Consider the following 60,482-nt stretch of genomic DNA (forward strand, 5'->3'; position numbering starts at 1 on the left):
AAGCTTTCAACTGAAGCGTAATCATGGCTGGATGTAGGCGCGTAAGCCTGTACTACCTTCATCTTGTATCTTTTATTCAGTTTAATTACAATACCTACCACCCTTTCATTAATGCTATAATATTCCTCTATGTTGCCAGCTATGTTTCTGTGAATTAGGAACCCCACTCCCAGTTCTCTTCTGTCTGCTAAGCCCCGATAGCAAAGGATGTGCCCATTCTGTAGCACCGTATAGGCCTCATCTGTCCTCCTAACCTTACTGAGCCCTATTATATCCCATTTAACACCCTCTATCTCTTCGAATAGTACAGCTAGACTTCCCTCACTAGATAAGGTTCTAGCGTTAAAGGTTGCCAAGCTCAGGTTCCAATGGCGGCCTGTAGTCCAGAGATTCTTAGCACCCTCTGCTGCGTTGCAGATCTGACCGCCGCCATGGTCAGTTGCTTCGCAGCTGCTGGGAACTGAGGGCCGTGAGTTATTTGACGTATGCATGTGGGAGGTAGTGGCCAGATACTGCACCAGAGTGGCCAATCCTTCTTTGGTGAGGGAGTGCGTTCCCGGCGGTGGTTACCGGTGAGGCCACACCTCAGCCCTCTTATTGTAGTTCCATCAACACGCGATTTTTTTTTCCTGGTAGGGAACTGCGCGGCACCGGGCACGTGGTCCGACTGTTGTTGTTTTCACAGATTCACACTGTTTTCCGTTCCTAAAATTGAAAATTTTCGTTTGTAATAGCAGTATTTGTAGCGGTCGAACTCCTTGTATCTTCACGAACAAATAGACACCACTCTGACCCTCCTAGGACCAAAATTGCTAAAGTTATAGGTAGACATGTTATAGGTAGATATGTGCAGAGCTAACTTACCCATGCTGCTGGCGCGGCCGCTCCCGCTCCCGCAGTTCGAATAATCTGTGCTTATTGGCTAAGAGGTGGAGGAGCAGTTCCGGTGGGCTTAATTCGCTGTGGAAGCTGTTTCGCCAAATTCAGCTCAAGCAGTGACAGCAGTCCGGCAACACTGAGTGTGTCTTCTGAATAAGTCTCTTTTGATGCTCTCAGTTGAATTGGGCGCTCGCGGTTTTTTCTACGGCTATCTCCGGATTTTAACGACTCAATTGAGAAAAGCATAAACCATCTAAAAAAAAGCATAAGCCATAAAAGCATAAGCCCTGAAAAGCATAAGGCGCCCAAAAAAAAAAAACTTTACCAACGCTGGATGACTCCTGGCGAATTGTTTTTGCGGTTTAGTGTTTTCTCGGTGTGCCCTGTTATGTTTATAGCACTCGTAACAAGCATGACGAGTTCAGCAACCAACTGCTCGGCTGAACCCTTCTTTTAAAGTATACTCAGTAGCGCTATGCGCGGAAATAATTGTACGACAATAATTGAGATGTAATAAGGGCAGTCCAACAAGGTAACTTGTAGACCAGTCTTACTAACATAAAAGACAAGTGGTCGATAAAGTCGGGGAATATGCATGAAACTTGCAAATGAGGCAAAGGCTCGACGTTTCCTCTCCCGGTAAATGTAAGGTATGAGTGTATGACGCTGAACTGGCTTAAGTTTAGAAATAATTTGGTTTGGGCGTTGGGAGTAGGTACACAAAACTTTGTCGCTGACAATTTTTGCTGAACCAGTTGTTGCTGCCCATAACATCGTACGACAAAGCCATGATACATATGCATTTAATTTCCACAAGTCTAAGTTGAAAAATCCCAGCGCGGTGGTCTAGTGGTCACGATCCTCGACAGCTGAGCCGAAGGTCACGGGGTCAAATGCCGGTTGCGGCGACCACATCTTGGTAGAAGCGTAATGCTGGAGAAGCATGTGCATGGATATAAAACTACCTCAATGAACTGCTGGTTGTCAAAACTTCCAGAGCCCTCCTATTCAATGTCTCTGATATTCACATCGTGGTTTTAGGACGTGAAACGCCAATCATTAACAAAGTAAGCTCAAAAACATCGAAAAGCAACTCATACGAAATAGCACAACAGGTGAAATAACTGTGGACTGGAAGCCGAATGCGAGGTGCTAAACTGAGGTGGCTGCCAGATTACGACACAAATAACTGGGGCAGCAGAATGCCAGATTCTGGGGCAGCAGATTTCCATGTCCCCTTTTCAGAACTTTTAGCTTTAGCGACAGCCCGTGTTTGATGATATTCGATCTCTTCATGTTTTAGCTTCCCCAGAACATTTGCCTTCTCTGGTTCTTGAAATTTCAGCAAATTATGTTATCGTCAGAAAAATAGCTGTTGAAAGTGAAACGTATATCATCTGGCATGCGTTGCTCGCGACGTATTTCGGACGTGAAATCATAACTATTTTTGTTCGCAAGTTCTAAAGTGATAGTCAAAGTGCGCGCGTTTTGTGTTTGGTTCATATGTCATAATAGAGAGCATTCAGTCTTTTTCAGTAATCTTCACGAATGACAATATAATAGTTTAACATGATTCAAGTGAATGTGACCTTGATATCTCGCATTTGAATGTTCACTCTTAGAAAGAAAATTTGTAAACAGCTAGTGAACTCACGCACTTACTTGTTTCGGGCGTATTTTACTAGCTTCGCGGCATCCTTTACTAGCCAGCAGTTAGTAAAGCTTGCAACTTTTGGCATCACCGACCCGGGAAGCTATGTTGCTGTTTAGGATATGTGGGGTTTAACGTCCCAAAACAACCATATGGTTATGAGAGACGCCATAGTGGAGGGCTCCAGAAATTTCGCCCGTCTGGGGTTCTTTATCGTGCACCCAAAGTTGAGCACACGGGCCTACAACATTTTCACCTCCATCGGAAATGCAGCGCCCCGCTGCGGTGGTTTAGTGGCTAAGGTAATCGCTTCTTTCCCTCTTTCTTACGCTAGCATCTTCCAAAACCGCTTGGTCTCTCCTCGCTGAGCCAGCTGAGTGCCCCTCCTCATCTCGCGTAGCATACACCACCACTGACTGACGTGCTGTTCGAGGCAGCGTCTACTTCTGCAGTTGCGGCAATCCGCCACTCCGACGACCCAGCTCGCCCTCAACTGTGTTGTGTGTGTGTCATCTGGGTGCACTGACCGTTGACTAACCACTGTTGCTGTCGTGCCGGCCCGTGCCTCTACGCTAGCGACTTGGCGGTTGCGTTACGGGCCGCAGATGTCGATCCGCAAGCGGCAACACGACCAAGAACAGCAAGGTGCGCGCGTACAGCTGTTTGCAAAGTTCCCGGAAGTGGTCGGTTGTCGTTCGACCAATCGCAAGCATCGAAGTTGATGACGTCGTCGAGTTTCACTACTGATGTCACACATGTCAGTGGCGGGAATGGTGGAGGCTGGAAAGCAGAAGCTATTGTTGTTTTTTTTTGAAATTGTGGGGCGCCCGCTACCTGTAGCGCTGTGGCGAGTGGCATAGTTGATCGCGACGGCATTGTGCACGCGATGCGCTTGTTTACCTGATATGTATTGTAAAATATCGGAGAAGGTGTAGGGGCCGTTTAAAGACGAGAGTGTTGCTTGGGATACTTCAACGCGAAATTTTCTGTCTGTCTGTCTGTTTGTCTGTTGGTCGAATGAAACTGCTCAAGTACGACCACATTGACAGCGCCCATAAATATTGCTGAGGTTTCGGAGTTCATACTTGTACGATAGTTGAATAAAAATCAAATATTGCGTGCATCTGAGGCACGGTATCAATGCGTCAGTATTCTGTGGTTTGTTTATTTATTTGCATCGAGGGTATACCAAGGCGCCACTTACGTGTTGACGTCACTGATAGGATGCCGGGTTGTGTTGTGTGCTAGAAAACCGCATTTTCTGCGCTTTTGCTGTGGGTGCGTGCTTCCCTCTTTTTTGAACCTCAGTACTCAAAGAAGTGGTAAGACCTGATAATACGGGCAAGCAAACTATAAATCGGTGCCCCAGGTGACACTCTCGTGTCTCACTTGCATCGTAAAATCGCGACTAAGAACCGATGCACCCATGGGGGGGCGATGCAAGTGGTGTCGCGAAAGCAAAGATGCCGCATTCCACAACTGCTACCCTATCTGTGACGTCAAATCGATCGCAGCGCTGGCCTCTCTAGTGCAGGACCTCGCGGCCAGTACTTGAAAAGGCATACATAACTAATTCTAAGAACTGAAGCGTTTATTACGCTGCGCGACCAGTGCGACCAGTGTGTGTTTGTGCGAGCCGTGCACAAACACACACACACACACACACACACACACAAAAACGAAATTTCCTACGCTTTGCTAAACGATATGGCGCTGCTAACCGCCTTGAACTCTACAAATTATAGCCTCAAAGAATTGCTTTGTTTGGTGAGATCACCGCCAGATGGCGCCCATGTCTCACGCAGTGCCTTAGGAATCCCATTCACCGATTTTTTTTTCGCACAAAACATCAAATGAATGTTTTTTTCAGCTCACTTTCACCAGATAAAAGACTATAGTCTTGGGACAACATTTGCAGTTGAACACGCCAATACGGGCCGACTTTCTTATTCTCCGTGTCTTTAATGCTTAAATACAACCATATCTGCAGCGCCGTCGAATAATGCGTGCATGCATGTGCGTAGTATCAATAAAAATGCAAATGTTGCGCACATCTGAGGCAGGACATTGACACGCCAATATGCTATGGAGTGTTTATATATACTATAAAAATCGTACTTGAGTCTATAAAAATCGTACATAAGGAATGTAGCGTTTATTACGCTACGCTGACAATGAAACGCGATGCACGAAAAGGCAGGTGTTTCCTGCACTTTGCTAAAAAGAGAGGTTGTGCCACCTACCCTCTGAGTGCTTAGAGACACTTTAACACTGCGTCTCCAGAATCCCATTAACCAATTTTCTCGCACAGAACACCAAATAATGTTTTATTCACGCTCTCCAGACGGAAGGCAGACAAATGACTTTACTGTGGTCCTGAGGAACTGCGTTGTGACGCCCCTTTTAGGGGGAATTCGTAGCAGTCGCGGGCCGCTCGGGAGCGGAAGATGAAGTCAATCATCGTTCGACGACATTTGCAGTGAAACATGCAGATAAAGGGCCAATTTTTTAAAGTGCGAATGCACTTTATAAGCGACCCTGAATCCGCCTTTCGCTGTGCCCCTCCTCCTCTCCCCTAGCATCGGCGTGAGGAGTGGTGAGGAACGTTTGTAGCAATGGCGCAGCGACGTCACACACCACGTGATTGCGCGCGCTCCACCCTCCGCTCCGTGGCTGATCGGCAAGTCGTGGCTGCGCGGCGCAGCCACGACTTGCTTGGTCGTCATAGGTATGAATCTATCACAGGCATCAACCTCGACTGCGATACCTCCAACAACGAGTACAACGCAATCGAAAGCGAGCACTGCTCGTGGTTGAGCATTGCACGCCGGTTGAAGACAAGGCAGCGCGGCGAAGGTCCCGTGATGCCGAGCACAAGCGGGCGAAGTGGGCCGCGGACATAAATATCATTATAGTGCGAATTTACTCCCACATATACGCGTAAACACGCCAAGATTTCCCGAGAGGGTCTAATGGTTCCTGGGAATCGCAATGTGATCACACGGGGGAGTTTACGTTAACTCACTGGCGAATGTCAACGGATTTTAACTCTACTCCCCCTCATAGCATCACCCCGTGCATTCGCACTTAACCATGTTCACCCTCGGGGAAATGCTTGTGAGTTTTTTTTAACTAGGTGACTGTTAAGCCAACTAGGTTGCCAGAGCTATCATAGATGTCGCAATATATGTTGCCGTAATGATGACAGTCTTTAGGTAAAGATAAAAAAAAATTACGTTTACTGATTACTTTGGAATAATACTTTCGTGCTACGCGATGAAACATGTTCAAGCAAATACAAGCGCACACGATTGTGTGTGAAACAATAATTATTATATTATGTTCAATGGATGCTAACCAGCACACACTGCGTGGTCCCAAAATAAAAAAAAATGAATTGTCTTCAAGTCGTCGTTGGAGTAGTCATCTATTGTTTTTGAGCTCTTCAGTAGATTGCGTGTGCGTACTTTGTGATGCAATAAGTTGCTTTATACGTAGTTACCGTCGTAATTGTAGAAAGCAATCAGTAGCCAATAATTATTGTACGATAACAGTGTCCGTCAGTTTTTTTTCTCATATGTACTTTCGTGATAAAAATACCTTGAGGGCAACGCTGATGTGTAAATAAAATAGGCGCTTGCTTTGAATGGCCAATCGCAGAGCACTGGGGTGAATATGGCATTACCACCTTTAATGAGAAGAGGTTCGTGCTTTTTGTGTTAGGTAAATGGTCAGTGATCAGTTAGTGAATATGGTGACCTTCTTTTCTAAGCGTGTTCGTGCGGTCGGCCACGATTCCCTATGTTGTCCTTGTCCTGAACGCACCGAAGAAACGTAAGCGGAGTTTGCATGACAGCGGACTCTCCATTAAGAACCCGTCTCGTTTCTGCTATGGTATATATACCTGCGTGCGGGCGCGTCCGGGCGTGTCGAAGCACTCCGCCAGTGCGTTGGCGTTGATCCAGCGTTGGAATCATTAATGCACGGAAGTCCTCGCAACGTTGTTTACGAGATTACAGGAAACTTCTTTTCAAGCGAGGTCTAGAAATGATAGGTAGAGGCCGGTATTTGAAACATTAGAAAAAAAAAGTACTCTGTAGGCGTCCAAGATGGGCACTAAAAACAACGTTTTAGGCCTCTGACGTCATAAATAAAGACACGTGCAATTTTTACATAAATGACAATATTTTGAAACGAAAACGTGCTCGCACTGTATCTATCACAGGAGAACAATACAAAATGATATTGTTTATGATGGTACAAAGGCGACAACAGTTGAACGTAGCCGTACGATTGACCCAAAAGACTGCTAAACTAATGACGGCCGAACGAGTTTCGACACTGACATTGCTCATGTCCCTGTTTAATGTCGACTGCCACTTGCGGTAGCGTCACATATAGTGAAACAGGTATACAAAATATTAGTTGAAAATGCAATTACTAACTTAAAAATCGCTACCTTATGCCTGACGGGTGCAATAAATTGTCAAAATACAGAAACATACAATAAATGCAAACAAGACAAGCACTCATTAAAAATTAATGTGCTTTTATAAATAGACTGTTGTGTCGAAGTCTGGTATTTTCCCCTTTTACGGTTACATTATGCGCATTGTAGAGGCAAGGCGTCTCAGCTCTGCAAAATAAACTCAGCAGATGTGATGAGCACGCGTTCAAAGGAATGCGTTTGTTCACCACACCGAACGTAGTTTAGCGATCACTGTGACAATTGTGTAAACAATAGCAAACACCTGTCGTCGCCTTGTAGCTCGCATTGTATTTCCTGTCACTGAGCATTAGCTCATACGCGAGAAAGAATGATCGACGTCCACGGATGTTATTGAACAGTTGCTGTACTCGGGAACATTTACTTCCGAAGAAGCACTCGTGAAACTTGTGAAAGCACTCGTGCACTCGTGAAACTTTAGTTTAAGAAGCACTTGTGAAACTTGTGTGTGTTAAAAAAAATCACAACATATCGACGGAGTGAATGATGATCCATCCATCCATCCATCCATCCATCCATCCATCCATCCATCCATCCATCCATCCATCCATCCATCCATCCATCCATCCATCCATCCATCCATCCGTCCATCCATCCATCCATCCATTCATCCATCAATCCACCATCCATCCATCCGTCCGTCCGTCCGTCCGTCCGTCCGTCCGTCCGTCCGTCCGTCCGTCCGTCTGTATGGCATGCTCTCGCTGCATTTCCTGCAAAACGGGGGCTCGAGGGTTTTCAAGTCAATTGTTCCACTTTTTTTCGAGCGCTCGCGTTCCATAACACACTAACTTGTGGACCAAATAAAGTTTGATTTGATTCTACGGATAGCTTAAAGTGATGAATGTCACGGGCACAATCCTTCCTTTTATTACGGCGTGGTTGAGGAGTTCACCGAGAAGCTACGCAAGGCAATCAATTGAAGAGGCGATGCAAATGGGACCAAAGTATTCGCAATGCGCACGGGCTAAAGGTGGCGCGCCGTGTAACCCAAGATCACGGCGGGAGGAGAGTAGACCCGAAACCTCGCACAGGAAAAAAAAGGCAGATCCTACGCACCGTCGGAATCGATGATTTGCGAAGCACGAATGACTGAGGAAGTTTGGTATGTCACTTTAAAATTAGCACAACGTTATGAGACGGAAGTAAATTGTGCCGTAGACGTCTTTCGTGTCGTGATTATCATGTTTGGACGCGTCATTTGCCTTAGTCATCAGTTCACGTCACCTGATACCAAATTCGGTATATGTGGAGCTGGCGAAACGGCCGCGCGCGTGCTACACGCGTAGCATGTAGTGAAGTTTTACATGACACGCATTCTGTGATTCGTCATCCATTGGCGTCGCGTAATACCAAATTTGGTATATGTGGAACTCGTGAAACGGCCGCGAGTACGCTATGAGCGTAGCATGTAGTCATGCCTTAGATGGCACGCATCTCATGATTATCATGGCACCAATCACATACCTTCGTCATGCATTCACGTGACGTAAAAGCAAATTTGGCATATGTGAAAGTAGCGAAATGGCCGTGAGCGCATCATGAGTGTGGCATGTGGTGATGTTCTTACATGACACGCAGGTGATGATTATCATGTTTGGACGACTCATTTATATGACGTCCGTTCACGTTACGTAATACCGAATTTGGAACGTGTGAAGCTAGCGAAAGGGCCGCGAGCGTATTATGCGAGTAGCATGTAGCCATGTTTTTACGTGATACACATCTCATGATTATCATGTTTTCACCAGTCACATACCTTTGTCATCCATTCATGTCCCGTAATACCGAATTTGGTATACGCGAAGCTAGCGAAACGGCCGCGAGCGCATTATGAGCGTGGCATGTTGTCATGTTGTTACATGACAGGCTTGTCATGATTTTCATGTTAGGGTCTGTCGCTTGTGTTCGTCATGCAGTCGTGTCATACCATATTCGTTTTGCAACATGTTATGTGAACGAAACCACCGCAAGAGCAGCAAGACCACCAAATGTAGATCATGACATTCATGACATACATGTCATGATTTTTATGTTATGACAAGTCACTTATGCTCGTCATACAGTCATTTTATGCCCTACCAATTTTGTTATCGATGCCATTATCAAAACGGCCAGGAGAGCTAAAAATCCTAGGCGGCTAGACAGACAGACAGACAGATAGATAGATAGATAGATAGATAGATAGATAGATAGATAGATAGATAGATAGATAGATAGATAGATAGGTAGATAGATAGATGCGCTCAAAGTCGCCAAAGATCGCTAGGAAATGCTTCGCATTTGATAGCATGCACGGACATACTCCCCCTGTCGCATCCACCGGATGAGCTCTTGATCAGAAAATAAATGTATATCTGACCCGAGTACTTTCCCGAACGAGAGGAGCTGCTACATGTTCGTTACCTCAATTTTCGCCGCAGTGTGAAGGGTGGTGGTGGCAGCTGATCGACCGCGCATCAACTATGGCTGGCGTAATCCTGTACGTGCTACAGTAAATTGCACAAACTAGGATGGACGTATAAACTGAACGATACTTCGGGGTAGTATCTATCGAGCCTGCCTGACAAATTTGCTGCAGTAGTAGGCCGCAAGCGAATAGGGCACCGTTGCGACAACACGGGAGCGAATGTTTGGCGTGGCGGTGGTTTGCAAACATATTACGCTGTCATAATTATTTGCGCTGTCAGCATCAAGGAGTTGCTTTTTCAACGGAACACAAGTATTTACTTTCCATTAAGTAGCGCTTGTCTCACAGCCATGCTCAGATTGCCGCCACGTCCAATCCACTACACTCTGATATCGGGAGGTTCCATCAGCGCGATCAGAACAAGAATATGAAAAATGCACGCATGTGCAGTTTGCAATATGAAATTGCGAAAATTTGTCGAACAACACCATTCGGAAGGTACCGGTGAAGTGCGGAAGAATTTAGCAGACAGGCGTGGATTGTAGTCTGTCACAGGTCCCGTTAATTAGGGAGGCGATCGCTGGGCTAATTCCAAGGGCCCAAATATCGGCCCCCCGAACTGCACCACGAAAGCACGGACAATTTAGAAGTGATCCTAGTAGGCACGTCAGCGGACGCCGGCTGTGATCCAGAGAACGAGTCAGAGCCGAGAGTTGATAAACAAAACAAAATTATATTATCAAATATGGCAGATCAAACGATACACAGATATGCACACTCGACAATAGTTGAATAAAATATGTCACCAATGAAACAACGTACTACGCAGTACAAACAGCTACAGTCGAAACAACGGACACAAACAACAATACGCGCTACAATGCAATCACATGCATCGAACAACCAAGACACTTAAAGACTAAAGAGTTCGAAAACTTATTGAGTCCAAAGTCCTTGGAACAATCTCTGAATGATACTCTGCCAAGAATCACTCACTCAAAGTCCAGCGCTGTTGTTGATCCGCTTCCCCCGAAGTTTCTCTTCCAAGAAACCTCGCGTCTTCAATTGGCCACTCTCCAAGCACCAAAACTCGCGGGTTACACGTCGGCTTCCCACGTGTTGCGATTGCAAGACGCGTCTTCGCTCTCTGGCAGTAGTCACACTCTTCTGCTTATAGCTTGAATCTTCACTTCTCCGGTGGAAATCCTCTTCATCTCATCCTTTGTCACTGAAGACAAGAGGGTTCGCCGACACGATGGAAAGACCCTACGCACACTGGCACGAAATTCCTTCTTCTCCTGATCTCCCTTCTCCGCTGCTCGCTTAAATACCTTCCGCGCTAGATTCCAGAAACTTCTCATCGTTTCGTCGGCGCGACGCACAGCCAAGGCTGGAAAAAGAGCGAGACGTTTCGAAGGCCGTCCGCGACACGTGACGCAACTCTGCATCACCACGCCCCTTTGCTTCGAGAACCTTCCAGGGCTTGCTAAGCTGCCGATTTGAGGGGGTTGGTCGGTGAAACTACGCTTCCGAGGGAGAAGAGAGGGCACACGCGTGGATTCTTTGGATGCTTGTTTTCTTCTTTATCGTTGACCTTGAGGCGCCTCTCTGGTGCTTGGTAGCCAGAATTCGGCGGCGGGCCCTTTTTTGAGCGCTCGTTTATGACATAGTCGTGACTGCACGTTTTATCGATCTAATCGTTTGGCTTCGCTGGTCGAGCACGAGTGCGTTGGCAGCATGCGGCGCTCCGTAATATCCACTGCAATTGGGCTACGTGGAATGTACAAGAAAAAATATGCTAATATTTTGACCTCGCCGAAGGATATTATACGTTAAATACAAACAAAATGACTTATGAGCTTGAATAAACAATAATGCATGAGGGGACGTGAAGTGAAACTCGCTGCTCGTAGATTACCAGTTGATCATTCATCATCGGTGCGTTGAAAAGCTTCTACGTCCAGTAAAAAGCCTCGTTGTCATGATGTTTTTATCCAACGTCACTGTGAAAGCAATCTGACGAATTCCCTCCACCGAATGATTTCGGCAAAACCGAAACCGCGTCACTCACCCCATTTACTTGAGAGCGGATAACAATACGCTCCGAAACCTGCCCACAAGTGAATCGCTTGCAGCGTACTGCTATATATCAACAAACGTACAAAAAAAGCGAGGCAGCGTTGGCCAAATTTTGTAGGGCAAATCGTGAGCCCGCGCGACTTTGCGCATACTTTGAATGTTATAAGATTCAGGCATTACAAAAGCACTGAAAATTGCTATACTCACATATAACAAAGTGAGTTTCAACTGCGAAGGCTAGGCGATAACATTTCGCTAACTACGTGGCTACAGCAAATCTGACGAAGCTGATATGTGTACTCTGCGGGCTATATTCAAAAGCAGCGGTCACCACATTTTTCACGATAACTTCTCATCTGGTGAGAACGATTCAGATTTATCGTGTCACGGATGGTCCGATTTATTCACTGATGCACGAAACATGCAAAGTGGCTTGTGTTCGTTTCTTGCTAACGTGTTAACGCTGACGCTATAGCGCCACGATTTCCTCAACACAGCCCACCAAGGGAGCGTCTGCTTATACCATCCTTGAGAGGGCGCTCCTGCATACCGCTTAGCGGCGCTACAGTCTGAAGTCATGTCGAATGCTATCGCGTTCCACTGCTGAAGGCCAAGCTCAAGCATCCTCCAATTTCGCATACGCGGTCAATCTTGCCAAAATATGAATTAATACAAGAGAGAGTTGCGATTTGTTGTGCGCCACCCTTCGGGCCGGTTTCGCAAAACGTGTTATGCATGAGCGTATATATTTAAGCTTCCTAGATGTCATACAATTTGTCGAAACTACTTTTTTGACTCGTTGATGTGCGCAAACGTCAAGTTACTTGAATGTTTTCGGCAGGAGGTGACTTCACGGAAGTGCGGGTGAACCCGTGCCCGCAGTTGCCCTGCAACTTCGAGAGAGGAAAGGCTGTCGGCATCGAAGTGGACTTTGCTCCTGGTGAGGAAGACTGCAATTCTGAAAGAATATGTAAAAATGAGTGGTCACAATACGTTCCTGCAGAATACTTGCAATAATATGATTCAGTAAGATTGTATGACGCCGTGCTATGAGTGCAAAACTTAGAGAACTTATGCGTTCTACATGGGCCTGCTTGTGTAAACGGAAAATGCGGATACGTTCGCGCACTTGTGAATATGCACGATGGTCACCGTGCCATTTGAGAAGTGTTTAAATGAGGTGGAGGTGGCCACCTGATCGGACATTGTAAAGGAGAGGCGTAGCCAAAAGCTTCTTTTTTTTTTGCGCGGTACGGGACATGGGAGGAATTAGCCCCCTCCCCTTCTGGCTACGCAATGAGCTAAGGCTTAGCGGTAAGTGATGTCTTTCGTAAAATAAAACTATGTTTTATTACGAAGAATTTCACAACTGCCCTGCATTGAGAATATGAAAGTTGCGGCACCTACGCAGTTCTGGTGCAAAGGCTGAAAGGCGCGCAGCGGATTTCTGGAACATGCGCAAAAACAGACAATGCGCAAAGAGCATACGGGGACGAAGTGAAGGAAGGAACTGAGAGACATCGGCTCCATTTCTTGCGTGGTTTGACGACGCAAGCAAAGAGCTCACTGTATAAGAAATACAAGTCAACAGGTATTGCTGTGGAGCTGGTTTCTTCACACTTGAAGGAAAAAAAAAAACAGACATGGCGAGGATTGTATCGGCGGTGAAGTGAAGAGACGAACTGACAGACAATGACGCTGTTCGTTTTTTTTTTTCGTCCACGCACTCTCTGCATCGTGTCTTTTTTTTCATGAACCAACTAGCTTAACAACAAGCCCCGTTCAAAGCTTGGAGAGATGTAAGGTGCAGTACTAATGGCTGCTGCGTGGAAGGTCAGGATAGCTGAAACCTTTAACTCATAGAACTGTCGTCAGTGTGAAAGCATCCTCTACTTTGCGAACGCTACCACATTGAAGGGATGCTGAGAGCAGACACGACAGGAAGTTGAAATATTCTCATATCGACGCACTATCGGAAACATGCGGTGCGCCGCCGTCGATCGCATGACATAGAAAACAATTCACGTGATGGTGTATGCAATTATAGGCAGCCGCTATGTAATACTTACAGATTCTTTCTGGTCACAACGAGTCATCTCTGTTCTTATATAGTAGGTATCTTTCCAATTGATATTTCACTGAGCCACACAGCAAATACAAGCTTAAATTTGTCTTAGAATAAAGGGAAAAATCATCTAGCAAAACAGACACGATCCTGGCCACCCCAGTGTTGCATGTAGTCAAAATGATGTAAAATGGTCTTTTAGGAGCACGTATGGTGCAGTGTGTCTTCATAATGAGTTGCAACCACAATCTACCCTTTGACGCAATGTGGTACTCTTCGCGCTTGTGGCAAGATCAACGCCTTTCAAGCCACTCAATTAGCCCCTTTCCAGCTTTTTCCAGTAGTGTAGACAAATAGACACGTTCTATTGTACTGTCTGCTGTGCTAAGATACACACGTTTAGGCTGTTTTCTGTTGATTGGACGTTTTATTGAGGTGATAGATTTTGATGTACGGTGTTTAGTTATAATAATATAGCATGTTTAGCGCTTAGATAAATTTATTTATAGTAGTTTGGCCAGAAATGTTCTTTATGCATATGGCATGCCAATTCGAGCTTTTTGCTGTTCTCAAAAAAAGTGTTATACAAGTAAAATCAATATATTGAATTGTGATGCAAATACATTCTTCTCAGTATTAATTGTCTCCATGACTTGAATCAGTTTGTAACCGATAAACAATGAAAAGAACTTGCCGAAGGGAACAAACAACTTTTTCCCACACTTTGTAGAACTTCTTTTTCTGAATAAAATAATGTCATTGTTTCATTAAAATAAAGTTTGTTTTTATAATTGCGTAAAACGCCCCGCATGTGTGGTATCAGAGGTGGAAATGCAGCGAGAAGAGAGACGTGGCAGTAAGAGGAAGAATAAATGCCAGCGAAAAAAAAAAAAAACATCGACGAGCAGAACCGTCTTGCACCGAAAAAGATAAGTACAGCGGATATAGTCACCATTAGTTTTAAGTGAAATCAATTATTGCTGATGACGAATACGGTCTACATCGGTCCTACTGTTAGAAAATACCATCACTATGCTCTCTTCTATGGTCGCGAAACTGTTGGAAATCCTAGAGAGATAAACCATTACCACCATCTCGCATTCTCGTGAACGTGTTTTTAGGACGCAGGCAGAGATTATTCCAAGTCGTCAGGATCATAATCAGCCTAAAAAAAAAAAGCCCGTGTAACATCCAAATTTGAAGGTCACTTTTTTGTAAAAATGCGTGAATTTTGAATGTCAGTTAGCCTTGGTTTTTTGAAAGTTATGACTTATTGTCGCAGGCCTACTGACATATATTCCCCATAGCTAGGAGGTATTGTATTTTGGGCATCAAATTGCAGAGGCCAACTTCGACAGGCTTCAGGCTACGTTCAAAGGGGAGCTGACACCGGGCACCTGGCTCCCTCTACCAGGATTCAAGAAAAACGCCTGTACGAAAAGTGGTCTTGAGTGCCCTCTGGAAGCTGGAAAGCAGTACACTTTCTCCAAGCAGATTTCAGTGCTTCCTTCGTTCCCAACGGTATGTGCAATATTACGAGGAAATACATTTCGTAACTAATACGCGGTAGACTAGTTTAAATGGGAATGCTGGGCGTATAGAAACTGTGATGTCAACATTGAGTGGAAGCCGCTCATTTGCTTGTTTACTCGCAAAAAAAAAGCAATATTCTAAACCTGCATTACACAGCGCTAAGGTAAAGTTAGCTTTGTGGTTTGTACTTCAGGTAAATAGACGTTATTTATATCGATGTTAAGCCTCGCTCAAGTAGATAAGTAGAACTCACAATATTTTTCGGCTAATATATTACATAGAGGTCGGGGCTTGGATTAAAAAAAAGTGTAGTTTTTATACAAAGCATCCGCTGTGACAGAATGGCGCATTAGGCGCCCATAGTATATGTCTCACGCAGAAATTAGTGACTTCATGAACTTCGTTGTGGACGTGACGTCTTGCGATATTTGCTTTTTTAACTACAAGGGATGGGATTGTTCTCCCTTGAGACGTCGTATGTTGATCGTCAGATGATGGATGTCACCATGCCTAGTAAGTTGGAACTGAACAGCAGTTAGCGTAGATATTTGTATACCTTGCCGCCGCGTGATGCCGCCCGTTAAGGCAAATAATATATCACGTATAACTTTATATATATATATATACACACACACATATATATATATATATATATATATATATATATATATATATATATATATATATATATATATATATATATATATATATATCCAGCGAGTGTCTTCTGTGAATCCAGTGATGAATAGAAATTGGCTTGAGCGGACAAACGTGTGAAAACTTTTATTGCTCCTACGTCTTGGCCGCCGGAGTCCGGCCTTTGTCAGGGAAGAAAAGAACCAGATCTGCCATATCGTAATATATATATATATATATATGTATATATATATATATATATATATATATATATATATATATATATATATATATATATATATATATATATATATATATATATATATATATACATGTGTGTGTGTGTGTGTGTGTGTGTGTGTGTGTGTGTGTGTGTGTGCGTACAATACGATATGGCAGTCTGGTTCTTTTTTTGGATGCTGATAGTGTCATTTAACACTTGGTTCTGTTACCATGCGTTCACGTTTTCTACCCTTTGCTGCGTTCGAAGCACGGCCGCTGGATCAAAGTGCACAGGTGCGGCCTGCTGCGTGCGCCGAAAACCGCGGGAGATGCCTAATTCACTTGACTGCCACCGCAGCGCCACTGCTCATGCGGTGCGTGTCGAGTAGCGTCGAGCGCTCGCAGGCTCACTGTGTTCGCGTCAAAGTGCTGCGAGCGGACACGCCAAATTTCGTGCCCGCTCAGTGAACTTCTTGAAGGATACAACAGGACCTTTCCTACGATACAGACGGTATTCGTTTTTTCTGCGAGCGACGGACCGGTCATGACTAAACGTGCTCGTCGCGGCAGCAGCCAGCTTTGACGTAGCTCACGCTTGAAAACTAGAAAGCGTTAATAGGGAGTTTTCAAATAAGGGCCGCAAAAGTTTGGGGCCCCAAAGCCCTTTGCGTATGGACGCTTTGGTTCAAGTAGGAGCGAAGAGTTTTCGAATATAGGGTCCCCGGCGCTTAGGATACTCACCCAATTCTTGGTCATGCCACGTCAGTGAGTGCCGTTACGTTTGTCTTACCCAAAACATTTAGGGCAGGCTTCAGGGCTCCCGCTCAATTCGAGAAATAGTGTTACCAACCTAATACCCAATGCTGTTTGGGTATTGCGCAGGTGCAGTGACCTTGACGAAATTTCATTGGGGCCCTAAACTTTTGGGGCCTCTATTCAAAAACTCTCTAATGACGAAGTTTGTCCTGTGTTCGCGGCACAGGACTGATATGTTTTAAGTTCTTTTAAAAATAGTTCTGAAAGCACTATTGCGGTACTTTGGGCTACTGGAGTGTTGCTAATTGTTCTCACCAACTTCAATTCCAAGACTTTTTTGTCCTAATCGAATACTGCAACGCGCATGCAGAAAGTGTGAAAATGCAATGTATTGTGCGTTAAATAAATCATAACTTTATTAAATAAATGTCTAAACAAATCCAACTGCATAGGGCTCTTTCCTGGCTTTAGCAACGGTACTACCTTTTATATCTTCCAACTTTCTGGAACCTTTTCTTCTCGCAAACTTTTATAGGTAATGTCAAACAGGTGTAATTTTCCTTTCTCGCACAAATTAGCAAAGGCAGCGTATGTAACTCCAACTGGTGCTGGTGAACTTGTTCGTTTTACTGAAGACAGTACACATTGGAGCTCCTCTGGTGTGAAGCTGTCATCCAGATCTGATGAACTGACCGCAGTGAAATTCGTTACAACCACCGAAGCTGGTTCTGCTGACGATTCATATTCGCTAGTTTAAACGGCCTCTTCAATTCACAGTATTTAATCGCAAAATTATTCGGCAATAACACGTTCACTAACTCCTCCAGACGGTGCTAGAGCCTGTAGTGGTCTCGAGTGGACTACTGGCTGTGGGAGGGCACGTACCATGTTCCGCAGTTGAGGCGCCGAGGCAAATGGAGAAAGTGAGGCACATAAACCTTGCCACCTTTTGGTTGAAAGCGTCCGCAGTCGGTTCTGTATTTCAGAATGTACTTTCTGTGCAAACTTAAAATCTTCTAAATTCCCCGACCTGCAATATCTTATTTGAGATCGGCGTTGTATTGCCCGAAACCGCTCATACTCAGCGTTGTCTCCCGCATACCCATCTGGAATGGATACTTTACAAGAAGAATTGGATTATGTAGACCGTTTTCTAAGAAAAAGATGTATGGCACTGAGTCTGGCTAAAATAGCCATACTTCCATTTACATTAAAAGGACCAGAAATTTCCGGATTATTCTGCAAAATCAGCCTGTTCAAATGGTTAAAACTCATAAACTCCTTGGAGTAATTTTAGACCGGAGACTAACATGGTCGCCTGATGTCCAGTCCCGTGAACAAAAAGTGAATCAAGCCATTCCAATCCTCCGGCATCTCTGCGGGGCCAAATAGGGTGGTACTACAGAGTCGTTATTAGCCCTACTTGTTGCCTGGATACGCCCCATCGTAACGTACTCACTGCCTCTGCTGCACGAACTTCCAGCCTCCACCGAAAGGAGACTTCACTTGTTATTGGCAAGGAGCTTGAGGATATACCGGGGTTTGCCACGGTCAACTTCCAGTGCTTTAGTGTATGCAGAGGCTCGACAACCACCTTTGGCAATGCTCCGAGCTAAAAAAACATATCAAAATTTATTTAGAATTTTCACGCAACGTGAAAGTCATCCTTTATCTGGGGAACTAACACAAAGGACAGCAACGCGACTACAGGATAGTGTATCATCATTCCAAGCAGCCGTACCAGGATTTAAGCGATGAAAACCTTCAAAACCACCTTGGACGCTGCTGCTTCTCAAGTTGTCTGTGAGATAGATGGCATACGGAAGAAAACAGACATGGCGCCTCTAGTTGCGGCACAGATGGTACTACATCATTTTCATATAATGCACAATGAAAATACGAAAATATATACAGATGGATCATGCACCGAAGAAGCGTCCGCCTGTGCGGGCTTTATACTCGAAATTCAGAAAAAGAGGATGTACTAACTATCGCACAAATATTCATCGACGACAGCAGATTTGGTGGCTATCTTTGAAGCAGTTAAGCTTATCTGCGAGAATTTAAGCTTATCTGCGAGAAGTTGATCTTATCGGCGAGAACGGATAGCAAGCGTGCACCCTTCAGCTAGTCGAAAATGCAAGATCACTTTACGAAAATGGTGAAATAGCTCAATGTATTGCAAAAACTGTGGAATATGCCTCAGCGCAGTGTCACAATATCGTGTTGCTATGGATACCCAGTCACATTGGAATAAAGAGAAATGAACAGGCTGACAGCCTAGCCCACAAAGCATTGAACGAAGGACGGGTTTGCGCAATCTTTTCGCCATTTTATAACGACATCATATTCGACATTTTATAACGCGAGAAGCTAACCATTGTTTGTTGGAGAAGTAGTTTGATAGCCCTAAATTAAAGGAATTAGTACTTTATGAAGTTGATCCACACAGAACATTTTTCATAGTGACAGATTTTCCATGATACTTAGAGACATTATTACATGAATCCACATGTCTTCTACTAAATGTAGCATACGCAAACAGCTTCCTGCACAAGTTACATCGATCCAACACCTCGGAATGCCATTGTGGTTATGCAGAACAAAATGTTCGCGATATTCTTTTGGAGAGCGTCAACTACGCGAATGAAAGAGAAGAATTGAGAAACAAGTTAACAAATTTGGACAGACGGCCTCTCACATTAAATATTTTACTCCGACCCCGGCCTGAGATACCTTCAGAAAAAGGCGAACATTTTCCTGACAGACTTCTTAATGGAGACCGGACTGGATAAGCGCCTGTGATAGAAAGCCAGGGATTGACATATATGAAATATGTTGGTGCATATACTGACAGTAGAAAAGGAAGGTGCGCGTGTGAACAGTTTATGACAGTGTGAACTGCTGCAAGCAAACTGTAAATTAGCATATTATTTCAACTGGTTTCAGTGTGCCATTATGCTTTTTTGTTGTTCATTTTTGGGTACTGTTCAGCATTATTCTTTCTCTTTTTCGCTGCAGAACTTAATGATATGAAGTAGCCGAGACAATATGAACTTCAACTTCTCCACAGCAAAACAGAACAAAACACAACAGAAAAAAATGACTCGCTGGTCTGAGTATGCACACATTTTCTTTCATGACTGAATGTTTTCACATTGCAATGTAAATAAAAAGAATAGAGTTAATAATGTGCTGTCTGGCTTCAAAGGCGCAGCACTTTCCTCGAAAGGGGCTCGTGTGCCAGCCTTACGAGACGCTGCGCGGTTGCGTTGACGTTGCCTGTCCAGTTTGCTAGCTGTGGTCGATTTGATTGATTTGTGGGGTTTAACGTCCCAAAACCACCGTATGATTATGAGAGACGCCGTAGTGGAGGGCTCCGGAAATTTTGACCACCTGGGAGCTGAGGTGGAAGCAGCAGCTTCAGAAAAACATCGCAGATGTCACTTGTGTGTTGAGGGCTGCTCGAAGCAGACCATAGTGCAGGGCACGTTATAATCATCATTTCATCAATGATTAAAAAACAGAAGACTTCTTGTTCAACTTGTAGCGCCAGAAGCTTTGCGCGGAGGCATTTTGCTATCAGCGATGTGACACCTATTTCGCCTACTGAGAGCCCGCCATACTTTTGTATAGTGGCATGACAGGGCAACTTAAACTGGCTTCTTGTCCTGACATACCCGTATCCTTTGTTGGAACATGCTTTCCACAGAACGCACTCCCTCAGAATCGCTTCGCTGTAAGCTGAATTTTTAGTAAAAAAATTGACTTAATTTTTTGATAAATTTCAGCTTTGTGGCTTTCGTTTGCTCCTTTTAGTAAACTTATAAAAGAGGTAATTTTTTTGTTGCTTTAGAGAGCTTGTAGCACTTCACGGATTGTATCGTGCTCGATTTGCAACGTCTGCAGTGAGTTCTTCAGGTGGTAGATTTTCCGCTGCAGGATATTGTTTTTTTTCGCCTTTTTCATCATCCGCTTCAGATCAAGGTCTCTCGGGGTCATTTTAACTGTACATGAGCTTGCTTGTTGCTTGCTTTCAGTAGGCAGCGCACAGTCAGATGTTACCTCCAAAACTCCCGCAGCGGCAGTATGTTTGTCTTCGCTGAAGAAATCACGCTCGACATTTCCACGCATGCTTTCACCTAGGCCACTTAGGGCACTATTTTTCGTGCAAACTGATGTGCTGCACCCTGCTACTTCTCTTCGAGGCAGTTTCCTTATCCTAGGTGGGCTTATCTATTTCATATATTACGGGTAATTCAGAAACAATGTTGGGACAGCAGTTGGTAATAGCAATCCCAGTTTAGTGCCTTTCTTAAAATGAATATCCTAGGTGGGCTTATCTATTTCATATATTACGGGTAATTCGGAAACAATGTTGGGACAGCAGTTGGTAATAGCAATCCCAGTTTAGTGCCTTTCTTAAAATGAAATGAACTTTTTTGGACCAGGCTCTTTGTACTTTAGCCCTAAGGTGGGTGGCCTCCTCACTACATGTAGCCATGGCTCGGTGCCGCCACCCGAACCTTGTTTAACAATCCTAGCTGGTTGTCGAGGTATTGCGTCACCAGCAAAGCCTCCCACTGGTCTTCAAATCTTGCAGTCAGTTTCATTGAAGTGCCAGAAACAAACCAAATATTGGTCGCTGTGTACCCACCTCGTTTCATTTCCTCCAGTACCCTGCCTGGAGATGATTCTGAGCCAAGCTTGTCGGCGTTGAGCATTTGACAGAAATTCATGGTAGGCCAAATCTGATTTTTTAAATTTTTTTTGGCGTTTGACGTGCACAGGGGAACGAAACAGTTCGTTGGCATGCTGGTGCTCAAATTACCCAGCTGACCTACGCTTCGCTTTGTAAGAGCCACAGCACATCGCAATTAACACAACTATCGGCAATCGTTGCCCGGAAACTCATAACGGTGTGCAAGGAAAGTTCGCTCTCAAAAGTGCGCCTCGCTGGAGTCTCCCCTACTACTAGCGCCCCTCTCGAAAGTTGCGGCCGAAACTGTCAACAACACTCTCACTTTTGATCCAGCGGCTGTGGTTCGAAGTGCCAGCAAGCTCTCGCAAAGTTGTGTGCATGTATGATAGCAAGCAGTTAAAAAACGTCCTCATGGTTGCTTTTGATGAATAAACAAAAAGTATGAAATCTCTTAACGCATGTCTACATTCTTAAGTGATTTGCATCAATACACCTTGTTTTCAGGTTCCACAAATGTCTGCATAATACAAAAAATGATAATCTTTTCAGATTGTATTGTAAAGTGCAAAAGACAGTCTCAACCTAAGTTGTTATGATTAGCTGCCTTTGTGACAACCAATGCCCTATTAAAAATATCCCTCACAAAAATGAGAATCATTCTGATTTACCAACATTGTCACTATTGCACTGGGCGATAGTCACAACAACAACAACAACAACAACAACAACAACAACAACAACAACAACAACAACAACAACAACAACAACAACAACAACAACAACAACAACAACAACAACAACAACAACAACAACAACAACAACAGCAGAAGCAGCAGCAACAACAACAACAACAACAACAACAACAACAGATCACCTGGTACTCTTTTTTTCGTGAGTTTTGATATACCAACTATATGACTCTTTCAAGACAACTGTCCAGTAGAGTTGCACCTTGAAAAGAATGTTAGAATTCCTTAAAGAAGTAATGACGTATTGTACGCTCGGCAATGTTATAGTGTACTAGAATATGGGGTAGTGTGTTCAGGCACCCTCTCTCGTCATGCATCGCGTGAAGCGTCGCACGTGGACAAAAAACCGGTTCTCAAGGCGGCGCTGCCGTAGCATGGGCTGGCAGGATTGTCAGCTCCGTGCCGTTCTGCCTTCTCGGGTGCTGTTCAGTGACTTGTTGCTTGTGTTCGCGCCCGCTTAACGAAAGTTTTTCTGGAAATGTTTTTGCTGGCCACACGATAGTGAGGCAATGTCGAGTCATCGGCGGCAACGACACTGCTTTGAACCTAGGTGTGAAACAGGGTAGACCATTGGAAAAAAGTGAGCAGCCGTCGCTTTTTGCTGCACCCAAAGAAGAAGCACGGAAGAAGGTTTGGGAACAGAATTTACATCGAAAGGATGGGACCTTGAACGAAAGCTGCTCTGTATGTGAGCTACACTTCGAGCCCTCATGTGTTCTCGGAGACTACGAGCACGTTATAAACGCTCCAAGCTACTTATCCAAGAAAGCGCCGCATCCAAGACCTTTGAGAAAGCGGAAGAACTCGGTGGTCGAATCTACCATCTCCAAGAAAACTGCAGCATCCTGTCTTGACGGTGAGGCCACTGACTCAGGTTCATCGATGGACCTTTCTGCTGACTACGAACCCAAGGTGGCGAACACTACAAGGACTGCAGGATTGCTGGAACGCTTACTCAAGCTTTGTTTACCTTGAATTTATATGAGCTCGATCACACCGCATCTCGTGTCAAAGAGAGTGGTAATTTACGTGCTGTCACGACTTCATTTTTTCGTGAAGGGTATCAACCAGTCTCAAGAGGCAAAACGAAAAAGAAAAGCTGTACGCGAAAGTCAGTCGCTGTTCGTGATGAAGTGATTGTCAACCGTGATGAAGTGATTGTCAACTGATAATTCCACGGAACGGCGTCGAATTTGATCGGTGTTACTGCTCACTGCAGTATGCGCGCTGGTAAATAAAGGGTTTCTTCTTACAGTTTGACAGTGGTGCCAAGTGATGTTTTATTTTGACTGTACAGTGCAATATCCTTGCCACAGCATCAGTATTTCAGCAGGCGCTTAATCGTTTAAAGACCAAAGATTGCCAAAATTATTCCCAAGTCTTCAGCTACGGCGTGCCTTTCAATCAAATGGCAGTTTTGTCACCTTAGCAACGTAACTAAAATTGCATGATGCAACTATCGACAAGAATGGTGCCGCTTCGCGTAACGAAGGAAGTCGGAGCTGTCGCAGTGTGCAGACTACGACTCGATATAGTAGTAATATAACAAGAAACTTTCGGGTTTAGAGGTGCTCCTTCGATGTCTCAATCTTCCTAACTTTTTATTCGTTCGCCAACCAAGCTTTAAAAACTGCAGGCAGTTTACACAGGGATGACTGCTTCGCCGTCGTTTGTTAATACCTGCATTTAAACCATGTGCTGCGGCTTTGACATTTCGTTTTGTTTCGAATGCAGTACAAACAAACACATTAGAAAGATTTTCGTGGGTGTGTCAGCAATTACGTATGCAAGCGCATATCACGGGATCGAATCCCGGGTGCGGCGGCTTCATTTTCGGTGGAGGCGCAAATACTGAGGTGCGTGTACCTAGATTTAGATGCACGTTAAAGCACCCCCGGTGGTCGAATTTGCGGAGCACTCCTCTACGGCGTCTCTCATAATCTAATGACGGTTTTGGGACGTTAAACCCCTGCTATTACTAATATCAAAGCACAGAAGTGCATAAAAAGCAAAGCGTGAAGTGACAGCCCATGCTAAGGTGGCGCCATCTCTTGGTTGTCGTTACCAAATGCGTCAGCCATGGCTCCTTCCTAAACACACTACCCCATATTCTAGTACACTATAGCAATGTCATGAAATCAGAAGCCTCGTGTGATACGTTTTCGTCCGAAATCACTGCAACCTGACAGTTGTATACTCAAGTTCATCATGCTGTATGAATATATTCTACATACATAGAAACGAAATGACACTGTAAGTATGCCATAAGGACAGCACTGTTTTCATTCGCAGAGATAAACACAGATAGCATGACATCGCCTACAACCATAAGCATAGTATATAAAGACGAGAAGGTTGCTCTATTAACCTCATAAAGCGTCTTCCGTATCAATCAAAATTATGCATTGGTGCCTTTTCCGGTAAACTGGTATCTAGTAGTAGTGTCATCTATTTTACTGTTATTTGTTATTCGTTTTCTTCTTTTTCATTATTTTGTGTGATCTCTCTTCTATCATCTTTTATTCCCTCTCCACCCTTACCTAGCACAGGGTAGCCAGCCGGTCTGGCAACTTACTAACATTCCTGTCCTTCCTTTCCTCCCCCTTCTCCTTGTTTTGACTTAGTAGTCAGGCTGACGATTAAGATGATGACAATGATGAAGTATTTTGCTTCAATGCAGCTTGAAATCAAGGCAGAAGTCCGACTGAAAGCGGACAATGGCACGACGATCTTCTGTTTTTACGTGCCCGTGAAGATTGTCTGAAAGTCTTCGCATCCACAGGGGACAACGAAGAATTCATTCTGTCGCTGCTCTACCAAGCTGTGAAGTCCTCAAGATGAAGATGACACGTGGCATACTTGAAACACCCAAGTGCGATTTGCGATAGCATCTTGAGAACAGTTGTTTTGTTACATTACGCAGATAAATACAGGGCCTGTGACAGCTGCACATTCAAAATGCCCACTTTATTGCTCCTTGCCTTTGATTTTCGTTATGCTGCAAAAGGTGGAGTTCCTTGTTGTCCACACGGACATATTATACTACTTCACAGTGTAATAGCAAGGCTTGTAAGCTCGGCCTTTGGAAAAACCTTCTAGTAGACTATCGAAGAAGGTCCATCCAAGCGATGTATTGCATATTGAAGCACATGTGCAATACAGCGTCTCCACAATATAGCTTGTTATATATAACATTATTTACTGTATTCGACGTTGTTGGCTAAATATAATGATGAAAAATTGTCCTTGATTTAAACATAGGACCAACTATATATTCCTATTTTATACGATATTTACAATTTTGAATTCTCCATCTTTTTTTTACAAGTGCGCGTTAGTTCTCATGCTTACCAATAAACATTCAATTTCATAAATTATCCTGTATGGTGCTTTATCCGTTTGTTTTAGTCTCTCTACCTTTCAGACTTAACAATTATATGCTTGATTTACTTGTAGCCTTGTTAAAATTAATTTTACTACTATTGGAACTTTCACGTGATAAAATTTTTCTAACAACCAACTCTTCAAGGTAAACTGTCGTGCCCTTCACTTCTGATGTCATTAATCATTGCCCTTTGTGATTGCAAGACTCAACTTTTTATGAAATGTGTCAAACTGTATTTCTTATGAGTACCGAGGTTACTGCAATGAGAGCGTGTGGGCACTGCACATTTTATCTATGTGCGCAGCGTGTGAAAACGAACCCCCTAGAACTCTCAAAATGCATATATTGTCATGACCAAGAAAGACGCTGGCGCTTCGGCGCGTGCGCAGCTAAGGGAAGGTAGAGGAAGAAGAAGGGAGAATAAGAACAGCTGGCCCAGGATCGGGTGCTGTCTCTGTTCTCTGTCTAGTTCATTACAATGGCACAGTCGATGAAGAAGTCGTACGTCCCGGCTTCGTCATCCAGGACAGCCACGATAAGCGCCGCTTGAGGACGGCGTGAAGGCCTCCTCGGCAGCTGTTCACCTGCCGCCACTGCCACCACCGTTCGGGGACGGCGTCAAGGCCTCCTCGGCGGCTGCAGTACTCGTTACCGGTACCATTTCACAAGGGACGCCGTCCACGCGTCCTTGGCTATGGATCCTGCCGTCAGCGCAAGCCGACAAGTGAACTCTCTGCAGAAAGCCACCGGTACGTGTCTTCGTGGTTCGTCGGCAGCGCGGGCGTCTCCATCAAGGAACGCCGTTCACGCTTCTTTAGCGATGGGGTCCCACCTGCCGCTTCAGCCACCCTTCAGACCACCTTTGGACGGCGTCCAAGTCTCCCCAGTGGTTATCGGCCATGACCTGATTGAAACCCTGCCACCGTTTCACGGCAGGGATCCGCACCGGCTCCTGTCCGTTGGGAATGCCGCTCACGTTTCCCATGGCCTACATTCCCGTTGCGGTACTCTTTCAACAAACGAGCCGCCACGGAACGCCGTCCAGGCTTCCCTGCTCGTCGAACTCACCGTGGAGAGTGCCGCAATTACTACTTACTCAACGGCCACGACTACTGACTTTTCAGGCCTAACGCCCAACAGCACCGCGGACCTGCGGCGTACTATCGCGCTACTCCGCGTCGAGACTAGCGAACTGACAGCGTTGATCGCCGAGAGAGCTCCTACAATGTTGCCAGCGTTGTGTGACATTAACGCAGTGTTGGATGTAGCTGCCTCATACGACCTTGAGGCAAGCACACCGGAGCAACGCAAGGAGCTTCGGTCCTCTCTGATCGAGCTCTCACACCAGCTCGACTGCTTCGCGTCGATCTCTGCGTTGCCACCTGCCACCTCACAATCACTAGCCGTCTGCAAACTACCGGCATTCCACGGGGTCCGGAACGACGCCGACAGCTGGGTGGCAACCTTCAACACGATAGCAATGCGTGAGGCCAGGACAGAAAATCAAAAGTGGACCGTGGCTGTAGACCATCTTCGGGAAGGTGCAGCGGCATGGAACCGGTATGAAGGCTGGAAGCAGCAGTCATGGGCGGAGTGGAGCTGCAAGCTCATAGCTGCTTTCGGTCGTAATCCTTACCACCTCCCCACCACCACCCCGTCCAACCTGGCCGGTATCGAGGAGCAAGCTCCAGAGGCTTTCCAACTCGAGGCTGCAGCTGTGCGCTGCAGCTTACCACATGAGAAGTTCCCGAAGCAAGTTCACTGTGGCCAGAGGCTGCTACCCGAAGCAAGTTCACTGCGGCCAGAGGCCGCTATTGAAGTCGGACCTCTTGAAGGGCGTTGCTCCAACGAAACAGCCGCACAGAATCATCCCGACTGTGCTCTGCATTGCCCTTCACCAAATCAACCCCATCCGCACACCGAGCTGAAGTGGAGCAACACCTCGAAGGTTCCTCGGAGCCCTCCAGCCGCGCGGCAGAAAGCTTCTCTGCCTGTTCTACGAATGACGTCAGACGCAGGCCGACAACTGAACCCTCTGCAGAACCTGCGTCAACTTAACCCTCTGCGGCAACTGAACCTTCCCACAGAGAGTCTGCATGGCCGAGACCGACCACAACGATGCAGCCAGTGTCCACCTCCCGATAGACTTGTGGAAGACTGTGGCACCCCGTTTCAGCGTGGCCAAGGCCGACCTCCGAGATGCAGCCACTATATCGACCGCCAGATCTATCTTTGGCAGATACCGGGACCAAATCGCGGCCGAGAGCGTCGGCCGCAACGGGGCAGCCAGTGCTGGCCGCCTCAGTCCACAGCACTTTTTCAAAAGACATCGTGGCGTGCAAAAGAGCGACCAGCTCGAGGCAGCCTGTGCCGTCCACCAGAGACGCTTCCCCCAGACCATCGCTCCATGTTGCATTGTGGTCCGGGCTGACCACCACGATGTAGCCAAGCCCACCCACGAGAAACTTTGCCGCCAGCTCCGCGCGCACACAGTCATGGCCGAGTGTCATGACCAAGAAAGACGCTGGCGCTTCGGCACGTGGGCAGCTAAGGGAAGGTAGAGGAAGAAGAAGGCAGAATAAGAACAGTCGGCCCAGGATCGGGTGTTGTCTTTTGTTCTCTGTGTCGCTCATTACAATATATATATATATATATATATATATATATATATATATATATATATATATATATATATATATATATATATATATATATATATAATATTAATGAGATCTAACAGATAGTAATGCCAAGTGATGTACAGGGGAAGTTGTTAGAACCAATGGAATGTAAATAAGAAGAAAGAAAAGTGTATGGAAAAATAACCAGACGTCAGCAGGAATCGAACCTACGACCTTTGAGTAACGCGTTCGATACTCTTAGCACTGAGCTACCACAGCGGTCTTCCCTCCATCCGCTTTTTTTTAGTTTATATGTGAATTTAGAAGTACGAGTGACAGTCAGCGCCATCTATAAGCCAAGCGACGAGTGTGAAAACACTCTTTTATGCGCATGTTTGGCGTCACGTAGCACGTCAACTGATTATGAGCGGGCAGCTGATTAATAGTCCCTCGTATACAACCTAATGACACCAAGTCTGCCAGTACGAGATCCTCCTTTAAGGAAATAAGGGAAAGAAGTGTATACCTAAGGGCTCATTTTTCCGTGTTTTAACAACAATAATAATGAGGTCTAACAGACAGTAATGCCAAGTAATGTACAGGGGAAGTTATTAGAACCAATGGAATGTAAATAAGAAGAAAGGAAAGTAGATGAAAAAATAACCAGTCGTAAGCAGAAATCGAACCTACGACCTTCGAATAACGCGTTCGATGCTCTAATCACTGAGCTACCACAGCGACCTTCCCTCCATCTACTTTTTTTTTGGGGTTTATATGTGAATTTAGAAGTAGGAGTGACAGTCAGCGCCATCTATAAGCCAAGCGACGAGTGTGAAAACACTCTTTTATGCGCATGTTTGGCGTCACGTAGCACGTGAACTTATTATGAGCGGGCAGCTGATTAATGGTCCCTCGTATACAACCTAATGACACCAAGTCTGCCAGTACGAGACCCTCGTTTAATGAAATAAGGGAAAGAAGTGTATACCTAAGGGCTCGTTTTTCTGTGTTTTAACAGAATATTAATGAGATCTAACAGACAGTATTGCCAAGTAATGTACAGGGGAAGTTATTAGAACCAATGGAATGTAAATAAGAAGAAAGAAAAGTGGATGAAAAAATAACCAGCCGTGAGCAGGAATCGAACCTACGACATTCGAATAACGCGTTCGATGCTCTAACCCCTGAGCTACCACAGCGACCTTCCCTCCATCTACTTCTTTTTTTTTTGGGTTTATATGTGAATTTAGAAGTAGGAGTGACAGTGACGTCGCTTGGCTTATAGGTGGCGCTGACTGTCACTCCTCCCGAAACTGTTGAGAAATAAATATATTTATCCTTGTTGACAACGCTCCCGTTGTGCCACATCCCATACCTTCACGAGGACTAACTGGCCCAATAAAGTACTACTCCCACTATATATATAGGAATCGAACCTACGACATTCGAATAACGCGTTCGATGCTCTAACCCCTGAGCTACCACAGCGACCTTCCCTCCATCTACTTCTTTTTTTGAGGTTGAATACTAATAAGTGTGAGGTTGAATACTAATAAGTGTAAAGTTGTTTCTTTTGGACGTAAACAGGTCATATCTAACTTCACTTACCATATGCAATGTGACAGGCTCTCCACGGCGACTTCTTACAAGTATCTTGGCATCCACCTTACACCAGGGCTTTCCTGGTTTGATCACATCACTAACGTTTGTGCAAAAGCCTCCAAAACATTGGGGTATTTACGCCGAAACCTTCGTCGTTGTCCCACTAACATTCGCAAAATGTCATACCTAACTTTCGTCCGCCCGCAACTTGAATATGCCTCATCTGTTTGGTCCCCTTCCGCTCAGTATCAAATTAACATGCTGGAAACAATCCAGAACAGAGCCACCCGTTACATTTCTAGAAACTATGACATCAATTCCAGTGTGACTCAGCTTAAACTCCATCATTCCCTCCAAGCATTAAATGTTCGCCGTCACGTGTCCTTGTTATGCCTATTTCATAAGTACGTCTACAGTAACAAAACATCGTCGTTGCACCTTCAACGCCCGCTCTACACGTCACGCAGATTACATAACCATCTCAGCTTCACTCGCATTTTTGGAAACACGAACGCGTTCAACACATCCGCACTACCACAAGCCATCCGCATGTGGAATGATCTTCCCGACGATATCGCCTCTGATAGCAACCCCAACACGTTTCGGCAAAAAGTTCAGACGCATTTCCTTAATATTTCATCTTGACGTTCTTTTACTTCTTTTCCGAGGGTTTTTATGTTACGGAGTGTTCTTATATACTTCATCGCCATGTTTACGTATTGCTGACTTATTGCTTTGTTAATTTTTTTTTGTTATTACTAACCGACATTGTACCGTTTTTATTTTGAAATTTACATGCAATTTTTCACTGTAACCCCCCTTACTCAATGCCTTCTGGCCTGTAAGGTATTTTCAATAAATAAATAAATAAATAAATAAATAAATAAATAAATAAATATATATATATATATATATATATATATATATATATATATATATATATATATATATATATATATATATATATATATATATATATATATATATATATATATATATATATATATATATATTCAGCAGGAAGTTCAAGGGGTCTGGTACGTATAAAGAACACAAGCGAGTACACGTACGAAAGAGCAATACTTTTATGCCAACGTACGTCCGGCGTACGTGATAAAAGGCAGCACTTCATCCCAGTTCTTGTGATTGGAAGAAACGTACATGGCAAGCATGTTGGTCAGCGTTCTGTTTGTCCGTTCAACGAGGCCATTCGTCTGCGGGTGATATGGTGTGGAATGGCGGAACTGTGTCGTGCACATGCGTAGTAATTCTTCAACGGCATCGGCAGTGAACTGGCGGCCACGGTCGCTGATAATACGCGGTGGGCCATGGCGAAGGACCACGGAGTGAAGCAAGAAGTCCGCCACGGATGCAGCGGTAGAAGCGGGAATAGCTGCGGTTTCGGCATACCGCGTAAGATGATCTACGCAGACGATTATCCAACGCTTCTTATTGTTAGATAACGGAAATGGACCCATAATGTCAATTCCTACTTGTTGAAAAGGTGTGCTGGGTACTGTCGACTCGCAGCTTCATGGTTTTTTTCTGCTCGTGCTAAAGCTCGGTCACGGCTATGAACATCTGGCCCTGATACCTCCTTCGTGTATTATTCCCTATTTCGCGATTGTTGTTAGATCTTTGATTACTACAAAAAGCGGTTCTGATATCGTTGAACCAGACTCTTGAGCTGGTCCTGTTTATGCCTGCAAAGGCTCGTCTCAATACCACAGTGATTAAGGGAGTCGTTCTGGGGTTGCTGGTTGAGCAAATTTCACGAAACTTTGGGGTTCTGCGCCGCGTATTGTCACTCGAACAACATCAGTAACAAGGACTTGTACACTCCCTAGTGAATAGACAACATATTAAAGCGGTTGCGCTAGACAAGCTATTTCTAATGCATTGATTTGGGGACGGGTGAAATACAATCAGCCTAACCATCGCCTTACGCAGGCAGCAGTGGAATATGATGGAGCGAGCCATATTAGTCAAGCATTTAAAAAAATACGCATATGAAGACAAACAAAATAGTTTTGGTTAAAAATAACGTGGATTCTAGTGATAGCGCATGAATATGATTCCACATGCTTAAATCTTACCCGTCTTACCGCTGATGAAATTACCTACGGCCGGTGTCAGAGCTTGCATCCTACAACACCTTTTAAATGTGCTGCTTTTGCTGGGTACGTCTTCACCCTTTAAAGCGTTTCATTTCTACCGATTGGGTTATGCTTCCTTTAACGTCGCAACCACGTGGCAATATGACGCGAGCATGAAAACATGGTAAGCGGTCAATTTCTCGAAACTTAATTTGTAATTATGTCTTCTACTTTGTTCAGTTGACAAAATTACAAAATTCTTTCACCATTTCGAGTGCACCCAATCAAAATAGGGCATTCAATAAGCACAATACAGTTACTATGTTCGTGCAAGGGAGTAGAATTATTGAAGTAAGAGAAAAATCGAAGAAACTGAAGCAGTATGAATGCTGTTGTTGCGTCCTCAGAAAAAGTAAATGTAGCTGTGCTGTTGAATGTTACAACTGAGGCAGATGACTTATCCATTAAGCACATCACCTGTGACACGTTTCTGTAACGAAGAAACCAACAAAGAAGAATTTTATTATTAATAGTTTATAATAAGAGGTCATTACCTTAATGAGTGGGGTTCCACAGGCCACTTTGGCCTGGCTAATGTGGCCTATAGGAGCGTGCACAATGCCTCAGAGTCAGAGCCGGCGAGTTGCGCTTCTCGTCGCACCTATAGAACTAGGAGAGATAAACTAACATTTCAGGCACGGGGTTCACACGTTTCCCTCTAAAACGTTATGTATGCTATTTGTTTACTATTTACCGTGAAATATTCATCAAAAAAGTATGGAATAAGGCTCAATCTCATAGTTGACTGGTGACGTACGGGCGAGAATTTGGTAGGGTCCGTGGTATCGTGCCAGTAATGTCGAGGAAAGGCCAGGAGTACTCGGTGAAATCCAGAGCCAAACAAGAGCAACAGTCGTGAAAGTAGACAGATGTCGGTCGGTGTCATGCCGTAGCTTCTGGTGGCCTCGGTCCTCGGTTGTCCGGGAACGGGCGAATCGTCTGCAATCTTCTGCGTACCCGGCAGCTGTAGTTTCCCCATGGTTCCGTAATTTAACACAACAAGTCCCAAAATGCGGAAAACTACACGCGAGCACGCCAAGACTGCATGAAAAAGGTAGTGGCAACGTCGCTTTTGGAGGCACGCGTGTGGAAGCACAGTCTGACACCCTGATACGCGAAGGAAAGGAAAGATAAGGAGACGTCAGCGAGCGATAAGCGTAGGAACTCCTACGCCAAATCCCACTCCTCGCACGCTTTACAACGCCTCCAAACATCCCCACCTTACAAGCTTTTGCGTCTAATATTTTCACGGCGCCAGCAACAAAGAAAGAGAGATATGCGAATAAAATAAATATAGTCTCTTCTTTTTTACTATGCTGCCTTCAAGGCAGATAAAATTTCTTGTAAGTGAAGTCGAACATTTGTCAAGAATGATTGCAGGAGTTGGTTCACCAGCGCCGCCACGAACGGAGGAGAGACGAGCTATGGAAGGACAGCCATTTCTGTGTGTCAATGCCGGCAGCCTCTGCTTTTGGTGTTCGAACGTAAAAGTGAGCTTTCGAGCGGCTTTTTGTGTCGCAGTGGTGATCTTGGAGACAGTGTTGCGATATCACCTGCTGTAGTATACGCAAAAAGGTGAGTACCCTTGCTTTCGGATCTGTCAGCGTGAGTTGCACTTACGTTGTGTTCGTGGGGTTGCGCAGTCTGGCTTAAGGAAGAAACGACATTAAAATTTACGTTTGAGACTCATCTGCCTTGTTTATAAAGTACAAGGTCCGAAGAAATCTCGTGAGGCAAGGGGAGTTTATTCAAATAATCAAGTCGTCACTCTTCTCATAGGAGGCACGTTTATTGTCCTTCCAACTAGGCGAGTGTCTTTTTTATTTCTGCGATTGCGCTTTGTTTCGTAGCTTTGTCTGATGATGCGGAAATAGAGTCGTAATTGACCTAACGTAACGTTTCGAACTACTGAAATCGACAGACAGTTCAAAAACTGCAGGTAAATCACTGAGAAGAAATTGGTTGGTTTCTCAACCGCAGTGTGATAATAAAATAAATTATAGTGAACGCAAAATCACCGTTTCCGTCAGTGAACTTTCAACCCACAACCTTCCGATTACACATCGGATGCCCCACAAGGCCGAATAACGCGTCATATGCTCCACAATACCTGTCGACGTGTCCAATGCTTGTCAAGGAGCGCCAGACGCAAGATTCGGCCTGTATGAAAAAGGAATGCAGTGAATAAAGTCAGCACTCTTTCTTTTTTTTTGCTGTGTTTTAGCATAGGAGATTGTGCGTTTTGTGCACAATCTCCTATGCTGCCAAGAGCGCTGCGAAGAGCGCCAAACTTTATTCCATACATTTTGTGAATGCTGGCAGGCACCGGACGAACTTACTTCCTGAAAGTTGAATTTTGTCAGAAGTGTTTAAGCAAACAGTGTCAGAAACTGCTACGAAGGCTGTTCTAAGTTTTATCTGCAGAGAGAATAAGGATGAAAGAAAGGCAGGGAGGTTAACCCAGTACGCTACTTTAAACTGGCAAGCGGAGCGAGGGGAATAAAATTTAGAGAGAGAGAAGGAAAGAAATGTAACCCATGCCGTCGACGTAACGGCAGTTCTGGCGCAACATAACAGATCATGAGGCTGTCCCGTGGCTTCATTTAGAGCAGCACATTTGTTGCCTTACGCAACTTGTATGCGTGGTGAGTGAGTGAGTGGGAACAACTTTATTATGGTCCAGTGCAGACGCTGAGGTTGCCACGCGTCACCAGGCTACTCCCACGTGGGTACCAGCAGGTCTAGCCTGACGGCCCTGTCACAACCTCTGTGGTGGTGCTGCTAGTGTTCTTAAGCAACAGACTTCTGAAAGCTTGCGAGTATTGGATTGTTGGCGCCAAGCAGTTGCAGCAAGCTTCGAGCTGACGGTGTCTTCATCTTGCTCACGCGAATAGCACTCAGGTGCTGACCGTGCCGACAACTTGTCTGTCTTCGTCCGCGAGTTTATGAGGCACCGATGTACTGTCCCTTATTGTCGGATTATGATGCCACTCATCAGGGGCGTGTGGCTTGGGGAGCTCAGGCCAATCATACACTGCATTGCTTGTAGAAGCGTAGTTTCTCTAGCCTGGGCTGCGTTTGATCTGGGGTGTAGGAATGAAATGTCAGCTTCATTTCTGGAGAAGCTTCCTCGTCGTTACACTGGACAGCGCTTGGCATTAGTGGAAGAGGTGGACGTGGTTTTGGACATGCTTCGTGAGGGACATGTTCCGGAGCCTTTGGTGCAGCGTTGGCCACGGGATCCAGTGCATCGAGCGCGAACAACTCACACTACTCACGTGTCATAAATAACTTCATGCACTTTCAGCACTGAAGCAGTTGCGGTACAAAAGGACGAACTGCGTCTCAAAAGTGGCCAATTTTATGCGTGACGGGAGTGATTCACCCCTAAATATAATCCTTACACATCGTGACGTCCCGATATGACATAGACCTGCAATAATGCTATCTCCTAACGCTGGTTTGATTGTGACGGGTAGGTTGGTGTTGGTAATGACTTGACTAACATCATATACGTATTGCCCCAGTGCTCATTTCCTGGCCCAACGGTACACGAGAATGAACTTCCGCATCAAAGTCTGTAACTTCGTGCAATGTGTCTTGCGCAGTCGTGTGATTGACGTAAATCGTTACGATGTTCATGCGGTTATTCACTCTCATCTCCTTTATTCGATTTGGCACCAGTGCCTCCAGCTGTGCAGACACGGCTTGCGATTCAGACATCTCATATTGTCCCTGGTGAGAAATGGCTCGAAGAGGATGATTCATACATAATCAGTGTAGTGGCTGTCGGTATATTCTAACCATTTGTTAGTGTGTTGAGAATACGTAGATATTACCCCAAGGCTTAGCTCACAGTATGCATGAAAGCCCCAAAAAATCAAAAGAAAACATCAGCACAAAACAAGCTGTTCTAAAAGACGCACATAAACTGCAGGAGCTTTGTCGTGAAAAGCGTGATTTAGCGAGATACGATAATAATGACTATTTAAACATCAGCTGATAACAGCATGGTCTCGCAGTACAGCATGCAATGTAATTATCAACTGTTCACCTCGCCAATTCCAGATACCTGAATGGATTGCGTTGGCAGGGCGTTCTGACACCCGCTCTGTTGGGGCCATACTGCCATGGTGAGCACGCACTGCGAAGCTCACGTGGTGTTCGAGACATAGCGAGAAATGTATGCGCACTGTACTAATGGACTAAAGGAGGACAATGTAGGGCTAAATAGCACACATATTTTCGTTTCCGCCGTCTTCAGTTCCAGTAATATCGACGTAATTTTGATACGAACGCCATTGGATACATCAGCGCCAACATTATCTTAAGAGACCACATTTGTCGCGAAATTACGTGGTTATCTCGCATTAATTGTGCATACCAGTTTTCATACTAATAAAAATTGATGTCTTATTTGAACCCATGAGTTCTGTAGTATCTACTCCATGATTTAGATGTACACAAAAGGACAGAACCTGCTCAGTCGGTAAGGCCGACTACCTGCTTCATCAAAGATTCACAGGGATTCAAATAAGATCCCTTCATCAGCCTTCTTTCCTTTAAGACTAGAACGTACATCTGCCGACTGATTTTCACATGCTCATACAATATGTCCTATACAAAAACTCACATTGATGTGTCGTTTGAATCGAAGCAAAATTTGGTTTCTTCATTAAAAAGAAAGCGTGGTTGTTATCTCTTTTTAGGAATCGGTAAAACACGGAAGTGAAACGTGCCCTCACACATGTAGTTGAGCATTTGTTTTGCATTCTTTTCCCACAAGGGTGAAGGAATAAAGGCTGCAGTAACAAATTGCAATGTCACGCAAGCAGCTCCCAACTTGCAGCGCACAACTTAAGCAGAAAGCACGCACGAAATTAGCATAAACAGGTTGAGCGCGGACAAACAACTGTCATTTTTTTTTACTTCTCGTTTGAGCAGCGCGCTTCTTTCGTAAACGGGACCGCGGCAGCGAGCGAATGGACCTTCATGCTCACTACTGTAATTTCAAAGGAAACTTGCGGTGGAAGCACAAGTGTTGCAAAGCGCCCGAATCCCGAGATAAAAGCGCGCGCGTGCGTGAGCCACCACGCCAGTTGAGTGTACTAGAAGAGTGTTGAGTGGCGTGACCGCGCTTCGCCGCCTGATCTTTTCCGCGTTGGCCATTGCGGTGGTGCTGCTGTCGATTAGTACTGTAAAATGTTCAGGATGCGCGGTGGGTTTCAAAATGAACCCAAGTGCAGAGGCGAATGGAGAAGAGGCTGGCGCGAAGTGTAGGTAATGTGAGGTCGAGAAAAAATGGAGAAAGTGATAGTTGCCCAGAGTCAGCTGCTGATGGGAATCACCGAGCTGGAGACTGCGTTGGAGACAGAACAAGAGAAAACGAGGGCAATGGGAGAAAGGGTGAAGTCCGCCGAGGAAGCACTAGCCAAGGTGAACAAAGGAGAAGCCTACGGAGAGAACAGTAGGGAACCGGCAACCAGAACAGCGGAGAAAAAAGAGCAAGCAAGCTTGGGAAAAACAGGTTCAGCCGGTACAATTGTCGCAAGGCCCAGCTTCAGCGAAGTAGTGGTGGGGCTGGGAGGGGACAAAGCAGCCGGCGTCACAGGTGCAAGTAACCCCTAGGTGAAGGGCGCTCCAGCTGAAAAATCACAACAAGTGATAATCGCCGGGGACTCGAATATAAATCGATGCACAGAAGCAATCAGAGAAAGGGTAACAGGTGACAAGACGGTTGCAGTAGGGGCGTTCCCAGGGCGCAAGCTGGAAGCAGTCATGAGGCAAGCGAGCGCGAAACTCAAAACTGCAGCTGATAGACAAAACCTCGTGATAATTTAAGGCGGTTTAAACGATGTCCTAAATGAAGATACAGCAGGACTAGCGAGCACACTGGAGAAAGGGGTCGATGACATGCACACCACATCTCCTCAGGTACAGGTAGTGATATGCACAATACCGGAGTTACCGGTGCGTGACGACAAAATACAAAGATCGGTTGTCAACGCAAACCAAGAAATATGGCGGATGAGTCGAGAGAAAAGCTTTGAGGTGGTGCAAATAAACGGAGAGGTGCATAGGTGGGGTGGTTTTCAACGAGACAGAATTCACTTCGATGGGCGGCTAGGTCATGAGGTGGGCTGGCGACTTGAAGGACGCGCAGTAGCTTTTCTGGGGGCACGCGGGCCCTTCGGGGTCCAGGATAGCTAGTAACGAGGAAAACAACCAGGGAGAATTTTTGACTGGTGGTATGGACAAATACGATTCCAAAATCACACCAGTATCTAAGGTAGGCAGAGGGGGGGGGGGCAGAAATAGACGTAGCCACGAGGGCCGAGCCAATTCAGACATAGGGTATGTTAACATGCAGGGTGGCAGGAACAGCCTGAAGTGGGAAGAGATAGAAGAACAGCTGAGGGAGGAGAGGCCGATGGTATACGGTTTTGTAGAAACACAATTTAGGCACTTGGAAGAACCTCCAAACAATCCGGACTACGCGTGGGAATATTGTAATAGAACAGAAGGCAGCAGAAAGGGGCGTGGTATTGGGGCATTCATTCATAAATGTACAGACTGGCAAAGGGTCAAGCAGGAGTGCAAGGAACATTTATGGATAAAAGGGAAAGTGGCAGGGCAAATGACACTCTTTGGTTTGAGGTACTTATGGACAGGAGCAAAGGCCAGAGAGGAAAATCAGGCAATGGTAGAGTCAATATCAAAGGACATTGAGGAGTTAGGAGGAGAGTGCGAGATAATTATACTAGAAGATATGAATGCGCACATAGAAGATATAGATGGGTATACTGACCCAACAGGGAAAATGATCATTGATATGTGTGAACGGCATGATTTGATCATTTGCAACAGTACCGAGAAGTGTGAAGGGCAAATAACATTGAAGGTTGGAAGGCTGCAGTCGACGATAGATTACGCCCCGATGTCTCATATGATGTATGATAAGCTCAGGGGAATGCACATAGACGAATGTGGCTTCAGAAGTCTGGAGAGTGATCAAAAACGTATCAGGCTAAGGTTTGGAAGAGCAGCGAAAGTGGGAAGGAGAGAAGATGAGCAACTACAGGGAAATATTTATTCAGAAAGGCAAATAGAAATAGCTACTAAACAAATCGAGAAAGTAATCCCTGCGGATAATAAAACAGTGTGGACATACACGAATCTAATTAGACTGTTTCAGCTAGAGCTTGCTAAGGCACGTCACAAGTTACCCCGAAAGAAGACACAAACCCAAAAGTTGGTGGGATCAGGAAGTTAAGAGAGCCATAGCAAAACGTCAGGAAGCCTCTAGGGAACACAGATATGCTAAGCAGCGGGGTGAACCGACAGATGATGTTGAAAGATAATAGGAAATCTTTCTAAGCTGTAGAAGGGATGCATGCCTTCTGATGAATGAAACGATTAGAAGAAAGGGAGCTTAGTGGTCGGCAGAAGTACAGAAAAAAGATAGAAAGGCAGCTGCAAAATTTTGGAACCATCTAAACTCCCTAAGAAATGAGACGAGCCTAGAGCAGAGGTTCATAACTACAGCTCAAGGTGCTAGGCTAGAAGGGGACGAAGCTATTGAATATATAAGAACAAGGGTGACAGGAAAATGTCAACAAAGAAGTGTTTTATACACCACAATAGACAAGGATAAATCAAGTGGCGCAATGGCTCCATTTTCACAACGAGAGTGGGAAAGGGCTGAGAAGAGGTTTCCTAGAAGTACATCAACAGGCCCAGATGGCATTCCAATTATGCTGATAAAGACATTAGGTCACAAGTATATGTAGGCTTTGAGAGAGGCAGTTAGCAAAATAATAATCGATGGTAAAGTGCCCAATGGATTGAAACTTAGCAGGATGAGCATGATCTTTAAAGTAAAAGGGGACAAAGCTGAGATAAACATCTACCGTCCTATTATGGTGACATCAGTGGCTTACAGGCTGACGATGCAGATTATAAAAGAAAGACTGAAAGCATGGATAGAGGATGAAGGAGTGCTGGAGGAACTGCAGAATGGGTTTCGGAAATACAGGAGGTTGGAAGACAATTTGTACTCACTGACGCAGTGCATCGAAATAGCAGAAAAGGAACAGAGGCCCCTGTTGCTAGCATTTTTGGATATCAAGGAAGCGTACGATAGCGTGGTTCAAAAGGACGTGTGGGGAATACTGGACACACTAAGCGTGGAAGATGGAGTAACTAATCTTTTAAAGTATATCTATAATGGTAACAAGGTAGTTATAACGTGGGAAAAACAGGTATCCAAGCCTGCAGAGGTAAAACGGGGGCTTTGGCAGGGGTGTACTCTGTCACCCTTGTTATTCATGATGTACCTACAAGGATTAGAGGCCAAATTAGAGGGAAGTGGACTGGGCTTCAACCTCTCTTACGTCAAACAAGGAAAACTCATTAAACAGGTGCTACCAGCAGTGATGTACGCAGATGATATAGTGCTAATGGTCGACAACAAGTGAAATTTGCAGAGATTAATGGACATCTGCGGTAACGAGGGAGATAGGTTAGAGTTCAGATTCAGTAAGGAAAAGTATGCAGTCATGATTTTTAATGTTAATGAATGTAGTGAGCTTAGAATACTGGAGGTCCCGCTAGAAATAACAGATAAATACAAATAGCTTGGCATATGAATAAGCAATGGGGCCGAGTACCTAAAGGAACACGAAATATACGTGACGAATAAAGGTAAAAGAAATGCAGCGGTGATGAAAACAGGGCACTGTGGAATTACCATAGGTATGATGTTGTGAGAGGAATATAGAAAGAGGTCATGGTTTCTGGTCTGACGTTCGGCAATGCGGTTTTATGCATTAGATCAGAAGTTCAAGCAAGATTAGATATTAAGCAACGTGGAAGAGGTAGGATGCCTTAGGAGCTCACGGGAATACACCAAATCAGGGAGAACAAGGTGATATGGGATGGACATCATTTGAGGGCAGGGAAGCTAGCAGCAAGATAAAGTTTGAGAAGCGATTGAGAGAATTGGGGGAGGAGCGTTGGGCTAGGAAGGTATTCAGCTACTTGTACATGAAGAGTGCCGATACAAGATGGAGGAAGCGAACCAGAAAATTGACTGGTAAACACTTGGAAAACAGCAGGGGACGAAACCAAAAAAAATTATCGGTTAAGAAGAAGGTGAAGGAAGCTGAGACCGTTATGTGGAGAATTGATTTGATTAAGAAGTCCGCACTGGAGATCTATCGAACATTTAAGCAGCAAATTGCCAAGGAAACGATCTATGATAACACTCGGGGTAGTTCTCTACTGTTTGAGGTCAGAACTGGAGTATTGCGAACCAAGACATATCGGGCCAAGTACGAAGGGGTAGACACGGTATGCAGTGTGTGTGGAGAGGAAGAGGAAACTACCAAACACTTGATAATGTCCTGTAAAAGGGTTCACCCTATAGTTCAGAATGATATCGCACAGTTTTTCAAAACACTGAGGTTTAGGGACAGGGAGGGCAAAATAGACTTTAAGCGGGTAGAATAAACTAGAAGGAGGTTATCTGATTGGTGGCTAATGTAGAGGTACGAGGGAAAATTAAACCAATCAGTGCAAAGAACGAGTCATCAACGACGCTAGTTTAATGAAAAAAAAATAAATCTAGTTTTTGGTTCTTTAAGTATTACGGCTTGGTGGCGCTAGCCACCGCCCGATCTAAAGGGTACAGCCATATCAATGTATCCAATCCATCCATCCACTGAAAGAACCGCGTGCCATGTGGCGGAACTGCTATGCGCATTGGCTCTTCCGTCGCACTTTCTTGATGCTTATTTCTTCGTACCTGCCCATGATTCATGTCTAGCACATGATGCCATAGCCCTTGAAGTACGACATGCCAATCTATGTAATTTGAGCCCCATAAAAGCCCTTGTGAAAGATCAAAAATAATTCACAAAGGTGTGTCTTAAAATTATTTGTTTTGTTTTAACTCTTTCTTCGTTGGTTAGGCGTCTACACTAAACAGAAAAACTGAGCTGATTTATTGGAAGTTAGCTGCGCTGAAAAAGCTGTGAGATTAAAAAAAATGCCGTTTCAAATGCTCGCAGAACCAGGAGGTTGTTAGAAGAGAGGGGAAAGGAAAGGAATCTGAACCCCCTACACGACAATATATTTTTCGTAATTTAACTTTCGAAGGTATACTAAGGTATTTACACGCATTCACAGTGAATACCGATTGCCAAAGTTAGTCGTTCGGCTGCACCCCCCTCCCCCCTCCAAAAAGAAATTCTGGGTGCTATATAGTCTAGCGCCGAAGGTTTACAGTTGGCGAAGCCGAATATAGCATGTCTCTGTATGATTCTGCACTGTAAATTACACCTTTTTTGGCAGTATGACGTTTTAAAACTAGTTCAAATCGAACGTTATCGAACGAGAAATGCACCAATGGTAGCTGTGCTAAGGAGCGTTGCATAGATATTGTTAATGGGAAGGTGACGTGTGACTTAAATGCATGTACTTGTGTGTGTGTGTGTGTTTACTGTGTACATATACAAGTTAAATTTCTCAAAACAAGATGCACCACTGCCTGCCTACACTTTTGACACCTAATAATAGAACTACACTTATAATACAAAGCTTCGTCATAAACTTGCTGGCTTGCAATGGCCTTACGCCAATAAATCATTTGGAAAGCAGCACAATTTAAGCTCTCCATAGAAAATGAGAGCTGGTTACAATTATTTACGCAAATTAAAAGATAGGCTATATACACAATTGACACTTCTCAATATGTTTGTGCGTTGTTCTAATATGGTCAATATGTAATAAGTCTTTCAGAAAGCAATACTTATTATCTTCCGCAAGACTGGCGCGATAAAACTGAGTCATCACCGATTTAAATGTTGTGACAGCGTTACTTATATTCTAGTTTCTCGTAAAACAATCGAGCACATGTAGGCTAATATCAAGAACACTGCACTCTGCATATCGTAGAGACTGCTGACAAAATGAGTGCATAATTTAAACGCAGTTTTGATATTTCTCCTCTCTTTATAGTTCGCCAGCAGCCGCTTACGATGTAACGCCGCTCAAAGCGCTGCTTGAGTGAGTAGCTAGGTAGATCCCTGCAAATTCCGATTGGCATTTTCTGTGTGTGTGTGTGTGTGTGTGTGTGTGTGTGTGTGTGTGTGTGTGTGTGTGTGCGTGCGTGCGTGTGTGTGTGTGTGTGTGCGTGCGTGTGTGTGTGTGTGTGTGTGTGTGTGTGTGTGTGTGTGTGTGTGTGTGTGTGTGTGTGTGTGTGTGTGTGTCGGCAGGTTCTTGAAACAGGGAATGTATCGACGCAATTTCGGCGTGCCTGCATATTTCCTATAGTGCACCATGAAGCGTAGAAGGTGAGTTGACTCATAAAGGCTCAGAAACGCATTAAACGCACTAAAACAAGCAATTACACACTTTCGCAGGCTACGGCGCACGCGCTCCCAATGCAGACGTTCCTGAGATCTTCAGTACCATTGGACAACAGCGCCGCCGCTACTGTCACCCGCCGGAGAATCAGCCTAGATGCGGCGCGGCCGCCTCCCTCATTCCACTGCCCCCTTCTAGTACACTGTAACGCGAGTAAGATCTGTATGCATTTTGACCACGCTATGTTGACGAGCGCGCACACAGAGAAGCGCAAGGTGGCACGGCACGACGACTTCTAGAGCACGCGCGCGCCCGTCATGCCATCTAGGTACCGTGTGCGGTACCTAGTGTATAAAATTGCTCGGCTCTAACGTGGTGCGCAAGGGTTTCTTGTGGTGTAGTAGTCGGCACCACGTGCTGCAAAGCGCGAGGTTGCTGGTTCGACGCTATGGTGTGGAACTCTCCATTCTCGTTTTTTTCATGCAGACTCTCATTAAATACTTTACAACGTCACGGAAATACGTCACAGAGCCGTGGTAGACAATGGAATAAAGCACTTTCACGTTAAAATAAATAATCACTTTAGTTTCAGCGTCTCAACTGGTACTACAATGTCGCCGTGTTTCACAAGAACCATTAGAAGCAACAGAAATGCACCACTTGATGTCTGAGAAGACACTTTGATTCTGTACCATAAGTTTTCTTCATACGATGAAGCTACCACCAAAAAACAAAGCAAACTCGGTGATAAAAGCTTATGGATATCGCTGAACGTGAAAACTGCGCAGAGTGCAAAGTAGTGATTCGCCTACCTTTTGGTGACGCTGGTGTTCGCAGATTAGCACCATCTGGTGTACCAAACGTGCATGCTGTTTGGTGCTCATGGCGGGAAGGGAAACCTTTAGTTGTGGTGCAGTGGCGCCCTCTACTTTCCCGCCTTCACTCTCGGCATGTCTCTTACCTCCCGTCACCCCTCATAACTCTCATCCTCCCAATACCCACCTTCTTGCTATATTAAACGGTACACGGCTATGCTACGCTTTTCCCTTCCATCCTTCTCAGCTCTCTCTTGCTTAGGCCACACTTCTGATGTACTATGTGTTAAGGATATGTTGGGTTCTGCACTTTAGCTCTTCATTTTATGCTTGATCTCAATGCCTCACCTTCAGTACCCTTTCCCGTTTCTTTGCTGAACTATGTTATACGCCGTTATGTTTGACTACGAATGGCCCGCGATTCACACTTTCCCACCCTCCTTTCTTTCCTACTCACCCTCACATTCACTATCTCCCCCCTTGCCATAATTCACTATACATGATGATGGTATACGTGGCTTTGCCTGCGTGACGCCTTACGTAGCTGCACTATGCTCTACACTCACGCACCTACCTTGTCGTTTCCTCACCGTCCCACAATTCACACTCTCACTCTTACTTGTCTGACTCGTCCCATTGCTTTAATATGTCATGCATTTGCTAGATGTACATAATTCTGCCTGCGTGACGCTATATGCCAATCACTTCTCCAACTCCCAGCCCTTTCTGACCTCCTTGCTATGTTGTACATTTCTATGACGGCCACAGAAGATTTTGTCATCGTGACGAGTAACACACACGTTAGCACCCGACAGTTTGTGCTACTCTAGTTATTCGCACTTCATACTCAACTAGATAGTGGTGTGTGCTTGTCTGAAACCTAGAAGCATCTCTTTAACAGAAGGAAATTCTTTATTGGCAAGAGTTGGTTAGTAGGGAAAGTTACCATGCATCCACGCTGAAAAAGAACACAAAAAACGAGGCGAAGCACCCAAAAATGAATGAATTAGGAGAAGCGCTGTATTTTAGGCTGAGGTTTCAATAGGAAAAGACACAAATATATGCTAAATTTGATCCGTTCAGTGAATTCGCGCAAAACAAAACAAAGCAGAAAAGCAGACCCTTACACGCATCCATTCCAGTACACACACATCGTAAATCGATCGTGATATTCCTTGTGCAGTCACCGAAGCCTGACTGGCGTGCACGTGGTTGTGATGGTGCACTGACGTACGCTGCCTCACTAATCGCATGCGCCATTTCGCTACTTTGTTAGAACAAAGAAAGTGGAACTCAAAAGAGCATAATTTAGTACGCAACCTGATCGGTTATGCAGTGATAAATGAGAACTAGAAATGACTTTGAGGGAGTTATGGAGAACCTGTTCTATCTTGGTGCCTACTCTTGGAGCCCGTTCTAATCTTGTACCTTAGAAATCTAATAAAGTTCTTTGCGTGTTTGTATTATTCACACGTTGAAGCTACAGCCGGTCTCTCCCATTTATAAACGCCAGCGACAACGCAAATAAAGCGTGAGATTGTGCAAATTGGTATTGCATTATTGAACTGCTCAGCACATTAATTTAGACAACCAACACAAGCCTCTTGCGCTGGTTCACGTCTATTGTGTTCGTTGTCTACATTTTTTAGCAGAGCAGCTTAATAGTGATTATAAAGCAGTGAAATGAAGTACACAACATTGAGGGTGTAAGATACCCTACTAAGAATATAGATATGCCGTGCAACCACGTACAACACATCCCTGCGACAATCGTATTCACGTGGCGTCCAACGTTGTTGAATTATAACGGCCTCAAAATCTCGTCATACTGGGGACGTGGTTGATATCATGACTTTCTGTTTATTTTTGCGCAACGTTTTTGCGATGTGTATATGACATTCGACAACATCGACTTCTTCTAGCAGCGAATCGAGCGCTGCATGTTGCAATAGTGAGTGTGCAGCCAGGAGGAGCACCGGAGTTTGAAATGACACAGCTGCCTTTGCACCCTGTTTGACGGCTTACATCCGGTCGGTGTGGTTTGCTACCTGCAGCTGGCTTTGCAGGCCAAATGACACAATCAATGGAAAGGAGGGTTTAGCAGCAAGTGCATGCCTGTCGCTGGTTGTGCGGTTGCCGCGCGGTGCCTATGAGTCTACGGCTGTATGGTATATGGCACATATTATACTCGGTGAATATACTTTATTTGTTTATAGCTGAGCACGTAGGCTGTTCATGACTCAGGAATGTGGCATATTTGTTTTTCGTTGAGACCTTTAGGAAGTGCTTCAAACTGTTGTGGTGCTCTCATAGCAAAACATAGGTGAAAAACGCACACATTTCTGATTCAGTGCTGACGTGAATGAAAGTTCAGTTCTATGACATCTTTCAGAGCACTCTACATATTGTTTTCTCGTTAAATTTGTCTTTACTGCAGTACCAATGTTAGAACAGTGGTTCTTTAAATTGTTCCGAATGCACTCCTTTGACGCTTCTGTGACTTATACCGACAAAAACATGGGTGTGTAGGTTTGTAGTGTTCCTAGAGATTCACAATGAATTACTTAAGATTTAACAGCATATAGGTGATTGCACTTGAAACATGTTCAGGCGTTATATGATAAAATTATGGGATGTGGGGAGGCCATTGCGTTATGTGCCCCATTTTGTGTTGCTCTTTTATACTCGGTCTGGCGGGTCACTTAAATAGCATGTATTATTCCAATGATTTTTTTCTTTGCATGAGCGCTATTTTAGCTGCCTTGTTCGACGTTGTATGAATTACGGCTGCAGTGCCACCAAAAATCACATGAGTTATGACTGCTATGCTAGTACCAGTACAGATATAAAAGCTGGCTTAATGCAACCACTACCCCTTTCGGCCCTGGCGATGTCAAGTGACACCACCGCACAACATTTGCCCTAGTATCTAGGAAACATAACCAATACTGCTCATTCTTGGAGGCATAGTTCTTGAATGATTCCCACTGCAATTGACATCAATATTGCGGCAAGTTTGTTGAGGTAGCAGCCACAAAGAAGAAGAAGCGCGACCGAGGTCTTTCGTGAGCCGAGGTGCGTAAGTTGAGGAGGGTAAGCGCCATTTTCGGGGCGACGTACCGAAGCTGTTTCAGTGAGCATTAGGCTGAAAAGTAAGACGTTGGTTTTCATTTTGTGTACACCATTGATTGGCAGCAAAAGAAGCCATTTTTTGCCAATTAACTCGGCCCTAATTACCTAATTTGACGTTACGTTAATTAATCCAAAAATGCTTGTACCAGTCGCTCAATTTTTTTGTTTCTGGTCTTCTGAGGTCCTAATTACGAGAAAAACGCGCACAAAAAGTGTATCCAACAAAAATAAAAAATCCAGGGCTTAAAGGGCTACGGTATGCCTACAATTACATATGCAGCTGGAGTATACTACAGCAAAATGCTTTTCCACGTTGCGCTGCGTATTAACGCAGTGTTCAGTATACGTCGCACCCATACACACTTATCAGCTGCAATACACTGTTCCACAACGTAACACGACAGCGGGGGGCTTGGTGTCCACAAGTTGTTCCTCCTCCCTGTCGATTCATTGAGGTCCTTATTGCTACGTTGCAGTCAAGAACCGGTAATTCTGTCCTCCATGTTTTTCATGGCATCAAAGTCTGTTCGTTTCATTAATTAAGTTGAGTTTAACAGAGAAATGAGAGCCAGTGATTCATTCCATATCTGACGGTATAGACGTCACGTCGGCTAGGAAAAGCTATATGCAGCACAATGTGACGCCCCCCCCCCCCCCCCATCCTCTACGAGCTCCCCAACGTGTACAGTGGGAAGACTCGTTTGTCCAGCTTTAAATCATGGGGCAAGATTGCCTCAATCATAAGAATTCTTTGGGCAGCTCTAGCTTATGGGGTCCTTGACTGTGCCCTCGGCCGAACTATGACAGATACTGCCAGGTAATTAGGGCCTCTTTGTGCTAGTAAAGCGTCTCTGTGTAGTAGCTCCGTACCTGCAGCTAACGCCAACTGTACGTCGACAGGAATTATTATTCCTTAGCTTGACAACTTTTTTTGCTCGAATGGCGATGGTTTCTACAAGGTAACTTGGTTTTGTCAACACGGCAACTGCCATCTCAGCAGTATGCATATGTACGGTCGGCCAACTTTCCCGCAATCTCAAGAGTGGATAATGGAAGAAGAAAACAGCTGAGGAAATAGAAAGAAAAAAAAACACACAAGAAATGGGCTATTGAGATACTGAGGCTGGCGTGTAAAATGGCGGTTCGAGGTTAAATAGGAAATGAGCAAAGCAAACAAAATAAAGAAAAAAAGAAAAGCGGTGGGAGGAACCCAAGTTGCATATATCGGTTGACAGGAGAGACTGCGGAGACTCAGAGTTATGATGCAGCTGCAGTTGAACGAAAGTAGTGCCATTCTGCTTCTCCAAAAACTATTTCAGATAGCGAATAGCAAAGAGACATGACACTCATTATTGAAAGGAAATTATCGGAGATGTTAGCCTGGTTTATTGCCTTGCTTCTTACTCCAGCTGTCGTGGGATACCTATGATACCCGAGGTGTCGTGTGATGACTGATCACGTATACAGGAAGGTATTGTGTGCGCCTTCAGGCACACATATATGTATAAAAAAGTCGCTTATGAGGTGTTATGCTGAGAGGGCTCAATAACTCAAGAAAAAATACATTGCTCATTTATCACAATAGTGCTAAGGTTCTCATTTCGCTGGAATTTTAATGCTGGCGTCATTGATCTTGAGCGAAAAATTATAATTTTGTATGTGACGAAAAAATTAAAGAAGCTGCAAATAAAGATGAATAACGAAAATGTTTGGTTCAAGTAAGAGTCCATCCCGGGCCGACACTCTTTATCCAAGCACTTATGTGACAGCTACAACTTGAGAAGGCTATCCGCATCGGGCCCGATTACGCTATCACATTCTACTCTCGATCGCGGAACTCAAGAGTCCTCGCAACTTTTTTACCCCGTAATAGATAGCGCAGGTGTACACTGATGCCAAAACGACGCACATCGCACGACTAATGGAAATCAGAACCCGCGATCATAAAAGTTGACTTATACATAAATGTTTACTTTAGCCTCGACAAGTTACAAGTATGCCCAATGACTGATTTTGAGCTCTGTTATCTATGCAGAAAAAGAAGTCCTATCCCCTAATCATTGGGTCACGAACGCGTACCAAGAAATGCGTAACGAATCATCCACGCCAATTGCTTCACTGGAAGCAATAACCTTTTCGTCTTTCATTTAGGCCCACAAACCAGGGCTCGCAAATGCAAAGTCACTTCACCTCTTCGAAAAGCAAAAAGTAAAGTGAGAGCAAATGAATAATATTGATTTTGCATGGTCTGTGGCTCCCGCATTGTACTGTGGTGTAGCGCATGTCATGTATCATGGAACAGGTTTCAACTTTGAATGAGATTTCTTGTTGCTCCAAAGGGTCAACCAAGGCATAGAGTTTTCTATCAATTTATGTTAGAGAACTCTGGCGCTAGTGTCTGTGGGAGCTGCAAAGCAAGGCGCTTTAGCACGCTTGGAAATAGTGCTAGTGCACGGATCTCCCTAATTATTCTTCTGGCTTCATTTGACATTGCGCGGTGTGGAGCTGATTTTTTCAGAAACTAAATTAAGCAAATGTTCAGCAGTTGCACTTCATAAGCCTAACCATATAGGATCAACATTTCAAATCATTTTACAAAGTTCACAAAGTTTGTTGTTTCATTCGAAACAAAAGCAAAACAAAGCAATAAAAAAGCCAGAACTGCGTTACAGGCCCGCAAGTGCAAAGGCTAAGAATATCCGTGTACTATCTCTCATTCCCATGATCGCTGAACGTCCGCAGTGCCAGAGTAATCTCAAGTTAATTTTAGGAAGCTCTATGGACCAAGTTGTTGCTTGTAAGGAATGCTTTTCGTAGGCCCACCGAACTACTCTTGTAGTTCTGCTTGCGGGATTGTGAGAGACTTTGCTTACTGGCTCGTGGGTGACTCACACACTCCAGCTCCCATTACACGCTAGTTCTCCGCAGCTTTCGTAATCAATGTTGTATACTTTTCACAGGGCAGACATCATGGAAGGTGCTAGCTTGTCAACCATGTTTCAAAACATCGACGGGGAACGCTACATATTCTTTCGCGACCCAGAAAAGGTGCGGGAGGCGCTTCGGTTCCAGCCGCGGTCCGGAGACATCGTCGAGGTGGCGTATCCAAAGTGCGGCATGCAGTTGATGCAGCAGATGATACAGCTCATCGTACACGACGGGCACTGCGCGAAAGACTTACGCGAGTTCAGCTCGAGAGCCCCGTTTCTGGAGGACTGCGGCGGGAAGTGGCCGGGAGAGGAGCCTACAACGCGGCTCTTCCGGACGCACATCCGCCTGGGCAGGATAGCCGTCGGCACCGAGGCCAAGTACGTCTACGTTGCTCGTAATCCGTGGGACGCCTGCTACTCCCAGTACGTCATGAACCAGAAGATGCCGCTTTGTCCGATGCGGGAGACATTCGACCAGTTTGTGGATATGTTTCTCGAAGGTGCTCTTACGAATGGCTGCTATTTCGAGCACGTTCTCTCTGGCTACGCGAGACGGAACGAGCCTAACGTCTTTTTCACGACCTACGAAAACATGGTGCGTGACACGGCAACGACTGCGCTGGAACTGGCTGAATTTATTGGAGGGAAGTACGCTGAAAGGTGCGTATACAACAACCCTAGTTAAAGGGACACTAAAGAGCAAGAAGCTTTTTCGCGTGTTAGTACAGTACCATTTCACAACCCCGAAAACACCGCTGTCACCGCGATACGAAACTTGGTGAGCGAGAAAACAAGCGGGAAGATACTGCGGAGAGAGACGTTACTTTGAGATTCCCGCCAAGAACACTGTGACGTAATCAATTTCGGAAGGCGGATTCTGGTTCCTACGGAGCTTCTAATCAATAAAATTGAAGTACATTATATTCTGTGGTTGTCATAGACTTAGCATACGAAGTCCGAAAATTTCATCGAGCCAATGTCGCGAAAATACGGAAAATACATTGTGGAGTTTCTTACGCCACGAGAGTAGATTAAAGCGCCAAATTTAAAAATGGTAAACTCTACCTTCATTTTCTGCGCTAGTAATGAGGTTATGACGGCGAAACTCATGACATTAGAGTTTTCAGAGTACAGTTTATGAATATAAAACAGCTATTAGTTTCTCTTTAGTGTCCCTTTAAACTATTGCGACCTGATAGATAGATAGACCAAAATATCTGAATATATTTTTTTCTGCTTAGCCTTCTGCTGGGCAGACTTACTACTTCTACTAAATAGGTTTATTGCCAATGTCGTCGCGTGGCACTCTAGATGCTACTTAGATGGTACTGTGGCTGACTTTGTTTCCCGTGTGAAAACTATTTAAAAATTATACGGCGGCAACGCGCGCCCCCATATGGTAGAACGTGTTTAAAGACAATCATGAAGATTACTGGGGACTGGTAGAGGTTCCAAACGTAACTAGGAGTAAAGACTAACTGTGGATAAACAAAAAAACTAAAAACTTCGCATGCTAACAGTCATCAGTTGTATAAAAAACAGAATTACATGCCTATGCAAGTTAGAAAATATGGGAATATTTTACTAAGTCTCGTCCTGTCGATTATGTTTGTTACTAGATGGTGTCTTTAGCGTTTTCATAAGCTGTTCATTTTGTATCATTTTTATAACTTGACGAGCACTGGATCGTACAGGAATTAGGGCTTCCGTCAGCAGCATGTTCGAGCCGCTAACTTTGTTTTTCTGTAAGAAAACTATCGAATGAGTTCATAAAAGTACTTTGCGTACCTAAAACAGATCGATTGTTAGTTTTATTCTGACAAAGATAAGAGGGGCAAAATGGTGGCGAGGCACACCGACGACGCAGTCACCGGAACTTTGAGAGAAAGCTGGCAGGCAAAGAATTGAGGCCGAAGGCATATGATAGCAATGAGTGCCGAACATTTTGTGATAGATGGACTGATGGGAAGCTTTACGATTCTCAACTTGGAAATTTCAGTTTGATGAAAACGCTTTAAAGAAAGGAAGCTCATAGTTTTCTAAAGAAGGCAGTCAATGTAAATGTAGTAGAAATGGGCTTAAAATACCTGTAAAGCTGAACAAAAATGAAGATGAGTAACACGGTAGATAATAGAAACGCTGAAAATGAGTGTGGTTGTGTTACTCTTTGGACAAAGCAGGCCTATGTCAAAGAAACTCACGAGAATACAGCCTCGCCATAGTTGGCATATAAAACGTGCGAGTCAACTGACATGTAGAATGTAGTTTATTAAGCTGAAACTCGTATACGTTCACCGAAAGCGGTATGACGGAGTGCTCAAAAAGGTCAGGTTCATGCTTTGGAGACACAATCATTGCTGTTAAAGTTTTGATATTTGAGGCGTATAGCAAAAGTCCTGAATCGCTTTTCGGGTTCTTTTAAACACTTGCAAATTGAGATTGTCATAAGTGAGAAGATTTTTTTACTGGTACGTTTCGTAACTATGCTGTGGGCTAATTGAGAAACGTTAGGGTAGTTGTGAATACGTCGACACGTATTGCCACATCGACAGTTGTTTGATGTATTATTTCAACAGAGTTGTTTATTGAAGTAAGAAATAAATAATCTTCATTGCTACCATGGCCAGTGAACAACAGAATAAGTTGTTTATTTGTCAAAAACTGAAGTGACATCACGTCTTCTGACGGGGAGGGTACCAGAACCTTGAAAGAATACTAAAATCATCTTAATTTATAAGAAAGGGTGCGGCAAGGACTTGAAGAGTTACAGTCCCATCAGCTTGCTCTCCGTCGCATACAAGCTATTTCCAAAGGTAATTGCTAAGAGGATTAAGACAACATTAGTATTCAATCAATCAAAGGATCAAGCAGGATTTCGAACAGGCTGCTCAATGATCGATCTCATTCATACTACAAACAAGGTGACGGAGAAATGCTCAGAATGATTCGAGCCACTATACAGAGCCTTCATAGATTACGAGATGGCATCTGATTCAGTACAGATATCAGCAGTCATGCAGGCACTGCAGAATCAGGGCGTCGACCATGCCTGTATAAACATACTGGAAGAAATCTACAGAGGTTCAACTGTCATCATAGTGCTTCATAAAGAAAGTGACAGATTACCAATAAAGAAGTGTGTAAGGCATGGTAATCCGATCTCCCCAATGCTATTTACCGCGTGCTTACAGGAGATTATGTTTAGGATGGAATGAGTTAGGAAAATGAGTTAACGGGGAGTAGCTTAGTAACCTGCGCTTAGCCGATGACATTGCATTTCCGAGTAACTCAGGGGACAAATTGGAAATTATAATTACTGAATTAGACAATGAGAGCAGAAATTTTGGTCTTAAAATTAATCTGCATAAAACGAAAACTCCCAAGCATTTTCCCGAGGGTGAACATGGTTAAGTGCAAATACACGGGGTCATGCTATGAGGGGTATTTATTAATTCGCACTATTATATTTATTAATCACACCATGGTGCCTTTATGGTGTAATGGTTCCTGAGAATCGCAATTTGATCACACGGAGGAGTTTACGTTAACTCACTGGCGAATGCCAACGGATTTTAACTTTACTCCCCCTCACGACCCGCTCTCGACGGGAGACTGACAGAAAAGGCGGGCGCGCGAGAGGGAGGGGGTGCACGCGCAGCTGCAGCGAGCGAGGAGAGCGGAGGAGCGACCAAAGGGGAGGGGGTATAAGGTGCGTTACTGACACCGATATTAGCGTCGCGTCCGTGGCTTATTCGGTAGAGCGTCACGCTGCGGCGCACCAAGTCCTCTTTCTTTTAAAAATAGAGAGAAGACTGCGGACGCCGCTGACGGCGGTGGATGGTTTGGGGTCGCTTATAAAGTGTATTCACACTTAAAAGTAATGTACAACCACCATAGAAGAGAACAGCGCTTCCAGATGTGCATCAGGGCACCTGAAGTTGTACACGAGCACGTCTACTTCGCACTGGTAGTAACCGAGGAGCCGAACGAAGCGATAGAAAAATGGGGTGGAACACATTTGGCAAACATTCTGATATCATGACTGGTAGATTGCCACTATCCCTCAAAAGGAAGGTATACGACAGCTGTATCTTACCGGTACTTACGGAGCCGAAACCTGGAGGCTTAAGAAGAGGGTTCAGTTTAACTTGAGGATGACGCAGCGAGTGATGGAAAGAAAATGACAGGGGTAACCTTAAGAGACAAGAAGAATAGCAGAGTGGCTCAGGAAACAAAGTGGGGTTAACGACGTCATGGTTGAAGTCAAGAAGAAGAAATGTACATGGGCCGGAAACATAGCACGTAGGCAGGATTACCACCGGTCATTCTGGGTAACTTACTAGATTTCCAGACTAGGCAAGCGGGTTAGGAGGGACAAAAAGTTAGTTGGGCACATGAGATTGGGAAGTCTGCGGGTATAAAGTGGCAGCAGCATGCACAAGATGAAGCTGACATTCCTTATTGTGAGGTAAAGAAGACATCTGCAGGCGAAACATGAGAGAAGCCTTTGTTCTGCAGTGGATGTAGTCAGGATCATAATAATAATAATGATGATGATGATGGTAATGATGATGATAATGATGATGATGATGAGGATCTGGCATGCTGAGAATCATAGGAATTCCCCCGATAGTTCAGTCTGAGTGCCTGTTTGTTGCCACTCGGAATGGCACTGTACGTTTTATGAAGCGTGCAGTTCTGAGTGAACAAAGGTAATGGTAAACTAAACCGTTTTTGAGAAGCCTTTTGTAATTGCAGAAAATATGGCAAGGCCGGCCAGCTCATTACCATAAACACCATTATGTGCGGCAATGGTATACAAAGTTGTGTGGTATTTGTGAATGTGATGGTTGTGTAGAAAGTTTTATTTGCGCAATGCTGCAAACAGAGTTCATTTGTACGAATGATGTAAAGGTAAGCAGTCTGTGTTTATTTATTCCCACAGTGGTTTAATAGACTGTACAATATACATGGTAGCCTCGATAAAGCAATGATTTGCGTATATTAAAATGTCGTAGAGTTGATACTTGTAGTTTAGCCGCCATTACTGTTCCTCCCCCCATGCATGTGAAAAAGAGTAATCTGAAGGTGAGATGGAAGGAAATGAGGAGCGAAGATGTTGAAGTAAAAAACCATTCATGTATACTATAGTTTGTCAAGGCATGGGAAAAGGGGACGCTGATAAAGGAAAGGAGAGCCGGAAGATGGTAAAGTAAAGCATAATCTTGTACAGCACTCTGTGGCCGGGGGTCAGGAAGAAAAGTAGAGGCGAGGAGGATGAAAACGCCGTCAGTGCCGTCATTTCCACGGTAATCAAACCACCTCTCCGTAGCTGCCTCAATTTTTTTCGTACCCCGATCGCACCCTCTAAAAAGACAGTCCCTAAGTGGCAGTGTTTCTGTACACAGATGCCTACAGGCGGCGACCAAACTCTGCGCATGTGTTGTTTTTGCACGAACAAGTATATCTGTGCCCATTACGTATGTTTTGAGTATTGAACCGACCGTTTAGTAATTCTTTAGTGCTACAATATGCGATGTATGTGCATATCATTTTTGGTTGAAGCCGCACAGGTGCGACTAAATAAAGAAAGGGGAACACAAAACATTGCCTGCTTTGTGCTCCTCTTGCTTCGCCATCGTCCCGTGTGTGCTCCTGCGAACAAAGATGAACATCTAGAAATACGCTCAAGTTTCTATTCATATGTGCATATTTCGCGCAAAAACAGAAGTAGAAAATGACGTGTCTTGAGTCTTGCCATGATTGTACATTACATTTATGTAAAAACCTGCTACCTTGCGCGAGAATCAGAATCAGAACAATTACTTTAATAATTTTATTAAGAGAAGCCATGATGGTAAAATATAATATCATTCGCTGATCTTGGTGACCACCAACCTGCATACTTGCATGGCTGTTAGATTATTCACGCACACGCTTTTCACTTTTCGTTCTCGATAGGTTGCAGAAGGACAACGGGCTCCTGGCCAACATCGTACTACACTGTACGCCGGAGTTTCTGCGGACTATTCTACAAATGGAAACACATCAAATGGTTGCCATGATGTTTCGCAGCCCGGCACTAGCAGACTCGGCCCTAAAAAAGACGGACGTGGGAGACGAAACTTTCAACCTGGTGTGCCGCCCTGAAGTTGGATCATGGAAGGAGGCTTTCTCGCAAGAGCAACTACAGAGAACCGTAGCCAAAATCAAGGATTGTGCGGGGAAAGACTTTGTGCCGGAGTTGTGGAATAACGAGTGGCAGGAAGTTCTGCGCATAGCATTATAAAAAGCTGCGTGTTTAGAATAAATGTGTACGATTAAGAGCGCCAGACGCAGACTTGTGTTTAGAGAAATTTATTTTCACGAACAGTGAACATCAATTACAATTCAACGCAACATGGCGACGAAACACAACATCCACAGACACACCAAAAATTGTTAGGTAGAGATATATTTACATATGTACATGGAACACAACCTACGCAGATACAAAAGAATCGATACAAAAAGATGTTTACATATGTACAATCATTGATTGATTGATATGCGGGGTTTAACGTCCCAAAACCACTATATGATTATGAGAGACGCCGTAGTGGAGGGCTCCGGAAATTTAGACCACCTGGGGTTCTTTAACGTGCACCCAAATCTGAGCACACGGGCCTACAACATTTCCGCCTCCATCGGAAATGCAGCCGCCGCAGCCGGGATTCGAACCCGCGCCCTGCGGGTCAGCAGCCGAGTACCTTAGCCACTAGTACACCGCGGAGGGGCTATGTACAATCATGGTAAACAAAGAACACATAAACGAAATGTAAAAATCTATACGTTAGGTACTTACAAACTATTTACAAGGTATTTGTGCGAGTATTAAACAAATAGTAACTTACCAATACCAGGCAGGCCAGAAAGCAAGCTTTACACGTCTCTCGCAGACGAATACAAAAGGGCAAAACCAGTGCCGAAGGAATTCCTCCTCATCCAGAAAGAAGAGTTCATCCGACAAAACAGGTAGTATTTCTTTGTGCAGTCGCTCCAAAATCGGGAAGAGAGCGCGGCGATGACGACCTGCTGCAACAGCCTCACAGCGATTGCGCCAAAGACAGTAGGCACCAGCAACAATGAGAAGGCAGGCGAAACAGCCTCGAGAAGAACGTGTTTAGAAAAAATTTATTGCCACAAACGTCAATAACAATCAACAGAACATTTGCGTCTTAGACATACTCTAACGATGATGACGTCCAGAAGAAACAAAGCGGCTTAATATAAACAAAGCACTAAGATAATGACTTGCAAAGATACCATACAATTATGGCCTACCAAATTGCCAAAGTTTTTACACGTCATAATTTCTCAATGATTTTGTTCGTACTCAGGAAAGGCTTTTGTTATTACAAGTTCTTTGTAAAAGATGCCGGGCCAGATGTCACTGATATGCAAGGAAAGTTCCTAGTAAACGACACGCATTACACTGTGCATGCCAGGCCACTGGTCACTGTGAAGGGGGTTTCAGCTAGTCTGTCACCGAAGTTGTGCTGTTAGAATGTGTTCGTGTCCGTCTGTATGAAGAAGTCATTTTGTTTTAGAAATTTCGAGCAATGAAGTATGAGGTGCTCGCCAAAAAAGAAAGGTCACAGTTTTGCCGTAAAGTTGAAGCAATGAACGCGATAGCAACAAATTGGAAGTTCACGCGCAGAATGGCAAGCAGTTTGAAACGTGCCCCACGTTTCTCACTCACAAGTGACGCACGGAACACACTCACGGGTAAATATGAACGCGAATAAGTGTCTCAGTTGTTACTTCGCTGTGTTTAAAATTGGCAGATCTTACGTACAGTGGGAATCGATGGTATGCGAAGCACGAATGAGAAATGTTGATATGTCACTCTAAAATCAGCCCAACGTTACGAGGTGGAGGTAAATGATGCGTATAAGACTTCCGTGACATGATTATCATGTTTGGATGTGTCATTTACGTTCGTAATCTATACACATCACGTGATAACAGTTTTAGTATATGTGGAGCTAACAAAACGGCCGTGAGCACGCTATGAGCGAAGTATGTCGTCATATTCTTACATGACACGCGTTTCAGAATAACCATGTTTGTACCATTCATATATTTCGTCATCCATTGACGTCACGTAAGATCAAATTTGTTATATGTGGAGCTAGCAAAACGGCCGTGAGCGCATCATGAAGGGTCCAATATACTCCAATGTAGCGTTGGGCTCGTTAAGTTAGCGCGCTCAGAACTATGAAAAAGCACAAACGGGTGCGCTCGGGTGCGACACATGCAGCGGAGTGCTTCGGAGCTTAACTTAACCGCGCTTTCAACCGACTGCCTTTCGGGGCCTGGTAGCGCGGCGGCGGCAGTGTGGCCGTTTGGCGGCAGTCGGAACGAGTGGGGAAAAAAGCCGAAAGAACGTTATTGTGGTTTTTCCGAGAGTCACACTAGGCGCACGCTCTCGTGCACCGTCTCAAAGTCGGAGCGCATAGAGTGTCCTCCGTTATTACACACAGAAGGTCGCTTTTTAACCGTTAAGTTTACAGGAGCGCGCTCCACTGGTAGAGCGCGCTCGAGCTGCTAAAGTTAACGCACCCGTTGACGTGCGCGCACGCTGGGAACAGCGACGCAACGTTAGCGAAACGCGAGCACTCTATAGTCTGACGCCAGGCGCGATCAGCGTCCTTCGGTGTAACGCGACGGCAACTGGCGCGAAATGCGACATACTGCATTTCACATCGATGCTTTACCGAGACAACACCACGTCTCCTTCTTTTTGTGATGGAGGGACGCCGGACGCGCTGAAATGCGCGTGCGTCAATGCAACGCAGCACGGTACGCGCCTGCGAGTATATGGCAGGACCGGTGTCTGGCATGGATATGCCGGCGTGACACGACGAATTGAACGCTAGTGAGCACGCGCACCGCGTCACGTCAAATTGTATTGGCGCCTTGACTGTGGCATGTAGACTTGTTCTCACATGACACGCATCTCATGATTATCACGTTGGCACCAATCACATACCTTCGTTCTCCATTGGCGTCCCGTAATACCAAATTTGGCATATGTGAAGCTAGCAAAACAGCCACGAGGATATCATGAGCGTAGCATGTAGTCATGTTATTACATGACACGCATCTCATGATTATCATGTTCGCATCAGTCACATACCTGCGTAATCCATTCACGTCCCGTAATACCAAACTTGGTCCACGGGAAAACTAGTAAAATGGCCGCGAGAGCATCATGAGCATGGAATGTAGTCATGTTGTTAAATGACACACATGTCGTGATTATCTTGTTCGGATGTGGCATTTACCTATGTCGTCTGTTTACGTCGTGTAAACGAGCTTGGTACATGTGGAGCTAGCGAAATGTCCGTGACCGCATCATGAGCTTGGCATTTAGTCGTGTTGTTACATGATACGCATCTGATAATTATCATGTTTGCACCAGTCACATACCTTCGTCATCCAGTTATGTACTGTAATACCAACTTTGGTATATGTGACGCTAGCGAAATGGCCGCGAGCGCATCATGAGTGTGGCACGTAGGAATGTTGTTACATGACATGCATGTCATAATCTTCATGTTAGGGTCTGTCGGTTGTGTTCGCCATGCAATCATGCCACACCATACTAGTTCTGCAACATACCATGTGAACGAAACCACCGCAAGAGCTGCAGGACCATGAAAGGTAAATCGTGACATTAATGGCATACATGTCTTGTATTTCATGTTATGATTAGTCAAATATGTTTTTCATTCAGTCATGTTATGCCATACCAAATTTAGTATCGATAGCACTATCGAAACAGCCAGTAGAGCTAAATGTCGTAGGCGGCTAGATAGATAGATAGATAGATAGATAGATAGATAGATAGATAGATAGATAGATAGATAGATAGATAGATAGATAGATAGATAGATAGATAGATAGATAGATAGATAGATAGATAGATACGCTCTGCCCCGCTGCAGTGGTCTAGTGGCTAAGGTACTGAGCTGCTGACCTGCAGGTTGCGGGATCGAATCCCGGCTGCGGCGGCTGCGTCTCCGATGGAGGCGGAAATGTTGTAGGCCCGTGTGCTCAGATTTGGGTGCATGTTAAAGAACCCCAGGTGGTCGAAATTTCCGGAGCCCTCCACTACGGCGTCTCTCATAATCATATGGTGGTTTTGGGACGTGAAACCCCACATAACAATCAGATAGATACGCTCTAAGTCGCCAAAGTTCGCTAAAAAATGCTTCGCATTTGAAAAGTGCGCCATTTT

The 60,482-nt window shown here is 44.7% G+C and overlaps 1 protein-coding gene across 1 annotated transcript; it reads left to right on the forward strand.

Annotated features, from left to right (window-relative positions):
• Window positions 1-14,984: 14,984 nt before the first annotated feature.
• On the forward strand, window positions 14,985-56,535 carry LOC119186815 (sulfotransferase ssu-1-like). Its single transcript, XM_075869597.1, has 3 exons — window positions 14,985-15,112; window positions 50,228-50,857; window positions 56,159-56,535. The coding sequence occupies exons 2-3, from the start codon at window positions 50,238-50,240 to the stop codon at window positions 56,484-56,486; spliced, it is 948 nt and encodes a 315-aa protein (XP_075725712.1). The 5' UTR covers window positions 14,985-15,112; window positions 50,228-50,237; the 3' UTR covers window positions 56,487-56,535.
• The last annotated feature ends 3,947 nt before the right edge of the window (window positions 56,536-60,482 follow it).

The sequence above is a fragment of the Rhipicephalus microplus genome, chromosome 7, assembly GCF_043290135.1.
Source record: "Rhipicephalus microplus isolate Deutch F79 chromosome 7, USDA_Rmic, whole genome shotgun sequence".
NCBI lineage: Eukaryota > Metazoa > Arthropoda > Arachnida > Ixodida > Ixodidae > Rhipicephalus > Rhipicephalus microplus.

Coding starts and splice junctions, on each gene's coding strand:
- LOC119186815 (XM_075869597.1), top strand. CDS start 50,238: ATGGAAGGTGCTAGCTTGTCAACCATGTTTCAAAACATCGACGGGGAA. Junction 50,858..56,158: donor GGAGGGAAGTACGCTGAAAG/GTGCGTATACAA, acceptor CGTTCTCGATAG/GTTGCAGAAGGACAACGGGC.